The sequence below is a fragment of the Gossypium hirsutum genome, chromosome A09, assembly GCF_007990345.1.
Source record: "Gossypium hirsutum isolate 1008001.06 chromosome A09, Gossypium_hirsutum_v2.1, whole genome shotgun sequence".
NCBI classification, from domain to species: domain Eukaryota; kingdom Viridiplantae; phylum Streptophyta; class Magnoliopsida; order Malvales; family Malvaceae; genus Gossypium; species Gossypium hirsutum.
Window position 1 is genome coordinate 67,286,292 of NC_053432.1, and position 72,089 is coordinate 67,358,380.

General features: G+C 33.2%; 1 protein-coding gene and 2 pseudogenes across 1 annotated transcript; 1 reads left to right on the forward strand and 2 right to left on the reverse strand.

The window, feature by feature from the left end:
- Window positions 1-9,602: 9,602 nt before the first annotated feature.
- Window positions 9,603-20,814, reverse strand: LOC107889238 (V-type proton ATPase subunit a1-like; annotated as a pseudogene).
- Window positions 20,815-51,241: 30,427 nt separating this feature from the next.
- Window positions 51,242-53,343, forward strand: LOC107889236 (NADH dehydrogenase [ubiquinone] 1 alpha subcomplex subunit 2-like; annotated as a pseudogene).
- Window positions 53,344-53,539: 196 nt separating this feature from the next.
- On the reverse strand, window positions 53,540-58,799 carry LOC107889235 (arogenate dehydratase/prephenate dehydratase 2, chloroplastic). Its single transcript, XM_016813591.2, has 11 exons — window positions 58,312-58,799; window positions 57,966-58,009; window positions 57,727-57,819; window positions 57,158-57,358; window positions 56,899-56,979; window positions 56,735-56,830; window positions 56,551-56,628; window positions 54,126-54,215; window positions 53,970-54,034; window positions 53,815-53,896; window positions 53,540-53,738 (listed from the first exon to the last, which is right to left on the reverse strand). The coding sequence occupies exons 1-11, from the start codon at window positions 58,589-58,591 to the stop codon at window positions 53,691-53,693; spliced, it is 1,158 nt and encodes a 385-aa protein (XP_016669080.1). The 5' UTR covers window positions 58,592-58,799; the 3' UTR covers window positions 53,540-53,690.
- Between the last annotated feature and the right edge of the window lie 13,290 nt (window positions 58,800-72,089).

Below are 72,089 nucleotides of genomic sequence, written 5' to 3' on the forward strand. Positions count from 1 at the left end.
AGTTGATTCAATGGGCAAACTCAAGTGAGAAAGAATTAGTGAATGAGTTAAGTGACTCAGGTACGTACGAGATTCATACAAGTATTGAAAAAGGAAGTACTTAATGAATTCTTTTATGATATTGAATATGTATACATTGGGAAAGGTTTGTGAGCTTATATGTACTTACTCATAGTTTACCTATTGAAGGAAATAATGTTGATTCATGTGGTAATTTTATTTGTATATGGTTTACAAAGCTTTTTAAAGCTTACTTTGTGTGTTCTTTCCCTATTTTATAGATAATCGAAACTAGCTCGAACTCGGGGATCATCAAGAACATCATTACACTATCGATAAACTTTTTGGTATTTTTGATGCTATGTAAATATGGCATATGGCATGTATAGGCTAGTGATATGATGATGTGTTTTGAGATTTGATATTAACTATGAGATTTGGCTTATAAATAATATAAAAGTTGGTGTGAATTTGGCCATTTGGGTTGGCTTACTTTATGAGTTTGGTAAGTGAAATATGATGTATATAAATGGCTTTGTGTTTTGGCATGTTTGTCATGGATGTTGTGATGGTTATATGGTTGCTCAATTAACTAGTTGTCAATTGGTGTATTATTGCTTTAAAAAAATGGCATGTTGTGACTTGGCTTAAGATGATTAATTTGCATGATTTGTATATAAAATAGTATGTTTTGGTTACCTATAAATGTATTGAAATGGTATGAAATGATGTGGTTTTGGTTTGCTTGAGGAGGGTGAGAAATGTGACTTAAACCAAACCTATTTGCGCCCCACATGGTTGAGTACATGGACGTGTGACTCAACCGTGTGTCTGCTGTAACTTAATTAAACAAGTTAGTGAGTTACACAGCTTAGACAAACGGGCGTGTCTACTGGCTGTATGTGACTTACGGGCTGACACATGGGCGTGTGGTCGGTCGTGTGACCTAAGTCAGTATACCCTCCTGATTTCACACGACCATGGCACACGGGCATGTCTCCAGCCGTGTGATGCAAGTCAGTATATATTCCCTGTTTCCACACGACCTAAGATACGGGCGTGTCTACTAGCCATGTGAGGCATACGGCCTGTTCATAGGGCGTCTGATCCTTGTATGCATGAAAATTTTCTAAGTTTTTCCAAAGTTTACAAATGTTATCAGTTTAGTCCCAAACCTCTTCCAAGCATGTTTTAAGGTCTCGTAAAGCCTTATAAAAGACAATGTGATCATGTTTGATCGATGTTTATGTGATAATGGATTCATGTGAGAAATGTATATTGTATGTTGTGAATTTTTAGGTAATGACTCGTAACCCTATTCCGGCGACGGATACGGGTTAGGTGTGTTACAGGTGTAGATGTTGAATATGGTGGCCTAAGTGTAGTATTTTTGTGTATGTTGACTTGTAATTTCTCAAACAGATTGGTTAATAGAACAAATTCATTAATTACATTAATATACTTTGTATAATTATCCTCACATGATTTTTGCGTATAAAGCAAAATAGAAGCAAATGTTGTTCACTGGTTGTCTAATGTTTAACTAATACTAAGCGGTATTATGTGGTCAAATTGTAATACAGAAATACAACTTATATTAGTAAACGAATCTAAACATGCTCTTAATCTAATAAAAAATGAACAAACAGATTAAAACACTAATATGTCATCTATCAATTCCAATTGGGGAGATACTTTGTCTTGGACATCAGAGCGGATGACTCCCAGAAGATAGAGACATATATGTAACTGACTGGACTGACAGTACATCAGACAGAACTCAAGAAGAATAGATCCTGAATCTATTTATGAATTTATTCACTTATAACGTTCATAGTGTGGCATGCTTAAATCCTAAGAAGATGAGGGACTATGTATGCATGACTCGTATATTTTGACGTAAGTAAAAGCTTGAGTTCAAATAGATAAGGAATCGAAAGTTGGTGCGTTGGGTATATGGCTTTTGTAGTATGTAGTGTTATTCACAATAGTGGAATTCATAACTAGAGACATGGGTAAATGATATCCTCTTATTGACATTACATGACTGATGAAAAGTAAACGTGGTCACTGGTCGTTCGTCTTTGTGATGAATGACTTTATTACTATTTGATAGTAATTGACTTTTTATGAAGGAAGATGTAATGGTCACCATGAGATAAAATAAGATTATATTGGGAGAATAAATATTATTCCAAAAAGATTAAGGATATCCTATGAAGGTAACACACTTACGACAATGTCATTGAATGAGCACTAACTGAGTTTCTTTCATAATGGTATGTCGTTAGGTAGAGCTCAGTCATGATACTATAGTGGAATGACTTCATGACTAAATGAGTTTATAATTAATAGGCAAAAAGCTGGAACCTAATTATAAATCATTTGAGCCCTAATTGCATATATCCAAACAGTCCCTTTGTTAGCACGATGAAACCATAAATGAATTGTATGTTAAATCAAATGAACAGAAATGAATAGAATTAGTGAAAAATGGAGAAATGGGAAATCATTTGGAAATGATTATGTCTTTATCCAAAATGAAAATGAAAATGAAAATAAAAATGAGAATGGAGAAATGAAAACATTTGAAAATGATCATGGTTTTCTCCAAAATGAAAATGAAAATGGAGAAATGGAATAATTTGGAAATGAATATGGTTTTCTACAAAATGAAAATGAAAAATAAATTTATGTTTTTCGAATTAAATAAAACTTGAAACTAGAAATAAATCATTTGGTCATAGTGAACAATTGAATACAGAAAAATTAAATATATTTTCTCATAGATTTTTTTACGGTAAAGTCGTAATGATTTTAACGTAATTAGAATTAGGCTGAGAAGATTATTTGATTGGAAATATATTGAGAAGTTTATTTTGGGAAATAGAAAAACAAATATTGAGTTGGATCAAATTATAAAGTATTAGGTTAAAAGTTTGGAAAGTACTTGTATTTAGACTCGATATAGGAGAGACAAAAACCCCCTTAGGTTAAAGGGGTGGACGTCAAACCCTAGTAATATTAACTAGGGTTGCTGCCACTTATACTTCTAGTTGACTAGGAGTTCATTTTTCTAGTTAAAATAAACTTCTACAATTCAATAAGGGTTCTACCTTATCTCTTTATAAATAGATGGAACCGGTAGGGCTATTTACACAACTTTAAGATATTGTTACTCTACCCGAAAATAGAAAGAATCTATTCTCAACCATTGAATCTATTTTCCAGAATAATAATTTTTTCGGTCTTCATTTGAGAAGAGATTTTTTGTTTTCACATTTAAAGAAAAGAAAACTATTTCTAGTTCTGTGTTTTGATTCGAATCGTTCAAGCTTATACTCGAAACAGTTTGTGGTACGAGAATAGAGAAAAAGATTGTTTGGTTGAAAGTCATGAATGACAAGGATTCGTCTATTTGAAAACACAGTTGTGAATTTGGTCTAGGGTTTATGCTATAAATATCACAAATTAGGTCGGTTTTCAAAAAATTATTTTCCGCAACCGTTTTCGAATCGTATTTTTTCCAACAATACATGTTGGTATACAATTGAAAATATCAAACTTTTTAAGCACATTTTCATGTAATGTGATTGTGATAAACCTATAATACTTTCCTCTCAGGTTATTTTAATCCCGATAATAACATCTGCTACACTTATATCTTTTGTAGCAAAGTTGCTTGACAAAAATTTCTATGTTTTCTACTTGTTCCAAATTTGTGTCAAATATGAGCATGTCACTGCATATAATTAAGCAAGTTATGACACTTTTTTCATTTTCAAATTTTCTATATATGCACTTATTAAATTAATTTATTTTATAGTTATTAGCTAGAAAATCTTGTCAAACTTTTGGTGTCATTACATTGGTGCTTGTTTAAGCCTATATAAAGATTTAACAAGCTTACATACCTTATGCTCCTGTCCTGGAACACCAAATCCTTCCGATTGTTCCATGTACACTTTCTCTTCTAATTCACCATTTAAAAAAATGCAATTTTAACATCCATTTGGTGAACAACCAAATTATATATTGAGATAAGTGATATTAAGAGTATAATCATAGCAACCTTTGCTACTAGAGCATAAGTATCAAAGTAATAAATATCTTGTTTTTGTGTAAAAGCTTTGGCTACCAACCTTACTTTAAATTTAACAATGGTTCCGTCGACCATCATTATTTTCGAAGATCCATTTACAACCTATTGGTTTGGAACCCAGTGAAAGATAAACTAAGGTGCAAGTTTGATTTCCTATTATTGAATCCATCTCATCATTTATAGCTTCTTTCCAAAATGTAGAGTATTGAGATTTAATTGTTTCTTCAAATTAATAGGATCAGATTTTGTATTATAGCAACAATGTATCTTATTGCTTATACTTTCACCTTTACCTTCTACAAGGAACATAATGAAATCTGGTCCAAGATCTTTGACCTTTTTAATCATTTTACTTCTTCTTAATTCTTGAAAAGGTTCATCATTATTATCAATTTGTTCCAATGGAATCTCATTCTCATTTGAAGAATGAATTAATTGTTGTGATTGTAATTGTCTGAAATAAAACAAAATCTATTTTCATAAAAAATAGCATATTTTGATTCAATGGCAATATTAATTGAAATTGAACTAGTTGATTCAATTACCATGAACCCATATGCCTTGCTATTATGTGTATATCCTATAAATATGCATTCATCTCTTTCACTTAACTTTTTACGTTTAGGTGTTGAAATTTTGACAATAGTTCTATAGCCCTAAACCTTCAAATAATTAAGATTTGATTTCCTTTTCTTCCATTGTTTATAAAAGGGTTATTTTAGTTTCCTTATTAGAAACTCTATTCAATATGTGACAAGTTGTTAGAATAGTTTCTCCCCAAAAACCTTGTCCAAAACCTGAATATGATAACATTGAATTTACCCGTTCAGTTAAGACTTTATTTTTCCTTTCAACTGCACCATTTTGTTGTGGTATGTAGGGGTGAGCATTCGATCGAATTGAATGAAAAAATTTCAAGTTAATCGAGTTGACAAATCCTATTTTATTATCCTAACTCAATTTAAAATTTTATCGAATCAAGTCGAGTGATATGGAATTCAAATCAAATATATTTGTTCGAGTTAAAGTTTTTAAAAAAATAACTTTGGGTCCTTGTAACCACTATTACCCACTGTAATTAAATTTATCTACCGTAATTAAATTTGTTATTAACTTTCATCACCTCATAATTTATTTATTAATCTTTTATATATCGGTTAGTTTCTTTGCTTGCTAGTTGCTTTAATTATCTTCTGATTCTTGTCACTATGTATTTTGAAATTAAAAAATATATTAAATGTAAAAATGTGATTTTTTAAATAAAGTTTATTTTAAAGATAAAATGTGAAATTGATACCAACATAAAATTTTAACACGAGTATTTTACGGCATGATTAATAATTCAATTTTAATATAAAGATTCAAAATGGTTAAAAATTCAATAATATAAATAGTACAAAATGTGAAATGTAATTTAATAATAGAAATAGTAGATATAAATAAAATTATTACTAATTAGGTTTAGAGATTTTTTTGGATAATTTTGATTTTTGATTTGGGGGTAAAATGTGAGAAGTAAAAATTTAGGGGGAAAATAAAAAATTTTTGGGGGAGTAAAATTTTAGAGGAAAGTAAATAAGGGGAGTAAAATTTTGGAAGGACAATATTAAAAAAAATTGGGGGGTGGGGGAGGGGAATGGGTTTGGGGTAGATAGGGGGTAAGATGGGAGGGAAATAAAAATTTTGGGGGCAAAGTAAGAGGGAGTAAAAATTTTAGGAAAAAATAAAAAAAATTTGAGGGTTTTTGGGTAGTAAAATTTTGGGGGAAAGTAAATGAAATGAGTAAAATTTTGGAGGGAAAATATTCAAAAAAAATTGGGGGGAAATGGGTTTGGGATAGATGGGGGTAGGATAAGAATGGAGTAAAAGTTTTGTAGGAAAAGTGAGAAAGAGTAAAAGTTTTGGAGAAAAAGTAAAAATATTTGAGGATTTGGTGTAAAAAATGTAAAATATTATAGTTTGATATTTTGTTTATTCAAATTATTTGAATTTAAAAACTCAACTCGATTCGAACTTGAAATTCAAAAGAAAATTGAGTTGACTCAAATAACTCAATTCGTTTAACTTGAAATTCAAATTTTTTTTAATTTTTTCTAGTTGAATTGAGTTTTGCTCACCCCTAGTAGTATTTAAGGGGCTGAAACTTAATATATAATCCCAGTGGATTCAAAATAACTTAGGTTATAATATTATTAGTCTCTGTTCGATTTTAAGCACTTGATAAATGATTCACATTGAAGTTAAATTTCATATTTAAAAACTTTAAATTTACCAAATGCTTCATCTTTTGAATGCAATAAATATACATAACAATATCTAAAACAATGATAAATAAAAAATAACAAAATATTTCTTTTCACCTAATGTAGGAGTATTATGCATGCCACATAAAACACTATGTATTAAATCAAACATTTTTGTTTTTCTTTTAACCTTAGGGAAAATGTTTCCAGTAATTTTGGTCAACATACATGTATTTCATTTTTTTTAATAATATTATTGAAAACGGGAATTAAACCCAACTTATGCATATCATTCAATTTTCTATAATTCAAATGACCAAATCTACAATACCATAAACAAAAATATTCAACCATACAAGCAAAAACAATATCTTTATTCTTATTAATAATATTGAGTTTGAACATACCCTCATACATATATCCTTTTCCTCCAAAAATTCCTCATTTGGACAAAATAAACTTATCTGTCTCAAAAACAAGTTAAAACCAAATTTATTCAACAGACTTCCTGACACTAAATTCTTTCTAACTTTTAGTACATAATATACATCATTCAAGGTTAAAACCTTTCTAGAAGTGAACTGTTGTTCAATAAATCCTTTGCCATTGATTGCTGCGGTAGAAGAATTTCTCATGTACAAGTCATTTCCATATTCACATTGTGTGAACATTGTGAGCATGTTTTTATCTTTGCACACATATTTGGTTGCTCTAGTATCAATCCACTATGTATTATCATCTTGTGCCATAATAATTTTAGAAATTATAACAACCAACTTTTCGTTACTATCAACCTTAGAAGAAGATTTCTTATTTAAAAATTGACATTCATTCTTGAAATGTCTCGGCTTACCACAATAGTAGCATGAGCCCTTTTATTTCTTTTTGAACTTAAGTGATTTAATAGTCTATTTGAACTTTCTCTTGAATGGTTTAGTAGTCTGTACTTCCTCCATAACATGCACTTTGATATTTTTAGAATTTAGGTTCTGATCTTACTTTCGGTATTCTTCTTCAATACGAAGATGATTTGGCAAAGCCTCAAGAGATATTTCTCTTTCTTTTGTTTGAGACTTCTTTTAATGTCCTTTTAAGATAGAAGAAGTTTGTCAATAATGACCATCAATCATTTGATAACTATTAAAACGACTAATTTTTTTTTTACTTGTAACATATTCTGTCATGTATCTTGTCTCAAATTTGTTCCATAGTTCTTTAGTAGTGACCTCATTTTGGTTGGTGTTGAATAAACCATTCAATATGTGGTCTATGCACATGTAATCAACATTTTTCCATTTTTTCCTTTCTCAAGTCGTAGGAACATATTCGTTTTCATTCTCTTTCAGTCTCAAAGTATCCAAAACAAAAGCAATCTTCAAAGTTAATAGTAAGAAGTGCATATTTTTCTGCCACCATTAAACCGATCAAACTTGACAAAGTTGGAATACAACTCTCTTAGTGTTCCACTTTCATGTGTTATAGTAGCCATCATGAAAATAATAGAACCTTAAAATTGTTAGTGCGGAACTTTATTGAGGAAAATCTCGAACACACGAATGGAACACGAACAACTCAAACAAAAAAATGAAGCAATAAGACAAGGCTCCAAGGTGTGTATTAAGCCATTATTTTTAAGGTTCTATTTGCTCCCACCTATACTCGGTGTGTAAATGAGTTTCAAGCCAATGAACCTCGAGGATACAATGAAGTTTAGTGACTATTTATGTTTTGCACTAATGAAAATAATCCACTAGGTACTAAAAAAAATATAACAAGAACAATCTAATAATAGTAGAAGATGAATGAATGATACAAAGAACTTTTGAAACTTATTAGTATGTTTTCCAAATAAAATCTCATTCATATTTATAGGAATTCTTTTGTATCTTCGTAGAGATATAATCACTCTTTAAAGGAGATATAATTATTTAACTAATATCTCATAACTTTTCAAGTAATATTTCTTGTATAGTTATAATTTTTTGTCAAAAATCAAGTAATATAACCCTTGATCAATAACCAAAAGACATTATATCATTTCATTTACAATTATTAAAACACTATAAATATTTAAAAATTTTTCAACATAAAATAATTTTGAGTTGAGATTAATTGGAGACAAACAAACTGAAACCTAAAAAAAAAAAAAAACTCCATCAAACTTATTCCAGACATAATGGAAATGATGGAGAAAAAAGGTTTTACGATTGCCTTTTGGGAGCTACACCTCGTAGAGGAAGTAAGGAGCTTTCCAATGCAGCTTCTTCTGCAACCAATTAGAGGTTGTGTTGCATGTATGCAAGGTCTTTGAATGACAAGGCAACTTTAGTTCCACTTGAGAAGATCGCTTTGGATCCAGACATTAATATTCTCATATCTTAATTTGTTATATAGAGTTAAAACTTAATTATAACATTTTTTTTTTCATATTTCACTTACCATAAATTTTAATCTCAATCTCTCTCTTGGTTTTTAATCTCAATCATGTAACTGGTTCAGACTCTCTTACCACGAATCGACGTAATTCATATATTCTTATATTTAAATTCTATAAAAAAAATAGGTATTTTGAAATTTTAGGTAATTAAGTTTGTTTCTATATTAAATTAGAAATGTCCAAGGATTATTGGACTGATTTTGGACATTGATTTTTTAATTTGTCAAAGAACTATTATTTATAAATAAAATAATTTAAATTAAATTTAATTATAAATATATACATAATAATATAAAAATATATTTAATAGTGATATAAACCTTAAAACAAGTTAAAGGAAAGAAAATCAAACTTAATTTGACTTGATAAATAGACAGAGAATTAGTTGAGCTACTTGCCAGTTCCCACAAACCTAGCAAGCAAGAAAATATCATTTCCCTCAAATTGCAGTAATATATAAATTTCCTTGGGTTTCCATCAGCAACTCTAATCCAACCTGCTATGCTTTAAATGTTATAAATAATTTTGGGAGATTTGAAATTAAATAGTTTCTTTTCCAAAAGAAAAAAAAATCTAACAAATGAACAACAACAAAAAAACGACTAAACATACGTAAGTACTGTACATATCTTCTATATTAATTGTGTACATATATCAACACATATTTGTTGGTATAATCGTACCGATAGACAAAAGAAAGTGACACCATTTTAGTTTCACTAGGAACTCCCGAATTTATAGAAAGGCAAAGGAAAGTTATTGTAAAAGGCAAATGGAGTTATTTTTAGAATTCTCAATATAATATACCAAAGGCAAAAAATAAATGAATTCTATAATAATGTGATTTAATCATTATAATAAAAATTTGACAAAAGCCTATTAGCTTCAAAATCCATATAGTCTTTGTGTGTGTAAAAATTTCTTATAAATCTAAACCCTTCCCACCACTTCTCAAATGAAAAAACCAAATGAAATTCGGAGAAAGCTATACGAAAATAATGAAGCAGAGCTCTTCTTTACAACTAGCTCTAACTAATAAGACTCTCTCCGTCTTATCCACCCACCTAACCAACCAACTCATTTCTCCTATTTTGAAGAAATGAAGTTAAAAAAATAAAATAAAATAAACCTACACTACCTCATATGACTATTAGTATCAGCATTATATCAATTCGTTTGAAAAGAAAATGCGTGCGAGGATTCCACATTCCTATGTCAAATTTGTGTGGCACAAAAAGCTGGGATGAGAGGAGCAAACCTTAAGCCAGCTGAATTGTTACGTCTGCGCCTTTTTTTTAGTAGCTTCCATCTCAAAATAATGTCACCTCTATCTTGCAAACTTGATCAAAAACAGAAATGCAGGATTAGGGGTTAACTAATCGTCGTCCTCTGCTATCAACGCAAACGAGAAAGGTTTGAACTTGTATCCATCACCATGGTAGAATTTATTTTGAAATTCTACCCAGTGAAGACGCAAGGCGTGTAGGAAGGCACTAAGGGTCTCCATCATGAGTAGTATGAAAGCAGTTGCAAACGCAAAAACTGCTAGCCCAATTAATCGAATCACAACGTTGTCATACCTGTAATAATCATTGCTCAACTCATTACCAAGAGAATAGTGAATATGCTTATACACATTAGGCACCTCAAAACATATAGATACGTAATAACATATTGGCAGAATTAATCTTGCTTCTAGGATTCTTAAAAGAAATTATGCACGATGTATTTAATGCCGTGCAAAATATTTTTGTTGTCCATTAACATACTGACCAAAGTTCCAACTAGAGAATTTATTTTGAAGTTATTCTGCGTCAGCATTTATAATTCTAATTAGTACTGAAAATTCTCAATTCAAAATCAAACTCAAGCATAAATAATTAAATTTGAAGTCAAGTATAGGAGTTGAACTTATTTTTTACTAAATAAACTATTAATCGAGCCTAAATGAGAAAGCTCGAACGGTTTGATTTTAATCTCAAATAGGGCTTGAGTTTTAAAAAATGAAACTTGATCGAGTTTGAGCTGAGCTTAGAGCATCGATTATTCAGTCAATCTCAAGCTTCTTACAACTTGAGCCTTTGCTCATCTGGATTACATCCCTACTTTATAGTGATTTATTATGATTTTCTTTTTCTTTTTTCTTTGTAAAAGAGGGTTACAGTGGAGGAATTTAATTTTCATGCATCCAACAGTTAAATATATTATAAACCATAAACTAGAAAGAGAACAGGAATGAATGGGAAGAAGTTGGAATACACACAAAACTAGCAGGCAACTTTTAGAACACTAAATGAACTCACCCCCAGGCAAGTAGTAAGACTTTCTCATAGAAAACTGTCGATAATTCAGAGTGTGCCAAGCTGTAATGTATTAGAAACAGACATTAACATAACATTTATTTAAGAAGCAGTGGAGAACATTCTAACTGAAAACTATAGGTCTACCTTAAAGCCCACAGCCGAAGATATGATGCAGTGTTTGAGACAGCACCTAGAACAAACTCGATGGAATGTATCATTTGGTGTACAAAAACCTCACTAAAGTTGAACTCCTCATGATTGTTCCCGTGCTGAATCAGGTTCCACATCAGGATCAAATTCAGAAGAGACAAGCATGCCGTAGTTGCGACCTTGAAATCTCTAAAACATAGTGAAGGAAATATATCACATAAGTAACAAGACATTCATATGAGCTCTTCTAAATTTATTCTAATAATTGGGGAAAAAATGAGAGAAAAACTACATGATTCTAGACAATTATAGTAATGGCCCAGAAAATGTTCCAAAGGGTAACCGAGTGTGCAGTATTTCAAATAATAACTTTCCAAGAAATTTCTTGAATAATTATATGCTTAACTCTTCAGTCATTGGAATTGCACCTTACTTCACAGGGAAGAAAAGGGCATTTGAGATCAAGCGAGATTATGGATTGCTGACTATTACGCTTTTTGTATTTCCACTTTACCATGAAAATTTGAAATAACTAAAGGTCGTCTAGTGCAATAACTAAGCACAAAAAGCATCCAAAAACGTTCAAATGTGCAATAAGGAATCTAAGAATTCTTAGTTGTCATTATACAGCCCTAAGTTAGAAGCCTGGCATTATACCTTGTAGAAGAGGAAGGATCAGAAACACCAATTATCTAATAGAACATCCAGAAACTAAGACACAATTATGGGTTCCCATGTTATGCTCCCAATTTTAAAACAAGGTAGTCGGTTATCCAAAACTCCACATCATAGCCTCATAGCCAACACTTATCAAAGTAAGTGAAGTGAGAGTTGTCCAAGTAATTTCTTTTCTGAAATTTACAGTTTGTGTAGTTAATAATTTTTAAAGCAATTAATGTTCGACCAGATGCTAGCAAAATCTGGAAAGGGTTGTGGTAATCCAAATACTTGGAACCAAAAATTATGATCTGAGGAGCATATCCAATGCTTGTTTTATACCATACGCAATTTATAGTCCTGCATACAGATTGCAATGGAGAGGAATGGGCATGCCCCCAACATAGATGAAAATGTTTATAGTTTGATTACCATGCATAGACACAATTCTTCACTCATTTATGTTTAAATCATTATCTAGGGGAGGAGGGACGTATTGAGAAATAACAAAGTATTACAGGATAAGATGACAAGTCAACAAGATTCACATGAGAGGTCAGCCATTCAGTTAGACAAATCTGGTTGGCTCATTTTTTAGGGTTTTTTTAGCACAATGAAATCTTCGAAGTATACTGGTTAAATATAAGAAATAGCAAATGTTAGAAGCTATAAAAAAATAGCAAAATTGCTTTAAGAAGGAAAGAAATGTCAGCAACATAGTACCTCAGAATGAAGCTTCTTCAAAATAAAAGGCTTAGGAAACAACATCCATGGAACAGCAACTAATGCCAATAGAAGCAATACAATCTGCACAAGTTAAGCAATTACTGCTGTGAAGACTTGAAACATAACATGGCAAATAACAGTCTGCAACAGTAACCAGAAGAGAGAAAATCACACCTGAAGTGGTCTCTGGCCCCAGAACAACTCATTTTCACCAAGATCATCAGTGGGACTCAGAAACATATAGATCATCACATGATAAAGGTCCGCTTGAGAACCAGTGCACCACTTGATTATAATGAAAGTGAAAGATAGCCAAAAAGGGAGTTAAGAAATATCAACTGAGGTACAAACTGATACCTAACAATAAGATGCGAAGTAAATTTCAGTTCCATCACCTAAAGAAAGCAAGTGGAAAACAGGGTATAAGTCGGAGGAAGAAAGAGGAAGAACAGACCTAGTATCCAGGGAGCTGTGGAAAAAGCGTGCATTGAAATAACTTAATATGATTCCTAGGTTCATCTGGGCCACACCCAGCAAAATTGACATCTTCATTTTAAGAGAGTTAAGAAAAGGCAACTCTGAACGACTTCCACGCCAACTTGGATCTACACCAAATGGGTCTGGATCACGAAATTTGATTAAACCAGCAGAGTGTGCATCACTGAAACAAAACATATAACAGTGGAGTAACAAAATTAATTGAAGAATTCTGCTTTTCAGTATATAAGAAATTGTTAATCAACCCCACTATTGCAAATCTGAATCTCTATCATTTGCTCAAAACAAATGCTTTAAGCTAGTATATGGAAACCAGGTAGTCTCCCTTTGTTAACACGTTCAAGTTACAGTTACAACCAAGCTATATGCAAATGACTAAGAAATGCTAATTTAGGGTTGACCAATATCGTAAAGAAAACATGAAATAAACCTAATTGATCTATTATAGATAAACATAAAGAAGATCAACAAAAGTCGATTCACTAGTGCAGCCCCAAAAGTATAAAAATCAAATTCTTTTTTCAACTGCAGCTCAAAGGTGGCTGCAAAAACTATCAACCTATACTTGCATAAAGAAAGAAATAGAAACCCACCCAAAAGTCAAAACCAAGAAGTTTACATAAAAAATCGCAGTTATTAAAATAAAAAAAGGGGTGCTTCCAAAATTGATTTGTAGCACAAAGGAAGCCATCAGAGGAAACAGAACATATTATCATTCTAGTAAGTAATGAGATTCTACTTTATTTCGAGATCTAAAAAGTAGTTATATGAACCTGCAGGTAGCATCTCGGCATTTGTAGGCAGAACCACCAAATATGTGAAAGGGAACGGAGAAGAATTCATTGTAAATCAACCCACAATAAATTGAAAAAAGTGACATTAAAAGGAGCACATAGCGCCCCCCAAATAGCATCTCCATAAAGCTTCCAAGTTTCTGTGAGGTATCAAGTGCACAAATTAAATTACAATAATTACAGGCTACATATAAATTTTGGCTAAGGCTACGAGTGACACAAGCACTATACCCATTTTGCAGCAACTTACGGAGTATGAAAATTTATCATATTAATTAATATTGATTACTGAAAGCATGTATATATAATCTAAGCATGCCAACAAGAGAGCAAGAAATATATATATTTATCACACTCGAGTCCATATTAACTTATTAATGCCATCATATCAATCCCGTTCTGATTCCCTCTCTCACTTAACCGCTCCAATAAGAAATCCTACCCTTGAAGAACAATTTCCTGTCCGGAATTCCTAGCATAACCTTAACAGTTTCTGTATTATGCATATAAAACATAGTCGCTAGTTTCAACTGTAAACATGATATGCTCGCACACATGCCTGTGTGCTGAGTCGGCTTTCTCGAGCTATGAGGACCACTGCTCCTAATAACAAGCATATTCCATGACCCCAGTCACCAAACATCACCGCAAAGAGAAATGGAAAAGTAACAACAGTGTAAACTGCAGGATTTGCCTCCTGATATCTAGCAATACTGCAAAAAGTTCTCATGTTAGTATCCTGCTAAAAATGTAAAAATTTCAACAGTAAACATATAAAAAGTTTATCCTGAAGGCAATATGATTCATTTAATTGATCAAGAACACATGAAGCTGCAGTCAGAAAACTGACGAGATACTTCAATTTTGACATATTTTAGTGCCATTACATAAATCATCTAAGAACTAGCTTCACGGTTAGGAAGCAATTCATGTCCCCCCTCCCCCCAAAGCATATCATATTTACCATCTAAAACATAAACCATCCAATGAACCCAATAAGATTCTTAGTACTGGACAACCGTTAAATTTAAAGTGGGTAGCTTATACAAATTTGTCAAACTATCAACAGAAGCATGCCATCCATATGTTAAACCAAGATAGCATCATGTTAGAACTCTCCCATATGCATCAACAATCTCCTGATATGCATTTGTAAAATGGTTGGTTCTAAAATATGTTGGAGGTGATTCTACAGCATCCATCACATGAAAAATTGAACCAACTTGCGAATTGCTATCAAATGTTGCCCGTTGCAATGCTTCTTGAACCTATAAGGCAAGGAAATCCATTTCCTCAATTCTAAGGTTGCAAAGTTCTAACAGAAGATCTAGAGGGGAAGGAAAAATAACGATGAATGTTAGTTACATAGAATTTAGAATGATGATGCATAAAAGATACCTTAGCTTTTGCAAATACAGGGCATCATCCTTCCCCGACAAGACATTTCTTAGTAACATCAAAATTCAACATGTTCAACGTATCATATACAGCTTTCTCCCTTCGTATCTGGTTTAAAACAAAAAAGAAATCATAAGGGTTTTAGTTGATAATATTATACAGCATCAAATATATCAGACTTATGGCAGTTTCATATGCTAGTTAAATATTTCGCACGCGGACGAGATGTTCATTGCCCCAGCAAAGGAATCAAATATACAAGACAAGGTGCATTCACTAGTACATCTTACCATGCTCATCCATTGTGTTAGATGGTAACCAATTGAAGTCAGAGCTTTATTTTGATGGCGAATGCCAGCATCCAATGTGGTTTCCAATTCAGAAAGACGTGACAAGATCTGTGACCAAAAGCCAAAACTTTAACCAGAAGAATACAGATTTCTATAATTCCATCTAATAACAAGCATGTGAGAGATATTGATAGGCAAGTAAAAAGATAAAAAGTGCCAACTCGAATTAAAATTTTTAGTTGCTTATATTACAGAACAAAAGAACCAAAAAAGAAAAACTATAACTGTTGGGTCATCTCCTCAAAGAATCAAGAATATCTATTTAAGTCTTGGTTGTGAAGATGCATGCTTGTGATTCATTTTTCAGCTGGAGAAACAAAATAGTTAATCTCCATGGCCCTGCACTTACTTCTCTAGTTATTTGCCTTTGTTTACTGAAGTCTTCAGGAACAGGATAGCAATTAGCTCCAAATGCTTCACAAATTTTTAAAATCTTTGTTCTAGCTTGTTCCCCAGAGAAAAAAACTACAAATACTGTTTTTTTTACCTGCAAAGATGATAGAAAGAGAGAACTGTAAAGTTGATTTCAATAATACGACAATGCAGTTATCATCAAATAGCAATACAATAAACTTCTTTGATGTAGACAGTCCAGAATAAGAATGTACCAAATAACAGTAACAATTTCCAAATGAAAAGATAACTGAATAAGATTTAGCAACATAATAGATGATTATGAGTCGGGAAATAAAACCATTTCAGCAGATAAAGGATCCATGATTTCTTCACCAGCTGGTTCCTGATTAAAAAGCATATTGCCTCTGGTAGCACGAAATAACATCCTCTCAAATCTAAGAGCCTTAGATTGAAAAATAATCCCACTGATGAATCTCAACCCAGACTGGTCTGCTGTCCTCATTTGCTGTACAGTGGATAATCATATAGTAGATGGAACCAAAGAAATGGATTTGAAAAAGAAGAGTAATTAAATCGCAGGGTCAACAAATACCTGTTCAAGTAATGACGATGCCTCGACATAACGATCACTAGAGTATACATTCTCACTTAATTCCCTTTCCTCGGCAACTGCCTGGTTATTATTTGACACAAGAAAACTACCGGCCTGAAATTGGACCATTATGCATCAGAAGGCATTCAATATCCAACAGAAATTTGGGTACCTAAATCTTCCATAAATGCAGCATTCAGAATGTAAACTGAAAACAGTTTACTCTTTAAACATATTTGACAAGGTTACATACCAATACCACAGATACAGCATTCGCTTCATATTGTTAATTACTTCCCTTGTTATCTTTACTATGTTCTTCCTATTTCTTCCCTTCTGGTTCGCCTAGTAGTTTACTATCATGATTGAATGTGCAAAGCACAGTAGGATAATCAAAGAGCTTAATTGCTTGTGAACAATGACTTGAAGAAACATGTTATAAAATTACAATGGCATTTAGGGGAGAAAGAAAAGCAAAACCTCAAATGACAGTTTGCGGTGAAGATGGAAAAGAAATCGATAAACAAATGTGCTATAAATGCTATGTTACTCCGACACTTCTTTTTTGTTCAAGCACCTGTTTCTGAAACCCTTGTCAGACACATATATGGACATTGGTATGGGGTTATAACCTTCTAGGGATCCTCCAAATACATGGGAAAAGTTAGGAAAAAATCAACATACTCGTATCTTACACACAAACCTGAATCCAAGTAACATTAATAATCGTAAACAATAAAAGAAATATAAATATAAGTGTAAGAAATGAATCAAGAAATTCACCTTTAGCAAAACCATCTTGAACTCCAGGAGTTCATTGTATGTTTGTCGAAGTTTTTCACTGTTGGAGTTCATTTCAATTAGCTCATGTTCATGCTCGGCAAGTTGCATCTGAAATTGTAACAAAAATAAAATTTGATACATCCTCATTTCCAAAAAGGCCAGTAATACTGACACGAACTGTTATAGCATTCAATAGATTATCACCGTATGTAAGTGAAACTGTTGGCATAACAAAGAAAACACGAGGCAAGTCAAATTGGGGGAAGGAATAATTAATTAGTGGTGTAGAGCAAATGAACCTCTAATTCCTCCAATTCCACATCTGGCTCCACAACAGGGTGTATTGAGGAGAGTAGACCAGCTTTAATAATTTGATCTTTGAAAAAACGTAGCTTTCTTGACATTTCTCCACAACGCTTCACCTGTTAAGACCTCTGAGAAATTAAAGCAACTGCAATTTTTTTTTTTAAAGAAAGCGACTACAATATTTGGTAATCAGAAACTATAGTTAATGCTCTTCTAAAAGAGAAAGATATCAGAAATAAAGTTGACATCGTTGAGGCATGATTAGCAATTTCTTTCTGCTTTTGTAAAAGTTGAAATACAATCACCAAAAGTTTTGCCATTTGAAAACAAAAACATGTTCACTTAAATAGGTTTTAACACAAACATAACAAAATTAAAAATCCATAAGCCGAGTACAAAGGGGTTAGATTGCGTAATAGGAAAAGAAAATACTACATTACTTCTCACAATGTCACCTTAGATAAAGGAGCCAACTAGCTAAGCTAGTCATGTCATTTGGCAGATACATCAAGAAAGCAAGATCTAGGGACAATTCCAACATTTGCTATCAGTGGGAAGGTTAACTGAAAGGAAGGGAACAGCCAGCCTCTAATGAGACGGCCAGCCAGTGGAGATAACAAAAATGCTGCCTTAGTCGTTCTCCTCTCATAATTTACAACGAAAGAAATTAGAAGGAAAAACTAATGCTTAATATGCAAAAATATAACCATTATTCATCCTAACCATTCACTATAATCCCAAGGGGTTCAGAAAAACTGGCCAGATATATTCATTTAATACTTTCAAAGAAAATCTGTAGAAAGAGTCACTTATACAAGGAAAGATAATACTAAGAATCAGAAGAATGGCTTACTTCAACTGACCATGTAGAACTACTAATTAGTACTTCATATTTGATCATTAGAATACATATTAAAGAACTGAGAACAAGGGCACATCCTAAGTCACAAAATTAGGCTTGATAGTACCTGATTAACAAATGTTCGTTGGAATGGGCTTTTCTCAGCGTTTAGCTGCCATATCGGAGACAAAAATATACAACCATTAGCATATTTAATTGATGATTACAAAAGCAACGTCCTAAACATGTTTAACAATTAGCAGATATACCTATGGTTATCATATCAAAGGCACATTTACCAGAACAAGGTTATGAATGAAAAATAGTCTTAAAACCTTCCAAAGCAAAAATAAATGAATAATTAAACATCTAGCAGAATAAGTATTCTGAGAACATAAAACCAGCACCCACTCATGACTTTAGAGATATTCAAGACCATTAAATATTTGGACATATTTTCATCCCCAAGAGAAATTCCCTGATATCAGAGCACCTAATACCATAAAGAACAATCTATTTCTTTCCAAGAGTAGATAGATTGCATAAGATATTTTGACAAGCATATTGCGAAGTCCAGAAAAAGGGTTATTTCCAAATTATGGTCAGCAAAAATTTTCAAAGAGATTTGGTTCTATCCTTTAGCCCTTTTGCGGCGAGTCTCAAGCTTCTATCAGTTATCACCTAAATCATACTCCTACACTAATCCTGACAGGCGTAAGAGCTAACAGTTTTGAAAGAAAATTTTCACACTTGTCAACTGATTTAATTGAAGCATCTCTTCATCTATCAGTAACAATTTTTGCATCCCATTCCAAAGTCAAAAAGAAGGCAAAAAGCTTTCTTCCATTCACCTGTATCATAAACAATTCAGCTAACAGTGCTCATCTTTTGGTGGATCAATGGTTCCAAGTCTCAACTCTTAAAATCCCTCCATCCTAAATGATGGCAAGATCTTTAACAATTAGAGTCATTATCAATATTATAACCCAGAAAACCAGAAAAAAAACACCCTTTCACAAAAAGGTTTACCCTACAAGCTCCATGAAATGCTCCAAGAAATAAAAAAAATAAAAAACAAACATGAATCTTAATGTAGATAGGAAGTCATCTTAAATGCCAAATCAAACTCTCAGTCATTATCTAAGTACAATCCCTCAACATTTTGGCAAGAAATTGCTCCTCCAAATCCAACAAATCTTATAGCACCTGCCTGCCAACATGATAACTGTAGTAATACACCCATCAAAAGCTGGTTATATTTTACATTCCCAAATAGAGAAAGCTCATTGAAAATATTAAATGTCATATTCATTTATAGGGCAATTTAATACTAGGTATAAAGTTATCATGGTACTACCTACAAAAGAAAATTTTAACTTCTACAATAAGTTCAAGCCGAGTCCTAAATATGCTCAAATTCCAAAATCTCTCCGACCAAACCATAAACAAAGATTCCTTTATCAAAAATATATATACTAGGATAACTTCTTTCCTCTGAGTCTAACGCCTGTCACATCTTAACTAGATCCATCAATTCCAACACATCTCAAATCAAATACTGGTACAAAAAACTAATTCAGCGAAAGATCTCAAATCCTCTAGAAATTAAACCACTGAAACAACACCTAATAAATTATCAAATTCGCATCGACTTCAATAAATTTTCCAAATGCAGGAAAACATTAGCAACTAAACCTTCGAATAACAAGCTCTCCCGCTACATTGAACATAAATCCAACTACGTAAAATGCGAAATTCCATTTCTAATTAATGCCAAACAAACGAACCAAAATCCTAAATCCTTAGCAAGTATAATGAATGAAATGCTTGGAGACAAAAGCAAAGTGAGCACAAAAGAGAAACGGGTCCAAGTAAAGAAAAAATAAATAAAGAACATACATCACGGAACTGGAGGAGACCGAGTTCGCCGAGATAAGAAACGGCTCGGTGAGCGGACTCGACAGGAATAATGAGTTGAACAAGCGACATTTTCTCCGACCGCATCAGATCCATTGGAGACAAGTTATCGATGAACTTTTCCATCGTTTCCGTTTTTCTCTCTCTTTCTCGACAATCAAACGGAAATAAATGAAGTTTGGATTTGAGTTTTCAGATCTGAAGACAGTTTTTTTTCTTTTTCTTTTTCTTTTTTTCTCTTTTTGGGTGGTCTTCCTGAGAGTGAGTGCGTTTGTTTTCAGTTTCCCGATCGCAACTGTCATTTAGAAATGTGTAAACTAGACAGATAGTTAGCCATCTATAACAAATTTTCATTTCAGGCACCTAAAAAAAAAAACTTACAATTTAAACATCTATATTTCATAATTTGTTTGTTTAATCACTACCGTTAAAATCTTAACGGAAATATGACGTGGCATTCTTTATTCTTTTCTCATTTTTCTTCCCATCTTTCGCGTTCCTCTTTTCTTTTCTTTTTCTCTCTATTTCCTTTTTATTCTCCTTCCTCTAACCTTTAGCCGCCGCCCGTCAGAGAGTTCCACCACCGGTGTTCTGACGGATACAAAACCACCACCAAACGACAGGTTTCCAGACCCTCTATCCTTCTTTCGGTCGCCGGCGTCCACCGTTGGGTCGCCGCAAGCCCGAGATATGTTGTTCTCCTCAACCCTTTCTATACCTTCACCGTTCGGATTGTTGACATGAGCTTCGATGCCTAAATAACCGAGAAACCCTAAAAGATGAGTTTCCTCTCTATGCTTTTATTCCAGGAGATGAATGAGCTTGCAGAAGCTAAAGCTCAGCAATTTCTTTGTTTCTAAATGTCAAATTGTAGAGTCATTTGGATTTAGAGTTGAACTGGCCTTTTGATATTTGTTGGAGCAGCATAGGCAGTTACTCCATATTTAATTTCACAGTATATTTTGTAATGGCTATTTCTTCATCATATCTTTAAGTTAAAATGTTGAAATAGTGTGACCTGATTTGATAGTTGCAGATTGTTGGCAATTTCCAACCTTCCAACTCCAATAGTTTGAAATTTACTTCCATGTCCGTATCTCTGATTCTATCCTTACCTGGCTTACCAATGAGAATAGCATTGAAAGCTATATTCTTATTGAGGTTTTGCTTCTGAATTCAAGAAATTATGTAACGTGGCTAAAATAAAAGAAAAGAGGAAATTGGAAAGATAGAAAATGAATAAAAGAATGCCAGGTCATATTTCTGTTAAATATTTTAACAAGAGAGTGATTAAAATGAATAAATTATATAACATAAATGCTTAAATGGTAAAGTTTTTATTTTAAGTACCCAAAATAAAAATATTTTATAGTTGAGTGACTATCTTTATAATTTACCCTTTGGAAATTTGGAATTCTCATAATCGGGAAATTCGCTCCTTCTTTTTCTGTTGGTTTAAGAATGAAATAATGGTTAGTTAATTAAAGGTCAGACTCCACGAAGGAGTTTGCAGGGGTAACACGGAGCAGTTTTGGATTCTTTAACCAAAAGCAGTTGACTTTTTTTATGGGACGTACGAGAATCTGAGTTTGATTGACAGCATTCCAAATTTCGATATACACTAAATCCAATTATAATATTCGATATAGACGTTGAAAACTAAATCGAATTAAGGCAATGAGTAGCTACACAAATCTTTAATTAAAAAGATATTACTGTTGGCTTGGGTACGTAAATTTTTTATATTTAAATTATTTTTCGTTATTTAAATTCATCCATGACGTTAAAAAACTAAGGGTGCGTTTGGTTCGGTGTATTGGATTAGAGGTGTATTGGATTAGAGGTGTAATAGCTAATCCACTGTTTGGTTGAATGTAATGGAATAGAGGCGTAATAGTAATCTTGTGTTTGGTTGAATGGAATAAATGTGTAATAGCATAATGGAAAAAACTAAAATGACTAGAATACCCTTAGCATAAAATTGTTTTGGTAAATGATTATTGTTATTGTTATTTAAATTTTAATAAGATTATTATTATCAGTAATAAATATTTTAATCATATTTAAACATAATTATAATTAAATATATTTTAATTAAAATATATAATTTAATAAAATTCTTAATAATCAATATTCTTATATGAATTTACTCAAATCATAATATATGATACTATAAAATATAAATTAACATAATTATTAAATATATTATAATTAAAATATATAATTTAATAAAATTCTTAATAATTAATATTCTTATATGAATTTACTCAAATCATAATATATTATACTATAAAAGATAATTTTAAATAATTAAAATTAAATATATTTTAATTAAAATATATGATTTAATAAAATTTAAAATAATTATAACTAATAAATTATCTTATATGAATTTGTATAATTTAATAATATATAATTTCATAAAATTCTTGATAATAAATTTTCTTATATGAATTTATACAATTTAAAATAATTAATATTAAATTTAATTTAATAATGATATATAATTTCATAAAATTACTCAAATCAAAATATAACTTGAGAATTATATTCTGGATAAACATAATTAACTTATATTAAGAAAAGGTTAGATGAAATAATCTTATATACAATCAATGTATCAAATATAAATTTTATAAAAATAATTGAGAGAACAAACAAATTAAAAATGAGAGCAACTAGGTTTTATGTATATATATATGTACGTAGTCCATGTTAGGGGCTAGAGAATTAAGAGGCAAAGAGCTATATTGGTTTTGGAATGAAAAAATTGGTACAAACTGCAATAAAAGCTGAAATTAGGGGAAGAAAAAGCTAAAGTCCACAATGTAGGTAAAGGAATTGATTAATACAACAAACATAGATGTTTGTGGGAACCCATGGTTTATTTTTCAGCATCTGCTTATAATTTTGTGTCATTAAATTTATGATAAAAATTTCTTTTAATTCTTTTTTCATCAATTAATTTGGGGGTACCATTCTAGGCCAATGCCCACATGTCTTCATTTATTGCTATTATTTTGCTCTTTCATCATTTGTGGTTCTCTTGGTTACTTCCCCATCTTTTTAGGTACCATGAATATACCATTCCTTCATGCAAATTTTTATTTGAGCTTAGAGTTAGCACAATTTATTTTAATAATGTTTAAATTTGAACGAGATCTTTGAAAGTATCAAAATCGTTAAATAAAGATCATAATTGATATTAATACAAGAATTGGTACTAAAGTTTGATGTCCTTTTTAAATTATAACGATCTCATCATTTTTTGATCCATGTAGTACTCACATTTTTTTATATTAATACAAAAATTGGTACACCATTATCTTTAAGTATCAAAATATTTATCAAATACAAATAATAGATTAAAAAAGAAAAATAATTATTATTACATATAATTTAATAATAATATAGAGATACAAGATGATCAAATCTCTACTTACTCTGCCTATGTCATGAGCACCAATGCCAGAAACTAAACAATGAAGCTGAATGATGTCCATCACTGATCCTATGAATTAAAACCAAGCAATAACAAGTCAACTGTCAAAAAAGAATTAAAGTATGAATCTTAATATCTGAATTCGGGTGCCCACCATGTCCTCCTATGGATACTTTTATGAAATCCAAAGCAGAACCTTTTTGTACTCTATGTTGGAAATTTGGCTGCAAGTATCAACAGATTTGCAAAGCAAAACCAATGAAAAATCGAAGCAAAAAGAAATGAAAAGAAAGCAGCAAGCAAGACTTGAATACACAGCAAAAATTGTAACTGAACAACCATCTCCATTTCAGTTGCTTTGCTGTTGCTGATCTTGACAGTAGCTGGCAAAGCAGGCAACGTATGTTTAATGTTTTTCTAAGATTTCTCATGTATTAGAGGATTTTTCATGTATTATACATCTATGTACCATTGATGTAAACCAGATCCAGTATCTTATACTTTGTCCAGGTCAAAGTATCCTGGACCTTTGACTCTTATATACTGGGATTCAGACTCAGGTGCGTGTAAAAGGATACTTGGAAGATAGAATCAAGGTGATTATTAGTGATCAGGGAAGTATATGTCCTAGTATTGTTCTTTAAAGCATTCTAAGCCATTGCATTTACGTACTGAAAGCAAACAAGAAACCAAAAAGAAAAAGGGTTACAGGCACTTAAAGTCTACAAGATAACAAGATAACAAACAACAACTAACAGAATGTAGCAAGAGAATCATCTTATTGACTAAGCTGTCCGCCTTTAGCAGACAATCCAATTCATAGAAGTATCATGATTGTGTCTATAAAGAAGAACAGTATGATAGAGAGAAATGGTTTAAATTGTTAGTAAAATATCTTCTTGGTTTTATTGAACTTCTGACACCTCTGCCCACTATACTTGTACTACAATACATTCTTGGCAATATAATATTGTCATAACATTGTAGGACACAGATCTGAACTCCAAGCAACCAATAGCACAGTTATATACCATCTTGAAAGACTCACCCAATTTAAACTTCAATGAATGTCTATCACGGTAATTTAAGACCCTGCTTCATATAAAGCATAAAACTAGAGTAGCAATAACAAAACTAAGGAATATAACAGAGAGCAAAGCAACCACCTACCAGGTTTCGCGATAACCTCTTCTTGAGGCTTCAACATTATCTTCTAAAAGAACGAACCGATACCAAGATTGAAATAAGTAAAGGTTTCAAAACCTAGACATGGGGTCTCATAGGCATAAATTCAATGAAATATTCTAGATAAAAGCTTGGAACATGGAAGTACCTGAAGTATTTGAGCCTCACCACCCAATATTTGAAATGGGATCACAGCATCTTGCTGACTCTACACAACTTTATACCAAAAAGAGACTATTATGGATATATATATATAAGATACATTTACACACACATGCTGAGGCATTTAGACTACACAAGATTAACATTCTAATTTCCACTAAAGCTAACAAAATATTTGTTGTTCACCGAATTCAACACTTATACTAGCTACTTTCACAGTTTGATCACTGAAGTCTTAGGAATAAACAACGTGATATAAAAATTTATTACAAACGAATCAACTTCAACAGTGAAATCAAAGTCAAGTCTATTTAAAGGAACCTCAATCATTATTTCTCAACGATGCGAGTTAAACATAACAGATCAAATGGCATAACATAACCTAAATTCCATTGAAATGCAAGCCAGTTGCAAAGAAACAAGGTTGAGTCTCCTCAGTTTTACCTTAAATTTATCATGAAACAAACAGAAAACCGATACAAGAGTAAAAAGAGTTTTGCGAAAAAATAAAATATTACCTGATAAACGTAAGGTTGAAAAGGAGTAGAAAGAAAAGGGGCAACCATTGAATGATCTCGAATTTGAAATCAAATCCTTGAAGTTTTCGAGGTTTTAATCTGAAATATAATTCAGAAGGGAAAATGAAATTAAAAAACAAAATTCACTGTTCCACTTCTGTTCTTTGTCGAAGCGGTCGATGGACGAGCTGACATTGACTGGTTGTAAAGAAAAAGAAAAGAAAAGGTTGAGAGACAGAGGGAGCAAATCAGTTGAAACTTGAGCAAATCGGTAGAAGGCAGAAGGAAGGAAGAGGAGACGCAATGGGGAAGCCAATCGGGAGGGTAAAACAGGTAGGGTAAAGGAAGCAGCACCTAAACTGAGCTTTGGGATGTATTACAAATCGGTGGATTTCACCTTGATGGGATACCTTGATGCAAAGATTACCAGTGCAAAAGACGTGTTGGATCATTCCAGGAACTAGCATGAACTTGAATTTGGGAGGGAGATCAGCTGCCCGATGGGGTATATGCAAATCCCCCAAAGCCAAAACCAGCACTATCTTCTTCTAATATCTACCAATAACTACAGCAATTTGATTCAGAAATTTTGAAAGAAACCCAAACAAGGAAACATGAGCATGAAAAGAAATTGTATAAAAATGATTGATTACCGGTGAAAGATTTGGCTTTCAATTTTGGGAATGAAACCCAAAAATGCACATAAAACACTATAAATCGGGTGAAATATCAAGTAGTTCCAGAAAAGAATAACTTCAAAATCATTTCTTCCTAAGCACCCAAGCACCGAAATATAAAATCAAACAATAAATCGTGAAATGGATGTGAGAAAAAGGGGTGACCTTGGAAGGATCGACTTTGGGGAAGCTTTTGACAACGTCGAGGACTCCGTCGATTACTTTGGGGAAGCTTTTGACAGCGTTGAGGACGAGGGCAGAAAACGGAAGAGAAAAAAGGGAAAGACGCGGAATGGGTAATCGGCGCTGAGGGGCCGTAATGCCTATTACGCGCAATCAATGTAATGGGGGAGTAACCGATTCGGCGGGGAATGGGAAAACAGCGAACCAAACAACCGTTTCCTGGTGGGCCTGCTGCATAGGGGGGGAATACGCATGCAGAGGGGGGGAAAACAGCGAACCAAACACGCTGTAAAAATAACTTCCATGTCAGTTATCTTTTATTTTTATTATATATATTATATTGGTTAAAGAAGTAAAAATATCGTATATATATATTATATATTTATAAATAATACGATAGTTGAAAAAATTTATTTTAAAAAATAAAATGTTGTAAAATTCTAATATATATTTTTACATTTTAAATAGTAAAAATAATATATAAAATTTTAAGTTGATTGAATTTTAACTCAATTTATATGGATATTATTGTTAACACATAAAGACGTGGGTTCCAGTACGTTTAAGCGCATTATTCTTCTATTTATGGGTTGATGAGAGGCTATTGGTAGTTCTAAACATTGTGTCAAAAAGAGCGATATGATCAAAACCTATAATAAAATTATAGATTGTTCAAATAAATATATATATAATTTTAAAACATATGTTTTGAATTAATAATAAAGTTAAAATATGTTGTTAGTCCTATACTTTGAAAAATTTTGAGATTTAGTCCTTATACTTAAAAAGTTAAAAATTAAGTCATACTTTTTTTTTGTTTAAAAATCTTAATCCAACCATTAAAATTGTATGTATTTACTTCAAAAATTGTTAACTTGAAATTTTGACTAGGCTATCCTCATATGACATGGCAATTGATTGACAAAAAATAAATATGTTAAATTAATAAATTTTGACAGAAGCTAGTAACGATGATAATGATTGAACTATAAATTTTAAATTGAAAAAGTGAAAAAAATTTAAATTTTAACTTTTTAAAGTATAATTACCAAATCTCAAAATTTTATACAAGTACAGGTACTATCAACACATTTTAGCCCAATAATAACATATATATATATGCAATAAGTGAAAAATTAAATTGTTCTAAACTAATTAAAATTGTAGGTAACAAGAAATTTAAATAGGTACAAAGATGGCATTTTTCACCTAAATGTTATAAAAAATAAATTATTTGCTTCAATAATATGTGTTTAAACTTATTTACTAAAATGATATGAAATGAACATTATTTTAGTAAATTTAACAACAAATCATCACTATTGGTGGCGATTTAATAATCTCGAGACAAATAGCTACTGTTGATGGTGATTTGAGAGTCTGAAACCTCAAATCACCACCATTTGGGATCTCAATTTGGTGGCGATTTGGAATCTTGATGTGACAAGTCGAACATTAATTTTACAAGACAGTGAATCTCTATCACTTTATATTAGTGACGATTTGAATATAAAAATATATAATTCAAGGGACTATTCAAAACATATTATTTTGATAAATAATTTGAGATTCATACCATTTTGGTAAATAATAATTATTTTCATAATATGTTAGTAAAACAACCTAAAAATATCATATTGAAAATATTAAATACACTCCAATTTCTTTTCCGCTTATATTTTCATTTTTCAATAGCACGTAAAAATTTGATCATGTTAGGAAGCTTTATTTAAAATGCTGTCAAAATGTTATCATGTTGGTGAAAGACAAAATTAATATTAAAAATATAGTTATAAATATTTATTTAACAAGTGAATAATTGGTAGTGTTAACTTACTATAAAAAAAATTCTCTTAAATTTTGAGTTGACTTGTGATATCAACTTAATCAACAACATTATCTATATACAAAAGATGTGGGGGAAAAGATTTTATTTTTTTGTGTAAAAATATTAAAATTTATATATAAAAAAAGATTAAAATGAAGTTTTGGTTGAAGTCCTAAATTTATTAATGTTGATGTCATGAGTTCAAATATTACCATATTTAATTTTTTTATTGATTTTATTAAAAATATATAAAAGATAAAAGTATATTCATAATAATATAAATATAAAAAAGATAAAAGTATATTCATAATAATATAACTTATTTTGTATATAAAAGAGTATTTTAGTTATTTTTCAATCGAGTTTTTTTTAACTCATGACACTAACTAAATAAGAGGTTTAAAAAGTTGAAAACATGTGATGATGTCATGGGCCACACAAAGAAGCCCACGATTAAGGCACACTCTAATGCTCCCTCTTGTTCATTATAGATCATTAGGCCCGACATGATTGACTCATTGCTTGGAAGAGACTTAAGGCCAATTAATTGGATTTTGGCTAAATTATAAACATTGTATTTTATCAAAGTAATTATTGGAAATCCTAAACGATAAACATGTATAGAATTTGAGTCCCTTAGAACTCTCTTATTGTAGATAGGAACTAATCTCAACCATTAATATATTTTGAAATGTATCGTTGGATTTGGGGAGCTCAACTATAAATAGTCCTCCCTCTTCATTTGCAATCATTTCATTCCGAGTTAAAGAATATGCTGAGAGTATTTACTCAAACACTTGATAAGCAATATTTCTCTTTGACTTTTCTATTTCTTTTTTGTTCTTTCGTTTCGAGTTTGCTTCCACTCTATTTTTGATACCTTGGAAATTTTCTAGCCGCACGAATTGCGAGTGACAATGATAGTAATTAGGAAGTTAAAAAAGGCATGATTGTAAAATTCACCCTCAACATTTTAGGATATTTTTCTTTTAGCCCTTAATTTTTTTCAATCTTACTCACAATATTGCAAGCCAAAATTGACAGAAATCGTCAATCAATCAATCAACATTTTTGGCGATGTGGCATGACACATAATATGATGATTTTGTCGACATGGCATAACACATCATCATTGATGTGACATTTTTTAAACAAATTTCTTAAAATATAATTTTTTTAAAAAAATTATTAAAAAAAGCACAAAATTTTATAAAATGAAAAAAAAACCCAATTTGTTAGTTTATTAGATTATTACCTTTTCTTGCTTTCCACTTATGTTGTCTTCCCTTTCCTTTCTTTATTTTATTTTCCTTTATTTTTCTTTATTTTTCTTTCTTCGTATTTTCTTCTTTCTCTATTTCTTTCTAATTATACTTTTTTTTTCATTTTCATTTTATTTTACCTTTTGTTTCCTTTTATTTTAATTTTTTTTCCTTTTTATTATTTTTTCTTCTTCACAAAAACAAAAACTCTAGTTGCCTTCTTTCAAGACACGCCATTCCAGTTTCGACTTTGTTCACACCACCAACGTCTTCATTCTTTCTCTCCCTTTCATTTCTTCTTTATTTTCACGAGAAGACTCCGACATTGCGGGGAACACCGCTAAGAGCTACCAACTCTGGTGTCAAAACTCTAATTGGGCACTAATAATCACTTTTTTTTCTTCCTCTTACTATTTTTCCCACAGTTCAAATCTATGAGAATTCAACATTATCTATTCAAAATTGAAAATTTAATCCTGAACTATTCTCTTTTTTATATCGGAGTTCCACGATTGGATGGCCACAAGTTTCCAGTATGTTGCTCCTCGCGTCAAGGACTTAAGTTTCACCATCCAAATTGTTAAGAAAGTGACCAAATTTCCACTAGTTAGACCTTGATCAAGAAAAGGTTAACTTGGTATGGTTAATCTTGTGATGAAATTGAATGAGTTTAAGGGACAATCCCTAAAATAACTATGTATATGTATTTCTAAAGAGGAAATTCGCCAAAGTAAATTGTCAGTACAGGATAAGGCATATTCATAATTATGAAAGGTATAGGTTTTAGATGGTTTGAGGCTATCTATGCTATGTAGGGTTGAAATATGAGTTATCTCGTATCCGTCATATATGAATAGTTCTATGTCTTGTTTTAGAGTTATTTAGAATCTGAGTTGAGTATCAAATTGGGCGTTTGTGTTATGTAACATAGACGTTAGGATTCTTTCTGAATGATCAAAAATGTTTCATCATCAGTATGTGTTTGAATCAGGGTATGATCTGATTGTTGGTTTGACGATGATCAAACTCAACAGGGGAATCCGCCAAATGTAAGATCAGTTAGTAAATATCCGTTAAGAATTAGTATCCCTCAACAACCATTCTAGGGAAAAGTGTTAAGTGTTATTTGAAGAGGAAATTCGTAGAAAATGGGTTTTGTATAGATATTCTGCTGAGTAGTATCTTGTGTTATGAGAAGGATTAAGATCTACATCGACTAGAAAGATCTAGAATCAATTAAGGTGTGAAGTAAGAGTGATGTTAAGTATGGAAGTTGGCGTATAGGTATATATCCAATAATATGAAAGTATTCGCCAAAGGCTTCAAGGTAAAATGTATTAACACTCGCTAAGTTCACATGAACTTACAAGCGTTTTGTTCATGTTTTAGGTTTTGCTGTAAGAAAAGTTCGTTAAGAGAGACCAAGTTAGGGATGCACTAGAGAAATGGCGAGATGGATATTATGCATACAAAAGACATATTAATAGTATGACATATAGCTCTTCACGCTAAAAAGAGTTTGTTTTATCAAACTTTTGTGTTGTAATGTCTTATAGTATTTTTAAGAGTCTGTTGTATTTTTTTGTTCTTTTTCCTTATACCTTTTGTAATTAAGTAAAATAACAAGAAGTATGTTGCCAAAAAAAAAGAAAGAAAAAAGATTGTCGAAACCATTTTTTTGAAAGCGGGAATCGACTTTGTTTGAAAATGAAAATTAAAACGGGAGTCGCCACCGATCTTTATTTGGTGTGATCGGAGCACCTTTTCTTTAATAAAACAATTTTAGTTTACTAAAACGACATTTTGGTCTACGAAATTCAAGAGAACAAGTTCGGGAGTCGGTTACGTGCGAGAAAGGATTAGCACCCTCGACACGCCCAAAAATTGGTACCAAATTGATTAGTTAGTGTCTTAATGTCGAAAATTGAAAATCGGGAATGAGTTTGAAATACGATCCTTTTTATTAGCATTGATTTTTTAAATGTTTGCATTAGCTCAAAACAATTACTAAAGATTTCCTTATCTCGAGATATCGAAGTATCACATCCCGTAAGTTAGGACACAATACCATGAATTCTCGAGTGCAAGGTCGTCTTTAATTTTAATTGGAATTCCGTGTATTTAAAAAAATCAAAAGGATATTTAGCTATTTTAGAATCAACGAGAGAACCGAAACCCTGTAAGTTAGGGCACAATTCAATTCTTCGATGTTCCGAAACGCGAAACATTGCCTTATTTTGAAATTTTCTTTTTGAAATATAGCGAATATAAAACTTAACAATGTATGTTATTTGTTTAAGTTAAAATAAAGCGATTTATTGGATAAATGTATTGGGGTTTAATTCATGAGGCGATGATATGAAATAAAATAGCAATGAGCACGAGACAAATATACATGGATACAACATTACACGAATGAATAACAATAATGCAACAATATGAAATAAACGAATTAAAATACACAATGGAAATGATCACACAATATACATTATTTAAATACTAATTATTAATAATCAAAGACGAATGAATTTAAAAAAAATCATAAAGCAAATTAAAATGAATAAAACGTAAAACAAATTTTAAAATGACAAGAAAAGAATTTAAAATAAATAATGAAAAAAAATTAATATCAACAATGTGCAAAACAATTTAAAAATAGAGTATGTGTAAAAGAAATTTTAAAATTGGTAATATACAAGACATCAAAGAAATAATTAGTATATATATAAAAATAGATATAACAGTTTGAAATTAATAATATATATAAAATTTTAAAGTAAATAATAAAACAATTTAAAATGAATAATACATAAAGCGAGTTTAAAATAAACAATGTAGAAGAATTTTAAAATCTATATTATACGAAGTAAAATAAAAAAAGATTCATATGAATAATTTTAAAATAGATAATATATATACATACATAAAAGTGTAAAATAAATAATATATATAAAACCTAAAGTAAATAACAATAAAACCATTTTTAAAATAAAAAAAATTTAACATAAGATATATAAAACCATTTTGAAAATGAATAATATATATGTCGATTTTTTAAAAGTAATAAGTAAGAATCTAAAGTAAAAGAGATTTTAAAATAATAATAATAATAATAATAATAATAATAATAATAATAATATACAAAACAGTTTTTTAATAATGGGTATAAAAAGATTTGAAATGCTATATAGATAAATGTGAGAAAGCCAGAATATATATAATATATACAAAACAATTTAAAATACATAATGTTAAAGAGAGAAAAAATTTTTGAAACAAATAATAATAACACAATTTTGAATAATCAACATTTAAAACAAATTTAGATAAATAATTCATATAAGTAATCTAAAACCTATAAAAATATTCAAAATAACATATTAATAAAACATTTTAAAATAAATAAATGAAATAAAGGGCAGGACATGATTGAAAATAGATCAGAATATGAGGTGTCAATTGCAAATAAAAAAAAAGAAGGCCATCGGGGACTAAATCAAAACATTCTTAGATTCGCGAGGACAAAAATGGGTAATATCCCAAGTCCATGCGCTGCGTTTCATCCGTCCAGGCCAAGGATCAAAACGGAAATGAAATAAAATAAAAGGGCGAAATTTAAAAAAAGGAAAAGTGCAAAAAAGGACTAAATGGAATGACGCAGGAAAGAAAGAGGGACCATAACCGAAAATAGCCCATTTGGGCCTTAAAAACATGCGGGTTCCCCTTCAAACCGGGTCGGGCGCGCGGGTCTCCCCCCCTAAACGTCGTCGTTTTAAGGCCTGGGGGGTTAACGAAACTATGCCGTTTCATCATCATTTTTTACAACCAAAACCCTTTTTTTTCAGCCCCCATTTAAAAAAAATCAGAAAGCTGTTTGCTTTCTCTCCCTCCCTCTTCTCTTAGCCTCCCTCTGCTAGGGTTTGAAACCCATCATCGCAAGCGGTTCATCGAGCCGAACAGAGAGGAGAGCTCCGACGACGCGGCCACGAGGTGGATTCGGTAAGACTCTCTCCTCCTCTTCTTTTTTTTATTTCTTTTATGCCCACTTTCGTTTAATAAATTTGTAAACAAAAATAAAAAAGAAATTAAAGAACGAAATGAAAACGAAGAGAATAAGATCGGAAATCAACATTTTCTTTGTGTTCTTTTGCTTTTTGATTGCTAGTGTTCGTAAAAAAAACTACAAAGGGATGTTTCGACTTTTATAACCGAATTACATAGATTAGTTTTTGTTTTTTGCTTGTTGTCTGCTATTATTTTTGTTTTTTCTTCTTTGTTTCTTGTATTTTGCGTGTTAGTTTCGTCTTGCAGGTGTCAGACGCGTGGAAGGCCGATTGTTGGTGCCCTGAATGGTGGTGATGGCGCACGTGATGGCCAAGGCTGAGGGGGAGTGGTAGCTGAAAACTTGGTAGCTAGGGTTTGCTGAAAATTTTAAGCAAGTGGGCTATTAGGGCTAGTTTAGGTAATGGGCTGATGGGGTTTTGATTTGAGCCTGTGTTTGGGTTATTTGGTGGTCTGTAAAAATATTTGGACTTTGTTTATTTTTGGTTTTTATTTTATAAATGGGCCAGGCCAAAATTGGCTATTACAGCTGCCCCTCTTTGCTCATTGTCGTGTAACGAGAATGGAGCAAAGACCTTAAAAGAGCCAAATTTGCCTAGTCTTGCCGAATCTTGGCTTCTTGGTACTTCTTTCCTTCCAATAGCTCATTCCATCCCACTACATCTTTAGGGGTATAGGAAATAGTGCTACGATTTGTTCCAATGCAATTCCAGGGAGAAGAGATTTGTAGCTTCGACTTACTTCGCTGGAACTTCAAAGAGATAAGACTTGGTAATTTCAACCTCACTGCATCTTCAGGGAGATGAGGTTTGCGACTTCAATCTACTCCACTGCAACTTCAAGGAGTTAAGATTCACCATGGTAACTTGATCCGACCTACTGCAACTTCAGAGGTATAGGATTTATAGCCTTAATCTGCTCTACTACAACTTCAGAGAGATAAGATTTGCTATCTTCAGTCTATTCCACTCTAACTTCAAGGAGAAAAGGCTTGGTAATTTCGAACTGCTCCACTGTATCTTCAGGGAGATAATGTTAATGGCTTTAATCTGCTATACTGCAACTTCAAAGAGATAAGATTTGCCATGGTAGATTTGATCTGACCCACTGTAACTTCAGAGGTATAGAACTTATAGCCTTAATCTGCTCTACTGCAACTTCAGAGAGATAAGATTTGCTATCTTCAGTCTATTCCACTACAACTTCAGGGAAATAAGACTTGTATTTTTAACCTGCTCCACCGCAACTTCAGGGAGATAAGGTTTGCTATTCTTCAATCTATTTCGCTGCCACTTCAGGGAGATGAGATCTGTAACTTCAATCTACTCCTCTATAACTTCAAGGAGATAAGATTCGCGACTTCAATATGCTCCATTGCAACTTCAGGGAGACAAGATTCACCATGGTGATTTCAATCGGTCCCACTACATCCTCAGGGGCGCAGGATTTTGATTTATTTGGTCCATTACACCATTCTTTGGAGAACGTGACCTGTTGAATCTATTTCATGTACTTATTTATGCCAAATGATTAGGATATCATTAATAGAGTGACTCAGATGCTCCTAGCTAGATGTGTATGAATGATGTTTGTATGAATGCAAAATGTCATTTTTTAATGCTTAATTTGTTATTACTTGTCGTTCATCGAGGCTTTATCATTAACGTATTACCCTATCTTTTCTCCAGCTGGTACCTTTGGCAGAAAACTCGAAGAAATAATCACAATTTGGGCTATTCTTTCCCCAACGTTTCCAACCTTTGAATGTAGGGTGATTCAAACTAATTAGTCCCATTTCAGGTCTTTGTATAATTTAGAAGCATTTCAGAGTAATATGCAGAACTCTTTTTTTGAATATTGTTAGTCCATTAATCATCATTTCAATGAAAATCGCTTAAAAAAGATTATCGCATTAGACAAAATGGAATTTTATTGAGAGCAAAGCTCAAAATGAATAGGGTAAACAAGATAGTAAATTTGCTAAGATACAAAATGAAAACTAACAAATTAAACAAGATAGCACATTTTGCCAAAAATACAAAATGAATGAGATAAGAATAAGTGCTCTAGATATCGCAGCATGAGTTTTGTTGCACAAATCTTCTCGAGGACCCTTTGAACTTGATGTATGTTTAGAAAACCTAAAGAACCTTTTTTTTATGCCCCAAGATGTAACATCCCTCCTTTTGTTAATTCAGAGAAGACGATACTACTAGATGCCTCACTTCGATTTGAATTGCTCATTCCTGGGTTTTCAATTCAAAACTCCTTTGGTCTCAAGGAGCCCTTTTATAGGTTTTCGCCTTGGCCTCTCCGTTTCTTTTTTTTTTTAGGTAAAGTACCTCTTGACCGAATCTGAATTCACGGGATTAGGCAGGCTTTTACCATTCATCTCGGTCAAAATCAGAGCTCCTTTAGAGAAAGCCTTCTTTACCACATAAGGTCCCTCCCAATTAGGCATCCATTTTCCTCTGAAGTCCTTTTGTATGAGGAGGATCTTTTTCAAAACAAGGTTTCCTTCATGGAATTCTCTAGGGTGAACCTTCTTATTATAAGCCCGTATCATTCTCTTTTGATACATTTGACCATGATGGATAGCCTTTAGTCTCTTTTCTTCAATTAAGTTCAACTGGTCGTATCAAGACTGGATCCATTCTACTTCATCTAACTTTAGTTTTGACAGCACACGTAGAGAGGGAATCTCGACATCAATAGGCAGAACTGCCTCCATTCTATAAACTAAAGAAAAAGGCATTACCCCGGTAGAGGTTCTGACTGACGTCCGGTAGGCATAAAAGGCAAATGGTAATTTCTCGTGCCAATCTTTATAGGTCTCAGTCATTTTTCCTATGATCTTCTTGATGTTCTTGTTGGCTGCTTCCACCGCACCATTCATCTTTGGGCGATATGGTGATGAATTATAGTGTCTGATCCTGAATTGGCTACAGACCTCTGCTATTGTGCTGTTGTTCAAGTTCAATGCATTATCTGATATGATCCTCTCAGGCATCCCATATCGACATATGATTTCTTTCTTTAAGAACTTACTGACTGCTGACTTTGTGACGTTAGCATAAGAGGTGGACTCTACCCATTTGGTGAAATAATCTATGAATACAAAAATGAACCGATGTCCATTAGATGTCTTCGGTGAGATTGGCCCAATGACATCTATGCCCCACATGGAGAAAGACCATGGAGAAGTCATAACATGAAGGGGTAAAGGAGGTACATGAATTTTATCTCTATAAATTTAGCATTTATGGCACTTCTTGGCATAGTTAATGTAATATCCTTCCATAGTGGACCAATAATATCCGAATCTCATGATCTGCCTCGTCATGGTGAAACTATTAGCATGTGTTCCGCAGACACCCTCATGAACCTCTTCCAGGATTTGCTTAGCTTCAACAGCGTCTACACATCTTAGGAGTACCTGATCCTTCCTTCTTTTGTATAGGATCTCTCCATCTAAGACATAGTCACAAGCCAGCCTTCTTAATATCTTTTTATCATTCTCAGTCGCTTGGTCTGGGTATTCACGACTCTTCACATATCGTAAAATATCCTGATACCAAGGATGATTATCTTTCTCTTCTTCTTCTTCGATGTTGCAGCAATGAGCCGGAGCCTCATAAATACTCATTTGGATAGGCTTCACATCCTCTTGTTTATTTACTTTGATCATAGAAGCTAAGGTTGCCAAGGCATCAGCCATCTGGTTTTCATCTCGTGGGAGGTAGCAGAAAGTGATATCGTCAAACTTTTCGATTAACTCAAGAACCAGCCTTCGGTAATTGATCAACTTAGGGTCTCTTGTCTCCCATTCACCTTTAAGCTGATAGATCACTAGTGCAGAATCCCCATATACTTCCAGCACTTTAATCTTACGTTCTATGGCTGCACGAATTCCCATGATACATGCTTCGTATTCGGCCATATTGTTTGTGCAATCAAAATCCAATTTACTGGTAAAAGGATAATAATCTCCGTTTAGGGATACCAAAACTGCCCCGATTCCATTCCCCACAGCATTGGAAGCTCCGTCAAAATTCAACTTCCAAGGGTGTCCTTCTTGGGAGTCTTCTTCCATGGTTGCAATGTACATTAGATCCTCATTCGGGAAATCAAAGCTTAGTGGCTCATAATCTTCTAGAGCTCTACTAGCCAGAAAATCTGCTATTGCACTCCCCTTTACAGCCTTTTGGTTCACGTAGACTATGTCAAACTCAAAAAGTAAAATTTGCCAACGAGCCATTCTTTCGTTCAAAGCATTTGACTCCATCATGTACTTCAAAGGATCTAGTTTTGAGATGAGCCAAGTTGTGTGGTACAACATGTATTGTCTTAGGCTTCGGGTTGTCCAAATCAAAGCACAATACAACTTCTCAATCAACGAATACCTTGTCTCACATTCGGTGAATTTCTTGCTGAGATAGTATATCGCTTTTTCTTTTCTTCCTGACTCGTCATGTTGGCCTAGCACGCATCCCATGGAGTTTTCGAACACTGCCAAGTACAGTATTAGTGGTTTATCCGGGCAAGGTGGCATCAGTACTGGGGCATTGGACAGATAATGTTTGACCTTATCAAAAGTCTTTTGGCACTCCTCATCCCAAACACCTGGGTTATGCTTTCTAAGAAGACGGAATATCGAGTCACATTTCTCCGTTAATTGCAAGATGAAATAAGCGATGTAATTTAGTCTTCCTAGGAAATCTCAAACTTATTTTTGAGTGCGTGGCAGGGGTAATTCTTGTATAGCCTTGACTTTATCTGGGTCGATCTTGATCCCCTTTTCGCTAACTACGAATCCCAACAACTTTCCTGACCTGGCCCCGAAGGTACATTTTGCGGGATTGAGCTTTAGTTGGAACTTCCTTAACCTCAAGAATAGTTTCCTCAGGACTTGCACATGCTCTTTCTCAGTTTTGGATTTTGCAATCATATCGTCGACGTAAATTTCGATCTCCTTGTGCATCATATCATGGAACAAATTTACCATGGCTCTTTGATATGTTGCTCATGCGTTTTTTAGTCCGAATGGCATCACCTTATAACAAAACGTCCCCCACATGGTTACAAATGTGGTCTTTTCCATGTCTTCAGGATGCATCTTTATCTGGTTGTACCCTGAGAAGCCGTCCATAAAGGAGAAAAGTGAGTAACCTGCCGTGTTATCCACTAACGTATCAATGTGAGGCAACGGGAAGTTGTCTTTTGGGCTGGCTTTGTTCAAATCTCGATAATCCATGCACATTCGTACCTTTCCATCTTTCTTAAGAACTGGGACTATATTGGCTACCCATTCTAAGTATTTGACCACTTGTAAGAAACCGGTGTCGAATTACTTTTTGACCTCTTATTTTATCTTCAACAAAACATCGGGTCTCATCCTTCGGAGTTTCTGTTGAATTGGCTTACACTCCTCCTTTATGGGGAGTCAGTGTACCACGATATCAGTGTTCAAACCGGGTATGTCTTGATATGACCATGCGAAGACATCCTTGGATTCTCAGAGTAACTTGATGAGGTCTCGCTTTGTTTTTGCAGTGATACTAGCTCCAATCTTCACCTCTTTTCCTTCTCCTAAGCTAATAACTTCCACCGACTCTTTGTAAGGTAGGATTTGTTTCTCCTCTTGTTCTACCATCCTTAACAAATCAGGAGATAGGTTACAATTTCGATCATCTTCAAAATCCTCAGTGTCTTCCATACATAAATCTTGCTCGAAAGGAGTCTCTGAGTCAGTGGCAAAGTTGTTCATATCATTGATATCTGGAGACCTGTTATGGATGAAGAAAGAAATCCAAAGAACAAAAGAATATAAGAATATTTTATTTGTATGGTATGGTTATGAATGAAGTAGAAAGAATAAAAGAATATTTGCTCAAGATGATACGCAAAAATGTATTTTTTATTGAAATAACGATATTTGGACATATGCCTATTTCATAAAAGGATTCTTATTGCCCCTAGGCTTAGAGCAATAAGCTTGTTTTGAACATTACTCTGAGTTAATTCTAAAAGTTATAGGGATCTCCTCCACGGTCCAATTGTTCAAAACACTTCCAGGGACGTAAGGGCAAATTCTCGATAAATTTCCTTCTTCGGCTTTTTCTTCAGATATGGCGTTAATGCTCTAACTTCCCAACATTTCTTCAACCGTTTTATTTCTTGTCATCTTCTGTTCGGGGTAAATAGTTCCTCCAGATACAAATGTTCTGGATAAATGAGGAAAGATCATTGGTTCCCACTTGAGCTCCTCACCGCGCAGATGTGCTCTTCTTCTCTTTTGCTTTTTCTCCAGCTCTTTCTTCTTTTGCTTCGCATCTGGCTTAAATCCTAAGCCAAAGTGGTCTCGTTTTTCCCTTAGCATTGGTACCTCGCTCCTTCCTTGGAGGCACCTTCCAAGTCCTCTTCCTAGCAGGGCTCATTTGCTGACCGTTAATCGCAGGCCCATCCTCGTAGTTTTAGATATTTTGGGCATTGGGATCTTGTTCCCTTCGACAATGAATGTAGCATTGATGAATTCTAGTGATCGAAAGGAACATTCTATCGCCTCATCGTCTGCACCTATGTACGACGCGTTACTGGTAATAGATGCAATGATGTCTTCTTCCGCGTTTATCGTTACCAATCTACCCTCTGTCACCAACTTCAATTTTTAGTGTAATGATGACGGCACTGCTCCCGCTGAGTGGATCCACGGCCTCTCCAACAGGCAATTGTATGATGGCTTGATGTCCATTACCAAGAAGTCCACCTCGTATGTATTTGGGCCAATCAAGAGAGGTATCTCGATTCTTCCCATCACTTTTCTTTCAGTACCGTCAAATGCTCTTACGACGTTTTGATATGGCTTCATGTGGGAGCTATCCACTGGCAACCTATTTAGCGTGGACAAGGGCAGGACATTCAACGCTGATCCATTATCAATGAGTACCCTCGACAACGTGTATCCCTTACAGCGAGTGGTTATGTGCAGGGCCTTTGTAGATCCCATGCCTCTCGGTGGTATTTCATCATCATTAAAGAAAATAAAATTATTCGCGCTGATGTTATTGACCAGACGATCTAGCTTGTTGACAGAGATATCATCCGCAGCATATGTTTCATTTAAAACTTTCATCAATGCATTGCGGTGAGTCTCTGAGCTCAAGAGGAAAGCTAGTATAGATATGCGAGCTGGCTGTTTATGCAATTGCTCCACAACGCTGTACTCGCTGTGCTTCAGGAATTTTAAGAATTTCTTAGCCTCTTTTTCCGTTATAGGCTCATTGACGGGTGATTCAGGTCTGATCGTCTTCTCCTTTCTTTGTTCAACAACCACAGATTTTCCTTTAACTGATTCTGTTTTTGTATTCGGGGTATAACGCCTTCCACTTCGTGTATAGAAACATTCGTCTTGACTTTTCTCCGAAGTGCCAATCGGGTTCTCCTTTCCTGGGATTGTCACGTTGCAGTCATAATTTCAAGGAACCCTTTTGCTATCTTTATAAGGGAAAGCAACGGGCTTTTAGATTATGACATTTGGCGCAATTGGTACTCCGACTTCACTGATTCTTGGTCGTGATATGATTACCACTGGGTGACTGACCCCATGGACTTTGTTGGTTGGCCCTTGCTTCGACGTGCACACGTCTTCTCCCTTCGGGCCCTTAGTATACTCAAAGAATTCAATCTCTTTATTTTCTATCAATCTCTATACCAGAGCCCTGAATTCATTACACTTTTGGATCTTATGCCCTTCCTCGTCGTGAAAATCACAGTAGTACTTTGCTCCTTCGGGCTTCTCCTCTAAATCTTATGTAAGTAAACCTTCTTCTACCATTTTCTTCCAAACCCATCTCAACGGAGTCTTTACCTCTAATACATCTATCTTGGTTCTCCTCCCTCCATTTTTAACTATCGCGTTTACCCCTTCATCTGAATGATTGGGTAACGAATTTCTCGCCATATTGGGTCCTATAGGATCATCGAACTTCACAATGCTCATCTTTATGAACCTTTCGACTAATTCTCTTAAGGCCGTGCAATTCTCAATTGTGTGCCCCGAGATTCTTGCATGGTATTCGCATTGAGCATTTGCGTCATACCACTTAGGGAATAGAGGTTGCATGGGTTTCAAGTAAAATAGAGACACCACATGCACATCGAACAAATTCTGGTAAAGCTCCCTATACGTCATTGGGATTGGTGTGAACTGGACTCTTTCCGCGTTAGGCCTTGGGTTGGAATCTTGTCTTGCGGAGCCCTGATGGCTAGTAGTCACTACCCTCGGCTGGCTTACCGTGACTGGCTTGGCATAACCCTTATTGTATATGCTCGCATTGTTCACCTCATTTTCTTTCCTTCTCGGAGCTGATCTCTTGGCATTCTCTCCCGCTTCAATTTTCCCACATCTTATCGCATTTTCTATCATCTCCCCAGACATCACTATGTCCGAGAAGCTCTTAGTAGCGCTTCCCAACATGTAGTTAATGAATGGTGCCTTCAGGGTATTAATAAAAAGCATGGTTGTTTCTTTCTCCAAGAGGGGTGGTTGGACTTGCATCGCTATTTCCCTCCATCGTTGGGTATACTGCTTAAAGCTCTTACTTGGCTTCTTTTCCATGTTTTGTAATGTAAGTCTGTCGGGTGCTATGTTTATCACGTGACCGTATTGTCTCATGAAGGCTTGAGCCAAGTCCTTCCATGAACCAATTTGGGCACAGCTGAGCTGGTTATACCACTTGGCTGCAGATCCGATCAGACTGTCTTGGAAACAGTGGATCAACAGCTGATCATTGTTAACATACCCTATCATCCTTCGACAGAACATCGTAATATGAGCTTCAGGACAGCTCGTCCCATTTTACTTTTCAAACTCCGGGGTTTTAAATTTTGGTGGGAGCACCAGATCTGGGACCAAGCTTAAGTCCTTTGCATCGATCCCGCCACGGTAATTGGCTGTCTCCATTGCTTTAAACTTTTCTTCAAGCCATTTACACCGATCATCGAGTTGTTTTGCCAGGTCTACTTTTCTTTTTTCCATTTCTGCCGCGTCATCAAGGTCTGGGACAAATGGATTAGCTGGATTATCCCCGGGATTAGAGCCCGAACCTATAGGAATATTCATTGGTGTGAGGCATTAGCCTGTTATTGCTGGGGCCTAATAGTGACAGGTACCGTTCGTGGGTGCACCTCCGGTTGTGGTTGAGTGTTTACCGGAGCAAAGCTTGAAGGATAGATAGGGTCTTTATTATCGTTCCCCATAGTGCTATTCCCTTTTTCGCGTTCTCTAGCCAACAACTGCGCCAACTAGCCTATCATATTATTTTGGGATTCTTCCATTTTTCCCCTCATATCTTGTTGTATTTTAGCCAGTTGCTCTTGCATCTGCGCTTGTAATTGCTCTTGCATTTCCCTTTGCATTTGTTCTATCATTTCTAATCTCTGATCCATTGCTTTGGTTTTACGGCGGGTATTGTAGCTGTGTTTGGTTGGTTGATTCTTGTTGGTTTCCAGATTAATTGAAATAATTTTATTTAATCAGGGTCTTTTCGTGAAATATGATGCATATGATGAAATGTAATGCAAATGAATGAATGCAAAAAGAGGCGTTGACTCTAATTCAATTTCATTAGAAGAATTTCACTAGAAGAAAAATTTCTTTACATAGAACGGATGATTACATATACGACTTTGCCCTAATGCCCAAAGCCTTAACTTTTCTAAGAAGCCAAGCTAAGTTTCAACCTCGATCTGATTCTGACTCGTACTTTAAGCTCAATACATCAGCCTGAACTACCAAGGTTTGCAAGTGATCGGCTACCTCCCGAACCTGAGCACAGCTTCGCCTATGACATAGTCTCTATCTCTAATCTGGTCTTGAGAGCGGTGAAGCTGTTCCCTGCACTGGTCGTTGTTTGCCTCAAGAAGTTCTAATCGAATTTTACTATCTCGTAGCGCAGTCTCGAGTTCCTTTATTTTCCCTTTCAACTCTTCGATCCTGCTCAGACTAGCCTTCAGCTTAATTATCGAATTACTGCTACGATGTTGATGTAGTAATCTTTCCAATTTAAGCTCCCGAGCTCGTAACTTCTCCTTTTCGTTTTGGCTTTCTAACAAACTCTTTTTCAGAGTGTCTTCTCGTACTAAGGCATCTTGAAACCTTTTCTCCCAATAGTTAGCTCTAGTCTTTTCCTTTTTAACCTCTTGACGCCATGGCTCCGCCGTTTTACCTAAACCGGTAGTTCTTATCAACATACGCAGTTTCTTGTAATCGGTTTTCAGACTATCCAAATCTTCCTCGACCTTTTTCTTTCCTTTCCTTAACTTTTCAGCCTCTAGCTTGTGGATATCGACGTCTAATCCCAACTTCATTTTCTCTTCTTCTAGCTGCTCTAACTTCTTCCTCAACTCCGAGTTCCTTTTCTTAAAGTCCTATTTAATGATCTTTAACTCGAATAGGATGACCCGTAAATGCTCTTCTATCGGTCGAGTGTTCCCTTGATTCGGCCTAGGGATGTTGTCATTGACTCTCCTACCCCACCACCATTCATATTCGGGGGTCGTCATTGGGCCTATGGTGAATCATTTCATTCTTCGAGTTTGGTTCCAAGCGTCTGATATCTCATGAACCCTCCTCTTATAATTGTTGTCTTTATAGGGGAACTATATTGTGCCAACCTTTGTGTCACCGGTATAAACTGCCTTGATCGATACTGCCTTAACACAAGCAGTTGAGCGTATCCAATAGCTCCCCATATTCCAACTAGAGGGACCCACTCAAAATCACCGCACCTATATAAGATCTCGTCAGGGATTAACCACGGAGCCCTCCATTCAACATCTTCGGCCCGTAAATTCTGGAGAATAGTTATCCATTTCTTTTCTGAGATGTCGTCTCGCCTCGATGTAGCCACTAATTCTCTTAATGGGGAATAGTCCTTAGAGAAAACCCGATAGGAAACCTTCTCCACCTTTCAAAAATGGCTATGGAGCCAAGCTAAAAGAAGCTGTGCACAACCAATAAATCTTCCCTCGCCTGCTTTCCAACATGCGTTCAAGGATCTGAAAGTTTCTGCTAGGATTGCCGGGACGGGTGTGGTACCTTTATCAAGTCGATCGAATATATCTGAGACGGCTTCATCTATGTGTCCGAGTGCATTAGGAAAGATGACCAAACTGTAGAGGCTTAAGGTAAAAACATCAACCTTTTTCTTCGAATCCGGGTGTGTAAGGATCAAGACCCTCAAATTCCTCCAAGGAATACACTTACTATCCCCTTTTTACTTGATGCGGGTTGCAACCCATTGCTCGCTCATCCCCATGATATTCATCAATTTCTTCAAAAAGGGAGGGACGTTGACAGGTTTTGAATAAGCCCTATCAGCCTGAATCTTCGGGCAATTAAGTAACGCCATGTATTCCTCCACAGTAGGTACTAAATCGACTCATCCGAAGGTGAAGCAACTGTAAGCGGGGTTCCAAAACTACGCGAGGGCCCGAAACAAGTACTTGTCCACCTTTACATCGAGCAAATAGGGTAGGTTGCCATAGTTACAGTAAAAGAGTTGATTGACCTCGCTATTCCAACTATTCCATATATCCCTTAATTCTTGCAGGTCGTTCTGAGGCACACTGATGTAAGTGAAATCTCACAACTCCGGTTCATATCCCTTAGACTTAGCCTAGCTACCACCGAAGCCATAGGCTACATTAACTTAACCATCCTACCATAGTCACAAGGGAAAGCGAACCGCACTAATACAAATATTTTTTGAATGCTCCTTAGCTCATGGACTTAGAGAGAGAGAAGGAAATCAGGCCAAAGGGGGAGGGCAATGCACATTCTCTGACCGGAATACAATCCAAAGACCACTTAGAATCATAGATCGAAATAATAATTTCTTACTTTAAGGAAGACGGGCATAGGGACTGGACTGATAGCGCGGGCTGGCCTACTCGATGGCTTGTATGAAAATTAAACGATTTATCAAAAGTGATAGATTGGTAAAGTGTTCATAGTATGGGTATGGAGGAAGCAGCCGAAGCGGATGCCTAAAAAGAGGCCCCCTACTTCAATGGAAAGGGGGGAATCGCCGTTTCACAGCCGCTTCTCTACAACTACCTTTCGCCTATTATCTGTATAATGGGGTTTGTCATTTATTGACGGATTTTTCGGTATTTATCTTTCTAAGAACGGATTTTTCGGGATTTATCTTGATTTTTCTTAGAATTGCAATTTATTTAATTTAGTAGTCGTACTTATAGAACTACGATTCTGGAGTTCAGAGTGGGCAGCTAGTAAGCCCGCCCTTTCGCAGGCCCTTTCCTGATCGCGTATACGATCATTGCGTTCTCTTGGACCACACTCGGACGGCCGCATTATCCTCCACTCTATCAAGAAATCCTTTTTCCATGCTAAACTCTCCTATCTAGTAACCGAACGTGAATCAACACCCTTTTATGATGAGATGCCATGCGATAACAACAAAATACAACAAGTTAGTATTATATACAAAGAATATAATTCAAAGTAAATAAGGAATAATTAAGCACCTAATCGAGTAAACACTAGGGTTTGGTGTGGTTCTACCTAGGGTAGGCTCTTAGGGCTCATTAAATGTGGTTCGGTTCTAAAGTAAAGGTACTTGAACCAGCAGATTCCTCGATCCTCACCCATTATAGGCTCATACGGACTGAGTTCAATCCAGGGGAATACATTTCCCTATGGCTATACGGAGATGAAAACCTCACGAAGATGTAGGTACGGATGTATCCTGAAAGTGATCCACTATCCTATACGGAGGTGAAGACCTTACGAAGGAGTTGTTTCTCACTCCCACTTAAAGGGGTAAAATTGACCAACAACGCAATATGATGTGCAAAAGTATAGTTAAAAGAGTCGAACAAAAAGGCAATCGTATAAAGAGACAGAGACCACACAGAGGAAATGTAATGAAATGATGCAATGAAATGATCGTAAGTTTAAAACAGATTTTCAAATTTCGACAAAGAACAAAAAATGATCAAATTTATGGCTCAACTTTCAAAAACAGTCCCCAGTGGAGTCGCCAAGCTGTCGAAACCATTTTTTCAAAAGTGGGAATTGACTTTGTTTGAAAATAAAAATTAAAACAAGAGTCACCACCGATCTTTATTTGGTGTGATCGGATCACCTTTGTTTTAATAAAACAATTTTAGTTTACTAAAACGGCATTTTGGTCTACAAAATTCAAGAGAACAAGTTCGAGAGTCGGTTACGTGCGAGGAAGGATTAGCACCCTCGACATGCCAAAAAATTAGTACCAAATTGATTAGTTAGTGTCTTAATGTTGAAAATTAAAAATCGGGAATGAGTTTGAAATATGATCCTTTTTATTAGCATCGATTTTTTAAATGTTTGCATTAGCTCAAAACAATTACTAAAGATTTCCTTATCTCGAGAAATCGAAGTATCACATCCCGTAAGTTAAGACACAATACCATGAATTCCCGAGCGCAAGGTCGTCTTTAATTTTAATTGGAATTCCGTTTATTTAAAAAAATCAAAAGGATATTTAGCTATTTTAGAATCAACGAGAGAACCGAAACCCCGTAAGTTAGGGCACAATTCTTCGATGTTCCGAAACACGAAACATTGCCTTATTTTGAAATTTTCTTTTTGAGATATAGCGAATATGAAACTTAACAACGTATGTTATTTGTTTAAGTTAAAATAAAGCGATTTATTGGATAAATGTATTGGGGTTTAATTCATGAGGCGATGATATGGAATAAAATAGCAATGAGCACGAGACAAATATACATGGATACAACATTACACGAATGAATAACAATAATGCAACAATAAGAAATAAACGAATTAAAATACACAATGAAAATGATCACACAACATACATTATTTAAATATTAATTATTAATAATCAAAGACGAATGAATTTAAAAAAATCATAAAGCAAATTAAAATGAATAAAACGTAAAACAAATTTTAAAATGACAAGAAAAGAATTTAAAATAAATAATGAAAAAAAAATTAATTTCAACAATGTGCAAAACAATTTAAAAATAGAGTATGTGTAAAAGAAATTTTAAAATTGGTAATATACAAGACATCAAAGAAATAAATAGTATATATATAAAAATAGATATAACAGTTTGAAATTAATAATATATATAAAATTTTAAAGTAAATAATAAAACAATTTAAAATGAATAATTCATAAAGCGAGTTTAAAATAAATAATGTAGAAGAATTTTAAAATCTATATTATAAGAAGAAAAATAAAAAAAATTCATATGAATAATTTTAAAATAATTTATATATATACATACATAAAAGTGTAAAAAATAAATAATATATATAAAACTTAAAGTAAATAACAATAAAACTATTTTTAAAATAAAAAAAATTTAACATAAGATATATAAAACCATTTTGAAAATGAATAATATATATGTCGATTTTTTAAAAGTAATAAGTAAGAATCTAAAGTAAAAGAGATTTTAAAATAATAATAATAATAATATACAAAACAATTTTTTAATAATGGGTATAAAAAGTTTGAAATGCTATATAGATAACATGTGAGAAAGCCAGAATATATATAATATATACAAAACAATTTAGAATACATAATGTTAAAGAGAGAAAAAAAAATTGAAACAAATAATAATAATACAATTTTGAATAATCAACATTTAAAACAAATTTAGATAAATAATTCATATAAGTAATCTAATGTAAGCAGCCTATAAAAATATTCAAAATAACATATTAATAAAACATTTTAAAATAAATAAATGAAATAAAGGGTTCAGGACATGATTGAAAATAGATCAGAATATGAGGTGTCAATTGCAAATAAAAAAAAAGAAGGCCATCGGGGACTAAATTAAAACATTCTTAGATTCGGGAGGACAAAAAGGGGTAATATCCCAAGTCCATGCGCTACGTTTCACCCGTCCAGGCCAAGGATCAAAATGGAAACGAAATAAAATAAAAGGGCAAAATTTAAAAAAAGGAAAAGTGCAAAAAAGGACTAAATGGAATGACGTAGGAAAGAAGGAGGGATCATAACCGCAAATATCCCATTTGGGCCTTAAAAACACGCGGGTTCCCCTTCAAACCTGGTTGGGTGCGCGAGTCCCCCCCTAAACGGCGTCGTTTTAAGGCCTGGGGGGTTAATGAAACTATGCCGTTTCATCATCATTTTTTACAACCAAAACCCTTTTTTTTTCAGCTCCCATTTAAAAAAAATCAGAAAGCTGTTTGCTTTCTCTCCCTCCCCTCTTCTTTTAGCCTCCCTCTGCTAGGGTTTGAAACCCATCATCGTAGGCGGTTCATCGTGCCGAACGGAGAGGGGAGCTCCGACGACGCCCCCACGGGGTGGATCCGATAAGACTCTCTTCTCCTCTTCTTTTTTTTTATTTCTTTTATGCCCACTTTCGTTTAATAGATTTGTAAACAAAAATCAAAAAGAAATCAAAAAGAAATTAAAGAATGAAATGAAAACGAAGAGAATAAGATCGGAAATTAACCTTTTCTTTGTGATTTTTTTGCTTTTTGATTGCTAGTGTTCGTAAAAAAAACTAAAAAGGGATGTTTCGGCTTTTATAACCGAATTACATAGATTAGTTTTTGTTTTTTGCTTGTTGTCTGCTATTATTTTTGTTTTTTCTTCTTTGTTTCTTGTATTTTGCGTGTTAGTTTCGTCTTGCAGGTGTCAGACGCGTGGAAGGCCAATGGTTGGTGCCCTAAGCGGTGGTGGTGGCGCGCGTGATGGCCAAGGCTGAGGGGGAGTGGTAGCTGAAAACTTGGTAGCTAGGGTTTGCTGAAAATTTTAAGCAAGTGGGCTATTAGGGCTAGTTTAGGTAATGGGCTGATGGGGTTTTGATTTGAGCCTGTGTTTGGGTTATTTGGTGGTCTGTAAAAATATTTGGACTTTGTTTATTTTTGGTTTTTATTTTATAAATGGGCCAGGCCAAAATTGGCTATTACAAAGATTATTCACAGTTCGTTAGAATTATGCTAAGTGTTTGTATGTTGTAACATCTGATATCCAAACTCGGTGATTCAGGTCGAGTAAATGGTGTTACAAATGGTATAATAGATTTGTTCAATTTTGATTCATCAAACTATGAACCGTTTAGATTACCTACTAATACAAGTTGTATTCTCATATTTTGATCTAACCATGTGATACAACTTGGCAGTAGTTACATTAGGTAAATAGTGAGCTAATATTTGATTACATTTTACATTTCATGCAAAAAACTGTTGAAGACAAATATAAATGATATTAATGTGAATAAATGAATTTTATTTAAACTAATATATTCAAAAAATTACAAATATAAATAACAAATAAACTACACTTAAAGCACTAGATCCTAACAATGGCTTAATTGATTATTTCATTTTTTTTTTCTTAAGCGCTTTTCTAACCTATAAACCTTGATTATAATTCATTTTTAAGAGCTCAAATGCTCATCTTTTCATGTTTGGATAATGGGTTAAAAACCCTACAATGTAGCTAAATATGAAAACCAATTGCAGTTGTACAAACAAAAGTTGAAGCTTCACATCAGAGCTGAAGAATTAGGCCAATTTGAACTTGATGCGTGCCTCAACTTTTTTTCATGATGGTTGGAATGAGAATTATAATATTTAGCTAAGGATTATTGAGTGAGTTATTGAGTCAATAGCACGATGGCTGAACAAGTCCACCTAGGCCACTCTCCACCCACCTCGGACAAACACTTGTGCTAAAACCAACAACTTCATCCCTCGAGAACCTACTCCACAACCTGGAACTTACATCATCCAAATTCCCAAGGACCAAATCTACCACATCCCTTCGCCAGAGAAAGCACGTCGCCATGCGCATCTATCCAAACGGAAGCCTTGTCAGTACTTATCGCAGTTGATGTTATTGCTTGTTGGCCACCATCCTCGTCGCCGCCATTACTGTTGTTATAGAACCGACATAGCTTTGGTAGAATCCTTAACTGTCGCTTTCTCGATTTTTCTTCTTGGAGTGAGTCACTAAGTTAACAGCACAAAGGTGGAGTGAGTCCACTTGGGTGACTCTCCACCCACCTGGATGAGCACTTGAATTTCAAACGAAATTTGAAATATTAATTAAAATATTAATTTTTAATGAGATTGTTCTGGTAATTTGGATAGCAATTTGTATATGTTGTATATTAACGTGATATTATTTATTTTTTATATCATATTGATATATAATTTAATAAATATAAAAATATTTAAAGAATAAAATAATTTAAAATATAAAAATTCATAAAATTTATAAAATTTTAAAAATTAATATGAAATGTGATGTGAGTAGTTATATTTAAAATTTTTACATTTTAATTAATATTTTCTTAAAAAATAATTATTCAATTTTTTTTAAAGGTTATGAGCTGAGTGAAATTTAACTTAAAAAAATAAAAAATTAAAATGACAAAAGAGTCAAATTTGTGATTATGCGTTTATGAATCATGATTGGATTTGGTTTGTTTCATCTGTAGCACCAGCTTTCCAATCGTGAAACCTTGGTTTTGTGAGATACTCAAGGAAAACAAAAGAATGGCGTGGAGAAGCCAATTATCTCGAAATCTCAAAGAGCTACGAATTCTGTTTTGCCAAACTTCTCCTTCCAGTGCCTCCGCTAGGTTTTCTTTTCCTCTATCTATATACTTTTCTTTCTGGTTTTCTTTTATTTAATTTCTCTCCCCCCCCCCTTTTCCTGATAGATCATTCGTGGAGCAAAATTACAAGGATCTCAAGACTTTAAACCCCAAATTTCCGATCCTCATTCGTGAATGCCGTGGGATTGAGCCCCAAATTTGGGCTAGATATGGTATTTTTCTTATATCCATTATCCTTCATTTATGAAGTTTGCTTTTTTCATTTTCGAGTTTTGATCTAGGAATTGAAGATCACTGCCTAAAACAACTACTTAGTTCCATATAGTGAGATTCTGGGGAATCTTGGATAGGCATATGAACTACGGAATGATTGAAAATTTCGACGGAGTGAATAATGTACTGACCCTTCGAATACAAGAAATTTTGTTCTCGTTTGTTGTTATTAAAACATGATAAACTGTTTGGTGGGAATAGATTTCCGTTTATGATGAATTTTGGTCTCTATTCCAAAGTTTAATGTTCATTGGGTGATGTATGACAAATTTAAGATAATCTGTCATAGTGCCTTTAGCTGGGTTTGGAAACTTAGGGATTTTAGGTTTTTAGTTATGGTAGAAAGTAAGATTTTGGGTATGTTTTCTTATAGACTGTAGATATGATCACAAAATAGTTCCTGTCAGCTGCTGGGTCATGTTAGTTTTGGGTTAATTTGGCTGCGTGATTCTAGGTGGAAATGGGTTAAGAATAACATGTAGAATAAGTTTTGTGAAAGAATACATACAATTGATAAGATTTATGAGTGAATAAGAGAGGAAGTGAAGCGGTCTATGGTTGATTGCATAATAGGTTATTGCTTTATTATATGTTTGGTTAAACTGCATGATATAAAAGATGCTTCATTCTAGATTCTTCACTGTGAATCTGTGGTATTTGTGAACTCAAATCTCTTTCTTCTCTTTGTTTTTGATCATTCTTTGATTTTGCATGTCATTGCAAGCTTGCCTATTTTTTGGTCTTGGACAGGAGGCTTGAAATTGAATTACTTAATTACTATATATTATTTCTCACCATTAACTCTTTTGTGTTCCAAAATGAGGGGGTTTTGATTTCTTCATGTACCCGAGCCACAAGCCAATGGAGAGTGTTTGTTTAACATATTCTTTTTGGACAATGATTTGTTACTACTTGCTTTTGTATTTGTTTAGTCCACGCTCGTATTGTTTGGTCTTGTATTTGGTAAAGGCATTTCTTTATTGGCTGTGAGGTATCTGAAATTTTGTTCTCTACACTGATAATACTAGTCAAGGGAAGCATTTAGGTTCACCGTTATTCATTTCCCTAAGGATAGACTTTTATTTTGTTGTTTTCCATGTTTTATTATATGAATGATCATGGGATCTGTGTGGGAAGTCTATCTTCCTTCGCACTTTTTTTTATCACAAATTACATTTGTGTCCATGCAAGATCCTTGCTAGCTACCTTAGGTAGTATAATGGGCGACACTGAGCTCATTGTTCTTTGCCTGAACTGTCTGAACATAAATAAATTTGTGGTATCAATCTATTGGATCCAATTTGATTTAAATGCAGATATGGGTGTTGAGAGGGCATTCGCTTGGAAGGTTTGACTGAACCACAGATATTGAAGGCACTAGAAGACCTTGTGAAAGCAGGTGCATCCCTCAAAGCCTAATACATTGCTGGTATTAAATCGAATTAGTCGAAATAAGTTGATCTTCTCTGAAAAGTTTTCCCTTTGAAGGTTTTCCTTATATTCAGCTATCATGATGATAGTGTTGGATGGTTGTTGAAAGTTCAGAAATTATGTTGTTCCCTTGCCATTTAAGGTTCAAAGTTAAAACACTGCAGAAACTTCCCTGATTATAGAAATATTAAAATAAATTGCCAAAATTTAGCATGAAGATAGCTTTTGTGTTTAAAAATCTATATTTTTGTATGTGGTTTAAGACGAGAAATCAATATTAGTAATACCGATAGGAGAAGATAAAGAGAAAAAAAAGTGGTAAATTTTGTCATTATGTTTATTGTTTTTTATATTTTAATTTTATTGATTTGTATAGTTGCTGCAATTATATTGATGATGTTTCACAACCTCTATAAAAGCCAATAACAATTTTGAATTTTATTTCGTATTTATTTTTGTATTAGGTGTATAAAACACTCGATAATTGTCATAGAATGTATATCATATATTTATCACCACGTGGCTTGGGTGATGGACCTCCTTTATGATGAATAAGATTGTGGCTCATACCATTGGATAGCTACCTAGAACCCGTAAAAATGTCGAAAGCTCCTGTAAATGAAATTATTAGCCTCAATAATGCTGAAAGGTATTGAAATAGATGATCTTGATGTAGAGGGAAGCAAACCTTGAGATGTTTGAGAGCAGTTTGTGTCGTTTGATCAGCCATTGATGCTTCAACGTCCGCGTAGAAAAGGTAATTGAAGTATCTACCAACCAAAAATAACATTGTCAATTCATCTCCCTGAAACTATATATGTGGATGTCATACAATATACGTACCCATTGCTTTTACTGTTATTCTTTGATGCTTGCAAAGGTTGGTTCTTCAATGGACGACTTTCAATCTGGTTTCAAGCAAACATTGAAGACGTGCGTCAATTGCAATATGACTAAATATATAATAATGTTAATGTGTGTGTATATATATATATGTACCTTTAAAAGTTTGATTCGATTCGAGATAAAAACAGAAAGTGCATCAGGAAGCGCAGAAGAACCGTCCTCTAATGTGAAAACGATACTTGTCTGTAATTTTTCATCAGGTAATGGCAACTTATTAATAAATATAAAGCTTTTTTTTTTTTGAATAACAAAGTACATAACTCCTCTAAGAGCGAATCTTCAAATTACTCTTAAGCCTATAAAGCTTTTTTTTTTTTTTGAATAACAAAGTACATAACTCCTCTAAGAGCGAATCTTCAAATTACTCTTAAGCCTAATTTTCTTTCTTAAACCATCCGAACAAGACCTCAGCAATTTTATTTAATAAAAAGCACTTTTGAAATCTTGTTTTACCTTTTTTTTAATGTTTTGAATGATTCTTTCAAGTGACACGTATGTATTATGACTGTTCAATATATAATTATTTTTAAGACAAAAATAATGTATTTCGAAATATATATTAATAAACTTTGAATAACATATTTCAACATTTAACAGAATTATTTATAATGTATTCTGAATGATGTATTTCAATTAATGCCAAAATAATTGCATTAGAAATTCTGAATAATGCATTTAACAAAATTAATGCCCGTCATCTTTTGAAAAAGGTAATATATAAAAGTCTACTAAATGATACTTCATAAGTAAAATTAAAAAATGTCATATATTCTTTTTTATTATTTATTTTAAAAATATATTTTACTATTCTCACATTCATTTCTTATCACTTCATTCTTAATTATGAAGTTTTTAAACTAAAATGATAGTGAATCAAATATTTTTCATGTTATTTTAGTATAATTACTTAATATACAAGTTGTGGAGTTTCTAAATTTCATAAGCATGATTAAAAATATGACAAATGTCTCATTTGTTTATATATATTAAATTTTTTTATTTTTTATTATACTTATTGGACACATGTTGGTGTCACACCTCTTATTTTAATTTTTCGTTATTTTATATATTTTTTTATTTTTAACTTTTTTTCAAAAATGTTAAATTGAATAAATCAATAATATGGTAAACTATTGTCGGTATATTCCGATATGATTATAAGTTTCATCCCATAAAACTATATTGAAAAGTTTTAAAAAGTTATTTTCAAAAAAAAATTAAAATTAAAAAGTTAACATATTAGGGTTGGATACACTACAGAAAAGTACGGACATAGCAGTGTTTTTAAGTAAAACGCGGCTAGCGTGAGCACACTATTGGCGATTCTTGCTAAAAACGCTGGAAAAAAGCAATTAATTAAAGCGGGAAATATGATTTCCCGAACAATGGGTTTGGCGCCATAACTATAGTGGCGTTTGCGGATGAAACACCGTGAAATCTGTGAAACGATTAGTTTCTTGTACTAAGGGTGAGTTTGGATGGGCGGTGCGTTTACCTACGGTTAGTGTAAAAACAACGGTGGCGGTGAGATTAGATACTGTAGCGATACTGTAGCGTGAGACAAAAAGTAAGCTAAACGCACCGCACCGCACCCAATCGCCCATCCAAACCCACACTAAATGTCGTCAAACAGAGAATAATTTTTTCAAAAAAGAACTCCTATGTATTTACACAAAACAATTAGCAACGTTGTAAGTTGCAACAAGAAACGCCACTATTTGTTCTGTATAAATAAATAATATTTTAAGAAATTATTATTATTATTATTATTTTTACATAGATATGACCGCATTTCTTCCTAAAACGCAGCAATAGGCTATAGTAATGATTTATTATAAAAAAGTTTCTAATTACTTAAAATTATATAATTTGATAAAATAATATAAATTTAGAAGAAATTAATATGAATAATAATATTCATTTAAAAGTTTTCTTTTATAAAAAAGGAATAAATGGTAAAATATATTTAAATTTAAATTAACATTTCAATAAAAAATATTTTATATTAAAATAATAAATTATATAATGTAAAATAAATTTTATATATTTATATTGTTTCTAAAAAATAAATTAGGTTCCAATATATAGCCGCGTTTACCCGGAATCACTCCAAATTGTATATATCTAATGGCGTTTTTTGGATAAAACACCGTCGTTTTATAAGATCCAAATAATTGGATGACATCGTTTTGATTTTAGCAGCGTTTTTTTGTGTGAAACGCCGTGAACGCTGATCTTTTACGACCACAAATTTACCATCTCAGTTTTATCCTAAATCCCCTCCCAATCCTCCCCTGGATTCCCTATGTGCAGCGGACGCTCCATCCGTCCCGTCTCGAGGCTCCATTGAAAACTCTTTTAAAAAAGAATTAACATATTGAAAAGTTTAAAAAAAATAACATATTGGGGTTGGATATTGGATCGGTTTTGTTTGAAAACCCCTTTTAAGGGCTAATATTAGATGTCCATAATGCAATACGGTATCCAACAATATAATCAACAGCAAATACATGCTGACCTTGAAGGGCGTATCTGTGGCAGGAGTAAGGGGTTCCCTGGCTAGCACCAGAAATCGAGTAACGTTGTTGCTATCGTCCTGCCATAAACATCTAATTAAACAAAGCCAGACTCAGACCATTTTGTGTGTGTGTGTGTGTGAGAGAGAGATATAGGAAGGTTTTGTGGTGAAAGTGGAAATTGACCTGAACATTTGAGGCAAGAATGTTGAGTCCATAAAGCAATGCAGCAGATGAACTAGCCAAGGCTCCTGTATCTCTTAGCATTTCGGCAGCCACTTTCTATATATACACATGTTTATCATTAAGACCCATCAACTGTAATGTGGCTCATCATTAAGACCCTTTACCTTTGCTGCAACTGCAGTATTAGCCACTGCTTCTCCCTCCAATCCCAACTTCGTCAAGCTCTTCTCACATTGAGCAAGTGCCTCAAATGTCGTACCATTCAAATTCAGGGTTAATATGTAAATTCATTAAGGTAAATAGAACCGATACAAGCATAAGAAATAGCATACTGTTATCCCAATCAAAAATATCATTTAGGTATCAAATTAACGTATTAAGCCCTGAATTAAGAAGGTTGAAGTAGGTTTTAATGGTTCATACTTGAGGATGGCTAAGAACGGTTTTCAAATCATGAAGGTCAACGCCATTGTTGGCAAGCAAGCAATGGGAAACAGCAAACTGAATTTCACCAATTATATGCAGATTGTGGCGATGCAACAGGTCGTAGTTTCCATGGATGCTTCCTCCTAATGAATTCTCTATCGGTATTACTGCCCTGTCTGCAACCCGCCTTCCAACTGCCTATAATAAAAAAAGAAGAGTAAATGGCATTAATCAACTAGGAGAAATATATCTTATATAAATACCAAGTAATTTTTAACTAAATATGAATTTTAATCGTTTGTTAAAAGCTCAAATTCTAATACATATAAACCATCTTTAATTTTATTTATAATATATAGAATAAATATACATAAACATAAAATAATGTTACGATGATAATTGTAGTATGATTTATAAAAGTAGAATTAAATTAACAAATTCATAATAATTTTATAATAAAAAACAAAAAATAGATATGTAAGGATATAATATTTAAAATAGCAACAAACTCTAAAATAAATGACTGGTTTTGGATTGTTTTAAGAGGAGTGTAAAGGGTAAGTCACTTGAAAAGTTGAATGGAAATGCTGGCAAGCAATAGTTTCGCAATTGGGATATGCTTTCTCTGCAGCTGATTCACTATATGCCCCACGAATTCCCTTGCAAAAATTAAAAATCATTAAGACATCAATGGATTACTCTAAAAGGCATTTCAAGATAAATATATGTGTTTAGTGCATGTCATTTTTAATAATTTAAACAAAAAGAAACTTAAATTGATAATTATATAATAATAAATAAACACCTGATATGCAACGCGAAGGCGAGGCTCATTACAAACTCTTGAATCTGAAAAATGGTGTTGAAGACAACAACGGCACCGTAATAAAACACAAATTATTAATTGTTAACGCATTAGAGTGCATGTCATGTGTACATCATTTAATTAGTTTGTTAGTTATATCATTTTTTAATAATATAAAGGAATGATTTTTATTAAAAAAATCTAAATTACTCTTTAATTTAACTTATAAAAATTTATTTATTTTTTTTAAATAAAAAAAATAAAATACAATTTAGTTCATTTAAATAAACGAAAATGACTGTTTTTTAAACGATTGAGAGAGAAAGGATGTGATAGGCAGCTTTACTTGTATGCAAAACTTGATATTTAGAGACGGTATCATGAGCCAAATCATATTGAAGGTGGCAGCGCGGTTGGAAGCCATTCATGTTGGCTACCGGCGCGGCGCAGTTTTTGGTGTTGCCACTCTCAATAGTATTACTATTTCTGGCTTTCTGGTGGAAAGCAAAATCCAAGTTTAAGCTGCGAAGGTGTTTTGAATAAAGATGGGAATGGGGGGTTTTGAAGCTATTCGTTTGCCGATAATTAGAAAGAACAAAGAGATGGCAGCCGGAGAACAGCGCCATCGTCGAATAGTGGACTGTTAATTAGCGAAAGGAAGGATAGTCTTTGGCTTTACAAACTCCACCGGTGTTGCTCCGCTCTCTGCAGCCTCTTCAGCTTTTTAAAAGAATGAATTGGGAAATTAATGGGTTAATTTCATGCTTAGCCCCTTATACTATATTAGCTTTCTCTGTTTGGAACCAAATAAAAATTAAAACTGTCATTCAAGTATGGATAGTGGTTTCATGAAATTATGACTCCTTTAAAACTTGGCTAGTTAATTACACCAATAGACCTGAATTTGTTTAAATTTTTTATTACCTAGATTTCACTGGGAATAGAATAGGTGTAAACTGCATGTGGTCCACGTTTCTTTTTCTTTTTGGTATTTATAAAATATAAAATATTAGTTTAGCTTAGGCTTTGTCTCATTACTAAGAATATAGTGTTCATTTGCCTGTGATAGAGTTTGGAATCTCAACTTACAAGATATAGTTCATTAGAGGAGAGGCATGGTATTACTTGATCTCATATATAATCTTTGTTGATGAAGCGTTCTCGTTTTATGAATTTGCGTTTCAAACTTAATTTCACTTACAATCTTTTTTGATAAAGCGCTCTCGCTTTATGAATTTACGCTTCAAGAGGTCTCTTTAGGCACTTAGCACTTCACGTAGTTGGCAGACAACATCAACTTGTCTTGGAGACAATATTGACTCGCTGAGAAGTTTGTTGACAGGGGCGAAACTAGAAAATTTTTTTAGGATAGCCGAAATTAAATTGTAATTTTTAATAGCTTAAATATTTATAATTTTTAAAGGATTAAATCAAAATCTTATCATTTTTAAGAGAGACAAAGTGCAATTTATCTTTATTAATTTTAAATTTTTAAATTTTTAAATGGACTAAATAAACAATTTTTCATTTTAAGGGGAGTCGGGGCATTACCAACCTCTTAGATACGCCACTATTTGTCAGCTCTAGGCAAACGACACTTTAAAGATTTCTCTGGTACAAATCAGCCTCATATCAACAATATTCTTTATATACATAAAAAGGAACATAAATAATTATTTATGTCATAATATAAACTATTTTTGTAGCTTTTTAAAAATTTATAAATGTATAACATATTTATTTATATTAATTTTATATATTTTTTATTTCTTCCTATATTATAATTTTCTTTTCTTTCCATTAGATAAAAGAAATGTTTATAATATTATAATTAGATTAATTTTTAATAAAATGAGTTAATGCACTAGATATCCTCAAACTATGGCCTTTATTCTAAATTGGTCCTCAAACTTTAAAACGTTCTAATTAGATCCTAAAACTATCGATGTTATATAATTCGGGTCCTTTTATTATTGAAACCATTAATTTAACCATTAAACAACACGTAAAATTTTATATGACATAATTTGAAATGAAACTTTTAAATAAAAATAAAATGTTGTTGCATATCTTTTAAAATAAAAAACTAAAGTCAAAGTAAAACCTAGAAAAGAGATAGTGGATGATCATTTATGTAAAAGTATCAAAAACCTCAAAATCAAGATTTTTACAACATTTATTTTTACAATATTCATTTTTTTTTCTTTATGGATATTTAAATTATTCCATATAAAATTTAGCGTTTCATTTAATGGCTGAATTAACGATTTTAGTAATGGAAGGACCTTATTTATATAGCATCAATAGTTTGATGATTTAATTAGAATACTTTAAAGTTTAAGGACCAATTTAAAATGAGGATCATAGTTTGGGGATATTAGGTGTAATTACACTAAAAAATATATTGTGCCTTTTCTACTCCTTTTTCCCTATTTTCTTTCCTTTGTTCTTGATGATAAATAAATAATTATAATTCATTTTATAAATAAAATTTAATTTTTAAAAAATAAATACTTTTTAATTAATTAGTTTATAAAAATAAAGTAATTATTTTAATTATTTAAAAACTTAATTTTCTTTTTTCTTTTCACTTTCCTTTTTCATTTTGTACAAATAAATTTGTTCTATAAAAGATTAAATAATTTATCAAATACAAATGCTTTATAAATAAAAATATTTCCTTTTACCCTTTTCTTAAAAAAAAAAACATCCTTTTTAATTGGGCTACCGAACTCTGATCAAATCGGAAACGGGGATTTGATTCCCATCTCTGATTGGACCCTTTGAATGGTTAAAAAGAAAATTTTCAAAATTTCCTAAAGGCTTTGTAACCGAGAGGTTAAATTTAATCGGTAAACAGATTCTCCCACTTCTTTTTAATTAATTTTGATATTAAATAAATTCGTCTTTCTAAAAAATAAGCAATTTAGTATTTATCATTTTTAAAGATAAAGTATATATTTCTAAAAAATAAATAATATAGCATTTATCAATTTCGAGGGTGAGTATTATTATTATTATTATTATTATCAATTTTACATAATTTTGATTGTTATAATAATAAATTTATCCCTTAAATTTATATATTTCGACTATTTATAAATATTAGAAGTTAAAGTTTTTTTACATGTATTCTTTTGAATTTTATAGATTTTTTTTAAATTTATACTTTTTTTAGATAATTTTTTAGAATTAAGGCCAAATTAATAGAATATGTAAATATTAAAGACTTAATTTGTTATTATACTAATCAAAATTATGTATAATTAATGAAAATCATTAATTGACCTTAGTTGTTAACTTTTAATATTGACAGAAATAAATTACTCTTTTTTTATTTGTGAAGAATCAATTTACTTAATATCGAAATTGAGAAAATTTGAAAATGTGCTTTTACCAATTTAATCATTCATTGTAGCAAGTATAAATGGGTTGAGATAAAACAAAAGTTATTGTTAGAATTAATTGACTCGAATCATTATTTAAATAAAATACAGTGGTAAAATAAAATAAAAGTAAAATCCATATAGAACTATACTTCTTTTATTTTATTTTTGAATAAGGTTTTTAAACCTTATTAAACTCAATCTGTTTGATATTAATTAGAATCAGGTGTTTCAATCTTACTACACTTCTATTAAAATATGGTTTTACAAACATATAAATAGATATAGTCTACTACTCTTGTAATTATTCGAATTTGAAATAGTGAATTTCTTCTTCTTTGCCCGTGGTTTTTTTTCCGAAAGGGTTTTCATGTAAAAATTTATGTGTTTTTTATTTTTATTTCTCTTTTCTTTACAATATATTGTCATTACTGATATTCTATTTTTCATATTTACAAAATTAAGAAAAATAAATAAATATTTTTCCTTTTCTTTACAAGGGATAGTAGTAGGAGATTATTTAGTGATTGATCTGCAAATTGATGATGTTAACTAAAAATTTAAATAAAAGTTCTTTCCACGCCTATTACTATCCTCCTCCTCTCATGCCTAACCCTAAGCTCATACCTAAAACTACCACAAATACAATTTAATTATTTGCCAAATAAGTCAAACCTCCTCCTCTCATGCCTAACCCTAAGCTCATACCTAAAACTACCACAAATACAATTTAATTATTTTCCAAATAAGTCAAACCCTTTTTTGTCTTTCTAAACATGATTTAGCCCCAAATAAAAATTAATAGAAAAAAATAAATTTGATTAGTTATACCATTTAGGATAATTCGATTTTATTCTGTTTTTTTTATATTAATTTTGGGTTTTGGTTTTTTGAATTTTATTTTATAGTTTTATAGTAAAAATTCAAAAATTATTTTATAAATATTTCTAAAAATATTTTTTTCAAGTAAAAAACTAGATAATTCTTATAGAGTATTTTAAAGTTATATGTACTTTTTAAATATAATATACTTCTACATCATAAAAATAAAATTATTTATAAATTAAATAAAAAATAAATTTCATTCTATTCGAATAATTATAAATTTTAACTTGTAAACCAAAAACTATCCAAACATTATAATTTGAATCAATTCTCCTAGTTTGTTCTTTAAAACGTATTGGGACAAGATCAGTAAGGATGTTTTTAACTTGTGCTTGGACCTCTTGAATGGTAACATGGATATGGCCTTGGTTAATTACATTGTCATTATTTTAATTCCTAAAGTAAGCGGAAGACAGTTGTAGTATCTTGTTGGCTAGGAACGGGCTCATAAACAATTGACTAGTTGATCAAAGGGGTGCATAGAGCTCTGTGGCAGAGAAAGGTACCACGCTCAGGTGGTATAAGAAAGATTAATGGAAAAGGCTCGGCAGTTGACTACACCAAAAGCACCCAAGATATTCACGTGGTTATTATAGTGCACGAGGTGGTCCTTTGGGTCCCTCACACCACTTTAAGAAACCTTAAGGAACTTGAAAGAGGTCGCGAGGTTGAAAGTTAACAACTCTGGCGCAAGAGGTTCATTAGAATAACTCTAAGAGGTTTCATCAATTTTGGCTCACTTCACTTCTAGCAACAATTCTACTTTTAAAGCTTTTACCTACTCTTCTAAGGAAGCAATGTTGCCTTGGGAATCATCCGGGCGGTTGTTATTGGTTGGTGGGTCATTCGACTAGCGTTTGTCTTAATCCCTTTGGAAGGTGGACTGAACAGAGTCCTCTGGATGAGTTGGTTGGAGTGTCTCCAATCTTCTGGCAACATTTCTAGTTGCTAGAGGTCCGTAATCAACTTCTCATTTCGAGCATTCTTCTGGTCAAGTAAGCATTGTCATTCCTATTGTTCTTGGAAGTGATGTTGTTGCTCAGAAAGTTCCTCCTTTATGATGCGCATCTTCTTCGTATCTCAGTGAATTGCTATTGAGATTTAGAAAGTTGTTATTAATAAGAATTCTAATCTAAGGAAATGACAATGAGTGTTGGTTGGGATGATAGAGTAGCAAGACAGGAGGAGAAAACATGTGGCAAGTATTGGGCAAAAATCTCCTTAAGATTTGAGGCTGAGGCACCAAAGGCGAACTGAGGTTGGAAGGTGATAGGTGAAGCAGGGTTGTGGGCTACTAGAATGGAAAGCGATGCCAAGAACTGAGAGAACGAATGTAAAGTTTAAGAGAGCGGCATAAAAGGTTTATTTGGAGCCAATGATTAAGTGGAAGCAATTGTTTGGGTGAAATTTTGGGTTGAAGGGAACTTGGGGTCAATGGGGTTGAAAGGGTTCACCATGGTAGAGGAGTTTTGTAACACCCTATGCCCAACCCATCCGTCGGATCTGGATATGGAGCGTCACAGATGGACCTATACTTAATTTTTTTTCTAACTTAATTGTTATAAAGTAGACTAACATAAAATAATCCAATAATAAAACAATTATACTTTTTATAGTAAAAGCCTTAAGTTTACTAAAAACTTGGTTTCTCGAGGTTTCTGTCTCTATCCAGATCATTGGTTTATAAAATAATACATTATATTTGGCTAAGGGCTAATTGATTCAGATTCCAGACTCTAAGGACGTCGTCTAGTTGCACCATAATAAATCCTATGGCGAAGCCTTTATCAGTACCTCATTCCTATGTGCATGTCTTGATCTATTAATGATCCTCGGTCTCTACTACATCTGGCTTGGTCCATCCCTTAAGTCCTTGATCAACTTCGTAAATCCTGCGAACATCAAACAACGCTTGTAAGTTTAAATGAACTTCGTGAGTTCCTTTACTGCACCATAATTAAGCCTTATCGTATGAGGGTAACGAATGTAAAATAAACTAAACATAAATTTAAATCCCTTCTCATTCAAGGCAAGCGTTCTATGTTAGGGTGGCGAATTCCACCCGATCCTTTAAGCTACTTGGCTCTCTTAGTAAGATCTTCCTCTAGTCGGACTCTCCACCTAACCCTATCTCATATACTTTTCCATATTTGCGAAACCTATTAGCCTTTTCAACTATCCATCCAGGGTTCTTAGAGCATGCATTTCTTAGTGGATTTGGTTGTTCCAGTCCTTGGCGGACTCCCTCTATCCATGTCTTAGTCTTAAAGAACTCATTGGCATCTTTTTAGATGGGGATTTACTCGCATTGGACTTCGCCATCTTGGCGAACCTACCCTGATTTTACATTATTGTTCACAGTGAGGGGTTTCTTCCAATAATCTACCCCTCACTCTATCCCTTTCTTAGGAATTCGCTATTCTCATACGTGAAGGTCCGTCTAACTTGTTGGACTAACAGGCTATCTGTCACATCCCGATTTTGGGTCTAGTCGGAATAGTGGTTTTGAGATCATAAATTCGAGGTTGTAAAACCATTTTAATGTTTTTCTTATTGTTTATATCATGAGAACATGCATGTGTGAAAATTTTATGAGCTAATTTTCTTGTTTAATAGCTTAATTTGTGAAAAAGGACCAAATCGCGCAAAATGCAAAAGTTGTGTTCCATTAGCTAAAAGTGTTAATAGTTATAGAACTTAAAAGCTGAGGTCCTTAATGAGTAATTAGACCATTACATGTGTGTATGGCTATACATGAAATTTAATAAATGAAGAGTCAAAAATGGGTTAAAGTTGGTATGGTTTGGTATTTGATGACAAAAGAAAATACTAATAAAATAAAACAAGTGGCCAATTCTCTTCTCCATTTTTTTCTATACCAAAATATTGAAGGAGAAACCTCCATGGAAGCTTGAAATTTTCAGCAACTCACAACCCTTACTAGTAAGTCATTTTGATGGTCATTTTTGTTGATTTTTGTGTTTTTTGAACCCTCATAGCTTAATCTAGCTAATAAGGGGACTATTTTGAAAAATAGTTGAAAGTATAGGGCTTTTCCATGGGAGTGTTCATATTTTTTGCTGAATTTTTATGGAATAAAATGAATCTTAGTTGTTAAATAAACAACTTTTGTGAAAGGGGTTTTTATGAGAACACCTAATATGGACCATTTTGTAAAGTTTGTTAAATGGATGGGAATTGTGTGAAATAATTGGAATTTGGAGTTGCTACAAGAGTAATAAAGATTGGGCTAGGCTTGGTTAATGAGGAAATTTGATAAAAAATCGTATTACGAGCCTAGGGGCAAAATTGTAATTTTTGTGAAAGTCTAAGGGCAAAATGGTCATTTTGCCAAAGTATGAAATGTGGAACGCTTAATTTAATGTGATGATTAAATGAGTAAATTTTATTATATTAGATTAAGAAAATTGAGATTCAGGCTTAAATCGAGAAAGTACGCGGTTTAGGAAAAAAGGGAATAATTAGCCGTTTTTGCATTCGAGGTAAGTCCGTGTGACTCAATAAGCATGTTATCCATGTTATTGTTAATATACTTGAAATCTAACTTGCTATGATTGTATTGAATTATATGTTGATGATATTAAGTACGAGAAAGTGATGCCAAGTGTTAATAAAATTTATGTCATGATTGAATACATTGGAAATTTGATGGAATATGATATTCCATTGAAACGAGTAAGATGTGCGTAAATATTACAACTTTATCGTTATTATGCATTTAATGATTGATTTTGCATAAAATGTTTGAATGTGGCTATGAGTAATGTATGATGAGATTAATACGGGAAACTTCCGATTGAACTGTAGGAATAGATCGGATATTCACGCCATGATGCTAGGGATATATGAGAGCTAATGTAAGACCATGTCTGGGACATGGCAACAGCTTCGAAATATGAGAGCCGTGTAAGATCATGTCTAGGACATGGCATCGGCTTGATATGTGTCAGTGTAAGACCATGTTTGGAATATGACATTGGCAGCGATAAATGAGAGCTAGTGAAAGACCATGTCTGGGATATGGCATCGACTTGATATGTGTCAGTGTAAGACCATGTCTGGGATATGACATCGACACCGATAGATGAGAACTAGCGTAAGACCATGTCTAGGACATGGCATCGGCTTGATATGTGTTAGCGTAAAACCATGTCTGGGACATGGCATCGACACCGATAGATGAGAGCTAGTGTAAGACAATGTTTGGGACATGGCATCGGCCTCGACATACGAGAGTCAATGTAAGACCATGTTTGGGACATCGCATCGACTTTGATGGGTGAGCCAGTGTACGACCATGTCCAGGACATGGCGTCGGCACCTTACCCTATGCTTGAGGCTTATTGAATATCCTGTAGTATTCCAAATGGTTCAACAGGAAATTTACGGTTTATGTCGGAATAAGAGAAGTTATGACCATGTTATGGGTGGTACAGGTACTTACATGGAATTCATGAAATACGTACTCAATTTATGTTGTATGATTAGTAAGGAATGAAAATGAGTAAGCTATGTTTACGATCATGTTGAAAGGGTACATGTATGTACTAAAAATTCATGAGTGATGAGCTCGATGTATATTGGACTTTTGGTAAGAATGTAAATGAATAAGTCATACCTATGAGAATGACTTTGTGACGACTTTATAAATATTAGGTCGATACCTATAGTGTATAATTATGTGGTAAATTTGATGGATGATTATGTGTGAGGCTTTTAGATCAGATTAAATCGGGACATGATATATTTATCCCTTCACCTTATGGCCTAATGAATATGAAAAGAGAAATTGATTGGCATAAAAGCCTATTTAAAGATAATTATGAAAGGGTAAAATTAGCATTGAAATAGTTTTGGACAGCAACAGCAGTCCGACTTTGAAAATCCACCAAAAATTATGAAAATCAAATTAGAGGCTAAATAAAATATGAAATTAAAGCTTATTGAGTCTAGTTTCATATAGAAGAAATGGTGTAAGAAAAATAAGTTCATATTATGATATATTTAAATTGTTGTGAGACAAAGTCAGAATGATTTCAAAATCCCCTGTTCTGATTTGGGAAAATCACTAAAAATTGTAAAAAAATAATTATGGGTTATAATTTATATGACTAGAATCTTTAATGAGTATATTTTCAAAAGAAAAAAAAGGAACATCATATAAATCTTGTGTGAGGAGATAATTAATTTTTAGTGAAGAAGGGTTAAAACTATCAGATAGAAAAATAGGGGTGACTTTAAAGAATAAACAGTACTTATTGGATAAAGCAAAAATTTTGGAAATTTTATGGTAAGGAGATATGTGAGTCTAGTTTCAAGAAAAATTATCAGAATTTAATTTGGAGTTTCGTAGATCAAGATATAAATAATTTAATAACTATGACTCGAGAAAACAACTTGACTTGAACATAAGTAAAAGTGCAAATATGGTTGTATTACCTTTAGAAGCAAGTTGATAAATTGCTTATTATTTTCATACGGTCTTATTAAGTTATAAAGCTTACTCCCTTCCTTTCCTTTTCTTTAGTGTTGGCAGGTTAGCTCGGGGTTGGAGATCGTTGGAGGCAGCACCACACTATTAAACCACCACTTTTGGAATATTGATATATAAGTTAAGCGCCTTCAAGTGAGTGGCATGTATAGAGACTTGGTTTTTTTTATGATTTGTGTTAACATGACTAGCCAAATGTATTGGCCTATATTGAGTTATTTTTATATGGTTGTGAAGGGTGGCTCATATTGATTATGGTTTGTGAACCTATCTATCTATGCTATATTTTAATGCTTGTGAATGTGTCTTAATATGGGATGCTAAATCAGTGAAATGATGTTATGATATGTGTCCTTATGTGTATATATATGTGAAAGATTACGGGTAACATAAAGGCTTGGAAAATAGCCTAATTTTTGGCCACACGGGCAGAGACACGACCGTGTGTCTCAACTGTGTGGGGAAAACAACCTTAGCACACAGGCGTGTGGCTTGGCCGTGTTGTTCAATTTGTTTGCTAACGTCATAAACAGAGAGTTACACGACTTGAGGACACAGGCGTGCCCCTATGTCCACACGGGCGTGTGACCCTGTTTCATGGAAGAAATTTCTAAGTTTTTTCCAAAACTTTCTGAGGTTCTCGGTTTAGTCACGGACCTCTCCCAATGTATGTTTTGGGCTTCGTAAACCCAAGTAAGGGACATTATGCAAGCGTATGATTAATTTGAATCTAAATGAAATTTTATGGCCCGGTTTTTACATGATTGTTTGTATTTAAGTCTGATAATACCTCGTACCCTATCCCAGCCTTAGACTCGGGTGAGGGGTGTTACACTATCATCCATGTGGCAAAATAAGCTTACCATCCCACTTGCTCGTTTTTTCCTTACAAGATATTATTGTGGCAGTATGCCCGAACTAGACTTTCCTCAAGGTGGACTAATCTTGGTAGACGTTATGTCCTTTAAATAGAATCCTTATCTTGGGAGTGGAGTTCCCAACCCTCTCACAAGATTTGCTTCTTGCGTACCATTTCATCGAGAACTTCCTTATGGCTCTTGATTTAGGATTCTTACTTGCGATCATTGAAGGATTTTCATCTCTTATGTAACACCCCAAATACGGCCTAGACATTATGGTCGAATCCGGAAGTGTTACAAAGAAGGATTTTGAAACTGACAATACCTCGATAAAACCACGTTTAGTTATTTAATCAAACGTCCAAGTGTTATAAAACATATTCGTTTATACATATGCATTGTTGGAACCGTTTGAGTTGTTCTTTGAAATCAACCGTTTATTTCACAGCGGAAGTTTGAAAATCATTTAAAACAAAAACCAAGCTCGTATTTCCAAAGACCATTTATTAAAACCATTGTTTGCGTAAAGTAATCTTGTCAACGTTGAGGAAAAGAAAACAGAACAAAATCCAAATCCAAAAGTTAAACCATACAGTCCAGAGAGTCCCAAAAATTATAAACTTTCAAGAAAACCAAATTTTAAAGTTAAATCATTATTACTAAATAAGAACAGATCTCGATAGAGTTGACACCGTTGAGCCTCCGCCGCACTGACCCGCCTAAGTCTGTAGATTACCTAAACATAATAGACAACCAAATATGAGTTTTTGTAAACTCAATGTGTAATCCAACAGAAAAAGTCATTCAACAAGTATAAAATCTCATATACAGTCAGATACAGATTTTGACCCAAGTCCGTAACAAAAACAAATATCAGATTCAGATGTACAGTACAGATAAACAAAATCTTACCCCCATCCTCTAAACGCTATCTCCATCCATCACATCACACAATATGGGGTTAAGATTACCCACCAATCCCTACACGCCATATAGTGTCGATGTAACATATAACAAATAGTATATAGACAAGATGCCAGAATATAGCAGAAGAGTCGCCAAACAGATCACTTCCTTCATATATACGATTCTCGCCCTAATCATAGATACAGAATACAGATATAGAAATATCATGCTTAACATGCTCGTATATAGATAACATATATACTCAAACCAGAACAGTTGTAACAGTCTAGTTTAGACCCTAGTAAGAACAGTGGTTTCGGGACCACGAATCCGAGTAAAAAAAATATTTTAATATTATTTTCTGTGTTTAAAGTATTTGAATTGATATGTGTGAAATTTTTGTACGAAAATTTTATCGTTGTGTGCTTGATTTAATAAAAAGGACTAAATCGCGTAAAACGTAAAAGTTGCATGCTATTAGTTAAAGGTGTCAATTGGCCTTGGCTTTTTAATATGATGGCCTTAAATGGTAAATGGCCCATTTATAAGATAGTGGATGATATTTGGTTTGGCATTTGTGTATATATGAATTTATTTTAATGGTAAAATGGTAAAATGTTAAAAAAAAGTTTAATTAAATAAATCAAAAGCCATGTGTTTTGTCTTTTTATGCTATCATCTTTCTCCATAGCCGAATTTGAAAAGAAAAAAGATGAGTTTGGAAGCTTTGAATATTCGGCACCTTGAAAGCTTATTTTGGGTATGTGTTTTACTCGGTATTTTTTATAATTTTTACGTTTTGAGATCGTTGCTTCGAGTACTAGTAAACCCATGCCTTAATTTTGGATTTAATGAAGAATTTGAGATTTTCCATTGTTTATTATGTGATGAAATTGTTGTTTGATGATGATTAATAAATCTTTGATGTTTGATTTTCATGTTTAATTAAGTGATTTTATTTGATAAAAATGTGTATTAAGGGCTAAATTTAGAAATTTGTAAATTGAGGGGTCAAAACATGAAATAAATAAAAGATATGGGTTGCTAGAGACCTAAGGTAAATTCGGCCTAACAGGGGTTTGATGAAATTTTGAGTAATTTGTGTTATTTTGAAATAGGGATTAAATTGTAAAAATGTGAAATGTTAGGGGATAAAATGAAAAATGACCAAATTATGTGTCTTTAGATAAAATTTAATGAAATGTTGAATAAGTGAGTTAATTTTGATATTAATTAGATTGGCAAAAGTGGAAATCGAATTTGGATCGGGGGGAAAATCAAAGTGGTCGATTAGTCGTCTCGTTCCGATTATCGTTGTCCGAGGTAAGTCCTTAAGTAATTAAATTTGATTTGCTGCGCGCTTAAGATTATATAAAATGATAAGTAATTATTTGACCTTTACAAGTTCGATTTGCAATAAGTATTTTGTATTTAGGCTATAAAGCCGAATATGAAATGGATGATTTATGTATATAATGTGGCCGAATGACTATTAAGTGATGATGTGAAAGTGTGTAATATGTGTATACAATTTTATTGTACTTGTTTGTATAAAGTCGAATGTGAATTGAATGGTATATATGTGGTGACCGAATAGTTATTATGAAACAAAGTCAAAGAATGGGATATTTGTATAATAGATGAATTGTGACTATTGTTCCTACTTGATCGAGGTTGTGTGTGAAATAATTTGTGAATATGGCCTATAGCCGAATGGTTATTAAAAGTGAAACTGGGATAGTGAAAAGATTATGTGTTCCTTATGTATGATTATTGAACCGAAAGTTAAAGGGTAGGTGTACATTTTGTGCTTATATTCGAATGAAGCAATTGAATTGCTAATGTGATATGTTATGTGAAATGTGTTTACATGTGAATAAATATGCAAGACACTAGAAATGTATCCGGGCTAAAGTCCCGCAGGCTTCGTGCTGGGAATGTATCCGGGCTAAAGTCCCGCAGGCTTCGTGCTGGAAATGTATCCGGGCTAAAGTCCTGCAGGCTTCGTGCTGGAAATGTATCCGGGCTAAAGTCCTGCAGGCTTCGTGGTGGAAATGTATCCGGGCTAAAGTCCCGCAGGCTTCGTGCTGGAAATGTATCCGGGCTAAAGTCCCGCAGGCTTCGTGCTGGAAATGTATTCGAGCTAAAGTCCCGCAGGCTTTGTGCTGGTAATATAATTTCAGGTTTTATACCTAGCAGGCCAAGTGCTGATGAATTTGATAAAAGTATACAATTACAAGATCCTACACTAAGTTGACAAATTGAAAGTGCTTACATATTAAGTTGGCCAGGTATGTATCATGTACTCGTATGCGATTTTGATTTGAATTAAATTATAAATATATAAAGTGATGCATCTGTGAATAAGTGTTATGACTATAAATGTGATCGTGATATATTCGGTAAATGTGTGAAGTTATGTGAAGTGATTCTATGTTTATATTCAAATATAAACACTTGGTCCTTGTGGAAAGGTTTGTGGAAGTATATGATTTTATTTTTAGATGATTACGATCATGGAAAATTAAATGTGAATATGATATTGTATTTTATTCGTTTCAATTGAACTAAAGCT

Bases quoted from the DNA above. Each gene is read 5' to 3' on its own strand.
- LOC107889235 (XM_016813591.2), bottom strand. From the start codon at position 58,591: ATGGCGCTGTTCTCCGGCTGCCATCTCTTTGTTCTTTCTAATTATCGG. The intron at 57,820-57,965 runs GTGTTTATTTAT...AATTTTTGCAAG, and splicing joins GCCTTCGCGTTGCATATCAG to GGAATTCGTGGGGCATATAG. The intron at 54,216-56,550 runs GTCAGCATGTAT...GAAAAATTACAG, and splicing joins CCACAGATACGCCCTTCAAG to ACAAGTATCGTTTTCACATT.